Source organism: Primulina huaijiensis, chromosome 16 (genome assembly GCF_012295235.1).
Source record: "Primulina huaijiensis isolate GDHJ02 chromosome 16, ASM1229523v2, whole genome shotgun sequence".
NCBI lineage: Eukaryota > Viridiplantae > Streptophyta > Magnoliopsida > Lamiales > Gesneriaceae > Primulina > Primulina huaijiensis.
In genome coordinates, this window is record NC_133321.1 from 16,281,570 (window position 1) to 16,344,192 (window position 62,623).

General features: G+C 34.0%; 8 protein-coding genes, 1 long non-coding RNA gene and 1 other non-coding gene across 20 annotated transcripts; 4 read left to right on the forward strand and 6 right to left on the reverse strand.

Annotated features, from left to right (window-relative positions):
• Positions 1-1,235: 1,235 nt before the first annotated feature.
• Positions 1,236-13,519, forward strand: LOC140961160 (DEAD-box ATP-dependent RNA helicase 28). The gene is made up of 19 exons (XM_073419471.1): positions 1,236-1,636; positions 1,736-1,918; positions 2,027-2,095; positions 2,232-2,338; positions 3,403-3,484; positions 4,162-4,335; positions 4,821-4,969; positions 5,071-5,166; positions 8,971-9,073; positions 9,156-9,218; positions 9,389-9,450; positions 9,623-9,719; positions 11,189-11,307; positions 11,394-11,436; positions 11,519-11,620; positions 12,383-12,481; positions 12,562-12,636; positions 12,822-13,093; positions 13,186-13,519. Exons 1-19 carry the CDS (start codon positions 1,301-1,303, stop codon positions 13,199-13,201), a joined length of 2,247 nt encoding a protein of 748 aa, XP_073275572.1. The 5' UTR covers positions 1,236-1,300; the 3' UTR covers positions 13,202-13,519.
• Positions 9,792-11,182, reverse strand: LOC140961161 (uncharacterized). Its single transcript, XR_012172299.1, has 2 exons — positions 10,929-11,182; positions 9,792-10,310 (listed from the first exon to the last, which is right to left on the reverse strand). It is a non-coding gene; the product is annotated as an uncharacterized lncRNA (long non-coding RNA).
• Positions 13,520-14,222: 703 nt separating the features above from the next.
• On the reverse strand, positions 14,223-22,886 carry LOC140961159 (kinesin-like protein KIN-6). 2 transcript variants are annotated; one of them, XR_012172298.1, is made up of 20 exons: positions 22,326-22,886; positions 22,039-22,238; positions 21,778-21,901; positions 21,562-21,656; positions 20,744-20,879; positions 19,960-20,025; positions 19,751-19,813; positions 19,594-19,644; positions 19,438-19,520; positions 19,242-19,356; positions 18,116-18,161; positions 17,767-18,008; positions 17,377-17,619; positions 16,865-16,924; positions 16,236-16,791; positions 15,687-15,769; positions 15,416-15,497; positions 15,069-15,133; positions 14,864-14,942; positions 14,223-14,616 (listed from the first exon to the last, which is right to left on the reverse strand). XR_012172298.1 is itself a non-coding variant. In XM_073419470.1 (19 exons), exons 1-19 carry the CDS (start codon positions 22,839-22,841, stop codon positions 14,518-14,520), a joined length of 2,922 nt encoding a protein of 973 aa, XP_073275571.1. In that variant the 5' UTR covers positions 22,842-22,885; the 3' UTR covers positions 14,223-14,517. The 2 variants fall into 2 exon arrangements, 1 of the variants encoding a protein (XP_073275571.1); XM_073419470.1 differs by lacking the exon at positions 15,416-15,497 and having other exon boundaries at positions 22,326-22,885.
• A 700-nt stretch (positions 22,887-23,586) lies between these two features.
• On the reverse strand, positions 23,587-28,024 carry LOC140961876 (synaptotagmin-2-like). Of its 3 annotated transcripts, none has more exons than XM_073420633.1 (12): positions 27,746-28,024; positions 26,987-27,085; positions 26,827-26,877; positions 26,549-26,672; positions 25,967-26,085; positions 25,678-25,779; positions 25,366-25,440; positions 25,162-25,238; positions 24,826-25,072; positions 24,221-24,571; positions 23,992-24,123; positions 23,587-23,902 (listed from the first exon to the last, which is right to left on the reverse strand). In XM_073420633.1, exons 1-12 carry the CDS (start codon positions 27,824-27,826, stop codon positions 23,771-23,773), a joined length of 1,590 nt encoding a protein of 529 aa, XP_073276734.1. In that variant the 5' UTR covers positions 27,827-28,024; the 3' UTR covers positions 23,587-23,770. The 3 variants fall into 3 exon arrangements, with proteins under 3 accessions (XP_073276734.1, XP_073276733.1, XP_073276735.1); XM_073420632.1 differs by having other exon boundaries at positions 23,588-23,902; positions 27,403-28,022; XM_073420634.1 differs by lacking the exon at positions 27,746-28,024 and adding an exon at positions 27,403-27,462 and having other exon boundaries at positions 23,588-23,902; positions 26,549-26,680.
• Positions 28,025-31,058: 3,034 nt separating this feature from the next.
• Positions 31,059-34,049, reverse strand: LOC140961319 (uncharacterized). Of its 2 annotated transcripts, none has more exons than XR_012172326.1 (3): positions 33,776-34,049; positions 31,891-32,321; positions 31,059-31,783 (listed from the first exon to the last, which is right to left on the reverse strand). XR_012172326.1 is itself a non-coding variant. In XM_073419769.1 (3 exons), the coding sequence occupies exons 1-3, from the start codon at positions 33,854-33,856 to the stop codon at positions 31,230-31,232; spliced, it is 954 nt and encodes a 317-aa protein (XP_073275870.1). In that variant the 5' UTR covers positions 33,857-34,049; the 3' UTR covers positions 31,059-31,229. The 2 variants fall into 2 exon arrangements, 1 of the variants encoding a protein (XP_073275870.1); XM_073419769.1 differs by having other exon boundaries at positions 31,891-32,209.
• A 1,872-nt stretch (positions 34,050-35,921) lies between these two features.
• Positions 35,922-38,293, forward strand: LOC140960790 (uncharacterized). 3 transcript variants are annotated; one of them, XM_073419064.1, is made up of 3 exons: positions 35,922-36,181; positions 36,819-37,274; positions 37,396-38,293. In XM_073419064.1, exons 1-3 carry the CDS (start codon positions 36,071-36,073, stop codon positions 38,083-38,085), a joined length of 1,257 nt encoding a protein of 418 aa, XP_073275165.1. In that variant the 5' UTR covers positions 35,922-36,070; the 3' UTR covers positions 38,086-38,293. The 3 variants fall into 3 exon arrangements, with proteins under 3 accessions (XP_073275165.1, XP_073275167.1, XP_073275166.1); XM_073419066.1 differs by having other exon boundaries at positions 35,926-36,181; positions 36,767-37,274; XM_073419065.1 differs by having other exon boundaries at positions 35,927-36,181; positions 36,763-37,274.
• Positions 38,294-40,559: 2,266 nt separating this feature from the next.
• TRNAE-UUC (transfer RNA glutamic acid (anticodon UUC)) lies at positions 40,560-40,631 on the forward strand. The gene has a single exon. It is a non-coding gene; the product is annotated as a tRNA-Glu (tRNA).
• Positions 40,632-45,034: 4,403 nt separating this feature from the next.
• Positions 45,035-47,422, forward strand: LOC140962026 (probable cinnamyl alcohol dehydrogenase 6). Its single transcript, XM_073420868.1, has 6 exons — positions 45,035-45,269; positions 45,596-45,709; positions 45,810-46,037; positions 46,243-46,531; positions 46,860-47,013; positions 47,095-47,422. Exons 1-6 carry the CDS (start codon positions 45,175-45,177, stop codon positions 47,295-47,297), a joined length of 1,083 nt encoding a protein of 360 aa, XP_073276969.1. The 5' UTR covers positions 45,035-45,174; the 3' UTR covers positions 47,298-47,422.
• Positions 47,423-47,780: 358 nt separating this feature from the next.
• LOC140960839 (monooxygenase 2-like) lies at positions 47,781-50,299 on the reverse strand. Its single transcript, XM_073419138.1, has 6 exons — positions 49,886-50,299; positions 49,650-49,796; positions 49,493-49,561; positions 48,940-49,102; positions 48,604-48,835; positions 47,781-48,506 (listed from the first exon to the last, which is right to left on the reverse strand). The coding sequence occupies exons 1-6, from the start codon at positions 49,963-49,965 to the stop codon at positions 47,941-47,943; spliced, it is 1,257 nt and encodes a 418-aa protein (XP_073275239.1). The 5' UTR covers positions 49,966-50,299; the 3' UTR covers positions 47,781-47,940.
• Positions 50,300-52,037: 1,738 nt separating this feature from the next.
• Positions 52,038-55,399, reverse strand: LOC140962163 (uncharacterized). Of its 5 annotated transcripts, none has more exons than XM_073421047.1 (9): positions 55,300-55,399; positions 54,945-55,070; positions 54,118-54,198; positions 53,935-54,023; positions 53,736-53,810; positions 53,393-53,454; positions 53,247-53,312; positions 52,912-53,097; positions 52,038-52,380 (listed from the first exon to the last, which is right to left on the reverse strand). In XM_073421047.1, exons 2-9 carry the CDS (start codon positions 55,065-55,067, stop codon positions 52,289-52,291), a joined length of 774 nt encoding a protein of 257 aa, XP_073277148.1. In that variant the 5' UTR covers positions 55,068-55,070; positions 55,300-55,399; the 3' UTR covers positions 52,038-52,288. The 5 variants fall into 5 exon arrangements, with proteins under 5 accessions (XP_073277148.1, XP_073277149.1, XP_073277147.1 ...); XM_073421048.1 differs by having other exon boundaries at positions 52,912-53,091; positions 55,188-55,366; XM_073421046.1 differs by having other exon boundaries at positions 55,188-55,366.
• Positions 55,400-62,623: the final 7,224 nt, after the last annotated feature.

Here is a 62,623-nt window from a genome sequence, read left to right on the forward strand (position 1 = left end):
TCAAGTTGCGACGGCTTACGAAAAACCGTCGCAACTTGAGAAATAATGCCGTTCATTCTAATGAATTTCTTGGCTGCCATGTCACCCAAAATTAATAACTTCTACACCCACATTGGTGCATGAACATTAATGGGCGTTAATAATCACCCATTAACGCCCATTAATGCACCAATGTGGGTGCCCTAATACAGTGTTGTCTTAATCTCATTGAGGACATTCATCGACTAGCTCAGTCAAATTTGTCAGAATTAACAACTTGGTCAAACACCGATTCAGACAACTAGAGACATCTCTTAATCTGGAGACAATCATGTAGGGTTGTACGAAAAAAGATGAGATTGTCATCGACAAAGAAGAGATAAGAGATGGTTGGACTGTTATTGGCAAGTTTAACACCACAAAATAATCAGCGATCTAATGTATTGGTAAGACAGTAGATCTTTTATGAATCTTTATATGTGAGACGAGTCAACCCTATCGATATTCATAATAAAAAATAATATTTTTAGCATAAAAAATAATATTTTTTCATGGATGACCCAAATAATAGATCCGTCTCACAAAATACGACCTGTAAGATCGTTTCACGCAAGTTTTTGTCTAACCCAAAATGAAACAAATTATGATAGATGGAGCTGAGATTGGAATCAATTTTTTTTTATATGCATATGATTTATCAATCAATATTTAAAACATGTATTATATTATAAATTATTCAATAATAATATGAAAATTTTATTTATTTTAAAATAATATGTTAAACCAATATTGGTATTATATAAGATAAAAAAGCATTATAAATAATTATTTCTCTCATAATAAATTCAGCACAATAATATCTTCCTATTTAATTAACGAATTCCAGATCGAATTTGAGAAAGGTCTCGGGCCAGATTGGATCCAGTTTCCAAACCAAGTTGTAGAAATATCATATGATTCAATTAGAATTTCAAATTTAATTTGGCCCCAGATGGGCTAAATCATGAGGAAGTTGGTGAAAAATCCCCAATCAAAATATTTCTTTGGGTTCACTTCCTACCCACAAAATTGTGGTACTATGTCCTACAAAATGTGGTTCACTTCATGTGGAAATGTGGTACTAAAAAAGTACCCAGGGACTGAACACAAAAAAAATCGACGGCTGGGGACTGAAGACCAATTTCCCGTTAAATCATTTATGGAGTGAACCGGATTATGTTGGACCGAAACATTGTGTAGTTAAACGGCGTCGTGGCCGTCAAAATCTGACTCTAAAACCCTCAACCCTGAAAAACGCTGCAGCTGTAAGGTTTCACCTACAATGGCTAAAAGCAAAAGCTTCTTCTTCGAAGCCCCAAGTGATGAGGAAATCGATCACGAATCTGAAACTGAATCCGATGATGGGGAAAGTGGAGTAGCAGATCCGGAACTCGATCCTGACTCGGAAAATGAAGAAGAAAAAAGAGTTCCGAAAAGCAAAAAATCTCAGTCACCATGGGACTTCTCGTCGTATTCTGAATCAGTCTTCGACGAACACTCAAGGCGGAGCACCACTTCAATTGACGATAAAATTTCGAAAGCTCTCAAACAACATCCTATCCCGACAGCTGTTGACGATGATTCTGATGAACATTCTGATCTCGAACCCCATCACCAAGTATTTTATATATTTTCTTGGTTCTACATGTTAAATTTTGAAGTAGAAGTGGATTTTGTTGGTTTGTTTTACTGATTTTTTGGCTTTTTAATGGCACAGGAGGATTATAAGCCGGACGACATCGACGAAGAGGAAACCAAGAGTGGGAAGGATAGTAAGTCTTTTTTTGCACCAGCGGAAGGGGTGAGTTTCCAATCTAATTCGTTTTTGGAGCTCCATCTTTCGAGGCCGTTGCTTCGGGCTTGTGAGGCTTTGGGCTACAGTAAGCCGACTCCAATTCAGGTTTTTACTTTTTTTTTAACAATTTTTTTAATTCTGATTTATATTTGATTTTGATGAATGATTTATGTGGTTCACTTGGGTTATTTTATTTGTTTTGCTTTACCGTAGGCTGCTTGTATACCTTTGGCTTTAACCGGACGAGATATTTGTGGGAGTGCTATTACGGGTTCTGGAAAGGTATTTTATAGATTTCATGGAAAAATAATAATTCATCTTGTGTTAATGTCAAACATTTTGTGACTGTACAAATAAATTTTTTCCCCATCTTTAATGTTGCTAGGGGTAATCTAATTTTGTTGTCAATTTTTATTAGACCGCCGCGTTTTCTTTGCCAACCTTGGAGAGGCTGGTGTACCGACCAAAGAGTAGACCAGCAATAAGGGTTCTAATCCTCACTCCGACAAGGGAGTTGGCTGTTCAGTAAGTGATGCTTCCTGTGAAGTTGTTTTATGATGCTCCATGAATGTCCCACACAGGGGTTCAGACTTTTCTGTTCTCTTGTTATTTTTTACTATTACTTTTTGGTGGATGAGTGTTGTTATTCTCTATATATGGTTCTTTATATCCAAATAGCCACAAAAGAAAGATAATGCCTGCGTGCATTTAATATTTATTCTTAGGTGCTGTTCAGTGGTGTATATATATATATATATTTATGTGTGCAAGAGAACAATGAGACATCAAACTTACACTTTGAAGTCTCCACCAAATAACTTCAGATTCTTAACGAAAAATCACTTAATCTGAATAAATTGAGCACTGAATATATCGAATACACTAGGTGGCTGAGAAAGTATATTGAATTTCTGAACTCATTTGAAGAAAAGCGACGGGATAATTATGTAGTGAAAGAAATCCTTTTTAAGTGTGGATCATACTTAGAAGTATATAAAGATAATTTCCGTCATCTGTGCATCATGACATTAAAGTTTCAGTTCTCTGTGGTCTAAGTCGTGCATGGCAGCATGGTGATTGAAGGTTATACTGTTTATTGTTATCACTTTGGTACTCCAGCAACTAATAGCATATGCTTACTGTGATGGGATTGCTCGTGATAAATTTTATATGCGTTTTTAAAAAGATCAACACTAATGACTTTGGTACTCGAAAGTTCTAAACCAGTGACTAAAATGTTGCGTGTTGTGCATTTGTATGTTAGCTTTCTTTTAAGCATTCTGCATTAGAAATCAGGTTTTTTGGCAATCTATTTTGCTTTAAATGATGGCACTTCTGTTTAATTTTCTTACTGTACATTAAATATTGTGCAAAGTTTGAAAAAGGTTGCTCCTATTGTCTTAAATGTGTGAACAATTTACTGCTGTGCATCATGCTGTGATCTCTTGATGTCTCAATGCTATAGTAGTTGTATAATAACTTTCGTTAACACAGTAAGTTAATGTCCATTTGGTTGGTTTTCATTACTTATTTTTTCAACCAATTTGTGTGAATGTTCCTTTGATTGACTACTTGATTTTGTTTTTCAGGGTTCATAGCATGATAGAGAAACTTGCTCAGTTTATGACAGATATCAGATGTTGTCTGGTTGTTGGTGGTCTTTCAATAAAGGTCTGATTGTGTAATTAGTAAATCTCCTTTGGTGGTTTCAGATATAAATGAGCACGCATTAACAAAAAGGTTTAATATGTATTATGTACGTAGCAGGATAATTGTCAGCAAATGTTATTGGTAGAGTAACCCTAGAGGCAGAGTTCTGGGGTCTTAACCCTATCTTCAAAGTGAATGGTTTTTTTTATATGTGCTTCGTTAATAATTTCGACATCATCTAATCCGCTGTTTAAGACTGGTGGTCATATCTGGTTTCATCAGTAACAACTAATAATACCCAGTTATGCTTGTTAATATTAAACACAAAGAAACATCCATTAGATCTTTGCATGGATTTGATTGGTGGTAACTGAATATTGAGGGCATAATTATTTTACAATGCACTTACTTTTATTGAGAGTATATTGTTTATACCATGCACTTAATTTTAATCTGGCTAAGCGCCTCCTTCATTTCTTAGGGTTGTATATGAAGCTCAAAGAAAAATCTGAAAACTTCATTATTACAATTATATCGTGTAATAATCTATAAAATAACTAGTTCAGCGCATGAGTTATCCTATTTATATATGTGATTTGTCATCTGACCAAAAATTATGATGCCAAATACATGACGAGGTTTCTTTTATCTAACAATTTCTGAGGTATTTGGAAAATGCTGATGTGAGACCATATTAGGTGCAAGAGGCGGCCTTGCGGTCACTGCCGGATATAGTTGTTGCCACTCCAGGGCGCATGATAGATCACCTACGCAACTCTCTGTCAGTTCATCTGGATGAACTTGCAGTTTTAATACTTGATGAAGCTGATCGGCTCCTAGAGCTTGGATTTAGTGCTGAAATTCATGAACTGGTATATCATTAGACATTTTTCATTTTCGGCCGAAAATGCATGCTTAATGTTATTTTTTATCGTGAAATGTCAGAATCATGTTTTAGGAATCTAGTTGCGTCGCATAAAAGCTTCAGTTGCATTGATGATATTAATTGTGAAATCCTTGTGATTCAAACCATTATTCCATTTTACTTGAAAATAACTGGGGCCTGTGTTCAAGAGCGAAATTTGTTCCCTGTGGATATTATTTTGGTTAATGGAAGATGCCATTTGGCAATATTCCCTGTTATTTTATTTTCGTACTTTTTTACTGCTGTAGTTATGTAGTAAGCCAACTCTCTAGATACAAGTGCATCTGTTTAATAGCACCCATGTATTAACCGGGTCACAAAGATTAAAATTGGAATTAGTCATTTGAATATCTAATCTTTGGAATATGCTATTTTATTCGATCGATTCTGAACTTTATATTTTGAGGTAACTGATATTGTTCTATCATTCAGGTCAGATCATGTCCTAAAAGGAGGCAGACCATGCTATTTTCAGCAACCATGACTGAGGAAGTTGACGATCTAATCAAACTCTCTTTGAACAAACCCTTGCGCTTATCAGCTGATCCAACAACAAAGCGTCCGACAACTTTAACCGAAGAGTAAGTGGTTGCTTTCTTATGATCCATCATGAATTGTTCAAGATCATGTGGGTGAAACTGCTGCATTAAGTTGAAATGGAGCATATTTACATTGTGTGCAGGGTTGTTCGTATACGTCGATTGCGAGAAGCAAATCAGGAAGCAGTTGTTCTTGCATTATGTTCCAAAACCTTTACGGACAAAGTGATTATTTTCAGGTTTTTGCCCTTTCAAATTGAATTACTTACCATTTTCATTCTTTTTTTTTTATACGAAACTACTTTTCATTATAATAATAGTGCGGATTACAAAGGATAGTAATCCTAAGAAATAAATTACAAATATTGCAATAAAAACAGAGATCTTAAATCAAACACAAACATAATTCCAATCCCTAATCACATCAGCAATAAGTAAATGTTTGAACTCCGGTAACATTGTTGTCCATGTCGCGACCCTGAGTCTGATCTTTGCCCATACTTCGTCCAGAGACTCTGCCGAATCCGCAAACAATCTATTGTTCCTTTCCAACCACAGAGTCCAAAAGATGCAGTGCACCGTCAAGAGCCAGAATCTGTTATTCCTTCTTCTGTCTGCCATAGTCATGTCCATGATAAACAAGTCCCGAGCCTTTTTTGGAAATGTCCAATCGAAACGAAGTTCTTGCAGAACTCTTGTCCAAATTGCACGTGAAAAAGAACAGTGCACCAGAATATGGTCTTGGTTCTCTTCATGTCTTCGGCATAGATTACACCATTGCGGTCTTAATGCGCAATCAGGCCACTTTTTCTGCAATATGTCGCTAGTAGGTAGTTTCCCCAACGCCACTATCCACGAGAAGACTTGGACCTTGTACGGGATCGGTATTTTCCAGATATTTTCGTGGTATGGAAATGAAGGGAAAGCTGTAACCGGGAACAAAGAAGCATAGAAAGACCGAACAGAAAAAAACCCCGACGGATCCCCCAACCACACTCTAAGATCAGTCGTACCATTCTCCAACCTAACCGTGTCTAAAATCCCCAATAGTTCAGCAAATTCCTCTAATTCTACCTCATTTAAGGCTCTCCTGAAACGCAAATCCCACTGGAAAATATTATTGTTCACTCCCAAATCATTTACCTCTAAAAAACTTGTGATTGGTTTATTAACGGTTGAAGAGATTAGAAAAAGAGATGGAAAACGATCTTTGAACGACAAACCACCCCCCCAAGATATCTTCCCAAAAACGTATCAAGTTCCCCCCTTTTAAAATCGCCCTAATCAATAATTCAAAAGTCGAGTACGATTGAGAAAAAAACTTCCAGGGGCTTTTGAAGGTCGAGTTCCGCGCCGACCCCACATCCTAACCATTATCCTGAAGACCATAGATACTCTTGATAACTCTTTTCCACAATGAATGTTTTTCCACCAAACATCTCCACCACCACTTTCCAAGAAGTGCCTTGTTCGTCAAGCATATATTCCCCAACCCTAGTCCGCCCCTGTCCTTTGGCTTACAAACTTGTTTCCACCCAACGACATGGCAATGTGTCTCCCCATCCGCTCCGTCCCACAAAAAATCCCTCATCAATTTTTCCATTTTTTTCGCCACCACAATTGGCACTCTGAAAAGTGACATATAGTAAGTCGGCATCGCTCCTAAGACAGCCTTAATCAAAGTGAGACGACCACCTCTTAAGAGGAAAGACTTCTTCCAACTTGCTAGTTTCTTATACATTTTTGATAATACGGGCTCCCAAAATTCAGCAGACTTGGGGTCACCTCCCAAAGGTGCCCCAAGGTACTTTATCGGCCAATTCTCTTTTTTGCATCCAATTACTCGTGCCATATCCACGATTTTCTCTTCCAAGACATTTAATCCCAAGACAACGCTTTATTCCAAATTGATTTTCAGTCCTGATTTAACAGTGAAGTTATTGATAATCTCCCAAAGTGCTAAAAGATGCCTATTCGACTGTACAAAAAACAACGTGTCATCTGCGAATTGGATATGAGATATTTCGATTTTTTCTCTCCCCACCACCCATCCTCTTACCTCATTCACTGTCTTTGCCTTATCAACCAACCGACCCAAACAATCTATCACAAGGTTAAAGAGAAAAGGGGATAGTGGATCCCCTTGACGAATGCCTCTTTCCCCCTGGAATTTTCCCCGCGGTCTACCGTTGATGAATATCGAAAAAGAAACATTCGAGACACAACCTTTAATCCACGACCTCCATCTTGTCCCAAAACCTTTCATTTGCATCACATAATCAAGAAATCTCCAATCAACGTTGTCGTAGGCTTTTTCCAAATCAACCTTAAAAACCCAACCTTTTTTTTTTCCTAAGATGTTCTTCAACTATCTCATTCGCTATCGGACAACAATCCCAAATTTGCCTTCCCTTAATAAAAACGCACTGACTCTCTGAAATTGTCTTTCCCAAAACATTCTTCAATCTATTTGCCAAAACCTTTGCCAAAATCTTATACAGACTCGTTGTCAAGCTGATTGGGCGGAAATCTTTAACTTTGGTTGCATCTTGTTTCTTTGGGATAAGGCATATATAGGTTTCATTAGTAATGTCATTAACAATGCCACCATTAAAAAATTCAGCAAACACCTTAACTAAATCCGTCTTTACCGTATCCCAGTTCATCTGAAAGAAGGCCATTGTAAATCCATCCGGCCCTGGTGCTTTGTTCCCATCACAATCAAAAATAGCCCTCTTAATCTCATCTTCAGAAAATTCAATCTCCAACTCCTCTGCTTCATTCGTGTCTAATGGACACCATTCCAATCCATCGAAACCCCCACCACCCCTGTCAGATTTCCGGTATAGATTTTTGAAGAAGTTGACAATGCTTTCCTCTATCTGTTTCTCTTCCGTAATCACCTACCCATCTTCCAACTCTACCTTTTCTATTATTGATCTATTTCTACGATTGTTGATTAAAGCATGGAAGAATCTTGAATTTTGGTCACCTTCCCTTAGCCATTTCACATTTGCTTTTTGACTATCCATTTGAAATTTTCTAAACGACAACACTTCAAGTTCCGTCCTCCTTTCCTTTCTTTCCTCGTGAAGACTTTCGACCATTATCCCTCAGCCTCCAAACCATCCAACTGATTTATTCGATTAACCACCTCCGTGTATCTAACACCCACATCTCCGAAGACCTCCTTATTCCATTTAGAAACCTCAGCCTTCATCCCCTTGAGTTTCGACATGAACTTAAAACCTTCCCATCCCCGTGAAACCCCATTATTCCACCAAGACCTCACCAATTCTCTGAGCTTATGACGGGACAGCCAAGTGTTTTCAAATCTGAAAGGAGCAGAACTTAACTGTATCAAGTAAGATGGGGCAGTGATCCGATGTGATTCTTGGTAAGACCCTTTGTATGTAGTTTGGAAAAATCTCCATCCAACCCCTCGAAAAGAGGTATCTATCAAGTCGGCAGCAAATAGGTTGAGCTCTGAAATTCGACCATGTGAACTTTGCGTTTAACACAGGTGGATCGTGTAAACGCAATTCCCCTATCAACTTATCAAAACAGGATATTGATAGCAATTTGAATTAAGCAATCTGTTAGGGATTTCACTGAAATGTGCCATTTTTCATTTCTTGGCATTCGAAGCAAGACAAGCGTAGCATCCTGGATCACCATTGTGCTGGTTAGTTGATGGCTAAGATTTTAGATTCTCCATGTGGTGGATGGACATCTTCATTTTGCATCTTAAGTTAGTCATGAGGACATCAGGCATTATATCTGTAATTTCTTATACATGTTTGCCCAATGCATTTGCATGAATTAGAAATCATAACATGGAGCCTTGAGCTCAATTTTATCTTGCATTGAAATTGGGTTGCGATTCCATTTATCAGTGGTCACACCTCATCTCTATGAGGTCTAACATTCAGATATCGTTCCATATAATGATTGTCTTGCATTCATCGACCGTAATTTGTTGCCTGCTTGCAAAATTATTTGCTCTAAATTCTATGCCTGATTGATTTTACATTTTATTTTAGCGGAACCAAGAAGGCTGCTCATAGATTGAAAATTTTGTTTGGGTTAGCTGGTTTTAAAGCAGCTGAACTTCATGGAGACCTCACCCAGGCTCAGCGTCTAGATGTGAGCCCTTCTCAGCACCATCGTGGAGTAAGTCTGTAGATTCTTTCAATCTCGTGTCATGATATACGTTGTTTATGCACAGGCCCTCGAAATTTTCAGGAAGCAGCAAGTTGATTTTCTGATTGCGACAGATGTTGCTGCTCGTGTAAGAATAAAGTCTCTTTTCAATTTCACATAATTATGGCTATATTTTAAAGTTTTCAAGGAATTCAAATTGATGGATCTTTGTCAGGGTGATAGTTGCGTTGCTTGAATAGTTGATCTCTTGCTGAGAATATCGCTTTGATCCGTCGTTTGTTCTATCTCATCTTTTAGGGTCTTGATATTATTGGTGTTCAGACAGTTATCAATTTTGCATGTCCTCGGGACCTTACTAGGTAAGTAATGGGTTATGTATTTTTCAGTCCATGTTCTTGCTCTTTTTGGTTTTATATCTAAATTCCGAATCTAGCCTTCTCCACTTTGAATCTTTCTAGTTTTTGTTATCGCCAACCTTTTAGTTAAAATACTATTTGTACCGTGTAAAACAAGCAAGATACTCCTATGCAGTTACGTACATCGAGTGGGTCGGACAGCTAGAGCTGGCAGAGCAGGGTATGCGGTTACTTTTGTAACTGATAACGATAGGTCTCTTCTAAAAGCTATTGTAAGCATCTATTTTCCTCGCTTAAAGTTGTGATATTATTGTATTATACTTTCAGTCTTTTTTTTAAAAAAAAAAAATCTGAATGGAGAGTTTCTTGAACTTTGTTTATTTTTCAACTCCGGCTGTCGAGTGTTGGGTGTTTCCTAGAATTCATGAATCCAAGGTAGTCAAGTTAATATAATATTTGGATTGTTAAAAAAATATGGTATATGATTGATTTATTTTATGGTTCAACCTTAGGTTAGGTATAAATTCATAAAAAAAATCCTCGACGAGGTAACTTATTTGGTGGGGCTATAGAGAGTTGCAATTGAGCCTAAAAAAGTTTACAAAAAAGTATTTTTGCAAGTTAAATATCAAAATATTTAATTCATTATAAAATTAAAGGTAAAATGGAAATTTAATTTAAATATTTTAAAATAAGAATTAATTTCTAGAGGTTGAGTACTCGACGTATACTCAAGCTTAATGCATTAAAGCTCGGTCAGGGCTCAAAAATGTACTCGAGCCGGACTCAAACTCTATGCAAACAATACCCCAATCCAACTTTGATGTGAGGAAATTAATCCAAGTAAATCTCTTACTTGGGATCTATGTATCACGGATACCTTGAATTTTTTTTTTGAAGTATCGAATATAGATACGACACGGATATGGATATGACACACGGATACGCGTGTCAGATACAACAAAATCCGTGTCGTTGACTTTTTTTAGGGTTGACCAGTTGGATACGTTTTGGACACGGCGATGACACGCCACGGATACGACGTGGATACGTTTTTCGGATACGTTTGTGCAAAATTGCAAATATTTAAAAGTTTTAGGAGTTAATTGAAAAAAATAAAATTTCTAAAGACTAAAAGGAAAATAATTTAAAGTAAATTGGGTTGGGCTTTTAAATCCCTAAATACATTTGTATGTCACTTTCATTCTATTTCTGCTCAAGCGGCTCTTTCATACATTTGCGTTTTACATTTTGTACTCAAGACATTATGATTAATGAAATATTACATCTATCTCTATAATTTTTACTTTTCAATTCTAAATTTATATAAATATAAATATATATAATATTTATATATATTTTAATGATTGTCGTATCCTAGTCATATCGTGTCTTATATTTTCAAATTTTGACGTGTCGCCATATCCGTATCGTATTCGATACGATACCCGTACCCGTATCCATGCAACATAGCTTGGGACACTCATAGTTGTTAAAAGCAAGCTAGAGAAGTCCCTGTACATGCGAAGGAGTTGTCTTGTCTGATGTTTATATCCTCGTGAAATTCTATTACAGTTGATAGTTGATCACCTAATTTATAGTCCGTTATGGATGATTTGTGGTGAAAAGATTTAATCACTTGAAAGAGAGAAAATAAACATGGGAGGGAGGGGAACTATAAGCATAAAGCTTTTGCTTCGGAATTATCTTGGTTCTAAGACTTCTAGGAATAACATGACAGGTTAAAAGAGCTGGTTCAAGGCTGAAGAGCCGAATTGTTTCTGAGCAATCAATAAAGAAGTGGTCTGAAATAATTGAGCAAATGGAGGATCAAGTGACCTCAATTCTTCAAGAGGAAAGGTAAATATCATATATTGCCATCTGATTTCCTGTATCAAAACCTCATGGTTTGCATTAATTTTTTTTTTATCATTGGATTGCTACAGGGAAGAGATGGCCCTAAGAAAAGCTGAAATGGAGGCAACAAAGGTGGAGATGCTTTTTTCCAGGGATGGTTTCCTTTCGCCTTTGCAAATAATAAATTATTATTTTGTTATTTGATACTTTGTAGGCTGAAAACATGATCGCACACAAAGATGAAATCTATGCACGCCCGAAAAGAACATGGTTTGTCACAGAGAAGGAAAAAAAGCTTGTAGCGAAAACAGCAAAGGTAATTTCCCCTGTAATGAATGCTTTCTATGGAATTTACATATAATAGGCTAGGGAAGTCGTTTATTATTGCAGGCATTTCCCCTGTAAAGTTGTCAAAATGGACTGGCCCTCCCGCCTAGTAGGCTGGTTGGATTGGCAATTTTCCAACTTGCCCAAATGGTGGGTCACCCCGTCCCGCTGCCCGTTTTGACAGTTTTACCCTTATGTGGCATTGTGGCCAATTGGTTGTCAACTCATAATCAAAGGGGTTTAAATGAACTGAATATAAAGAAAATTTTAAGTCTTAAATTCGACTCAAATTAGATACATTAGAGCTTGAGTTCGATTTGAAGATTGAAAATTTTTAGTTCAAATTCTGTTTGAATAAAGGTTCGGCTCTAAATATTCGAACATGTTCGCGAGCTATTAAAAAATAAAAGCTCGAAAGTCGAAATATATTTCTTTAATATATAATTATATTATATTAATAAAATATTAAAACTCATGAGCATTCAGTTTATGTACATAATAATTTGGACTCGAGTTCGATTAAAAAATTATTTGAACATATTCGAGTGCGGCTTGAATTCGATAATTTCGATTATGAATCAAATATTTTTCAAGCCGGTTTGAAGAAACCAGATTCATGGTGGTTGTTTCACCCCTATAGTTGAGTTTGCTTTTGGTGCATTTACAGTCTAGACTCTTTCCTGTTGAAACATTTCTGTGTTAGTTGTTTTTGTTAACTCATTTAGATGGCACTTGCAAAACCATTTTCTAGGAAGTTTTGGATAAGCAGAAAGGTAATGGCAAAGATGTGATGAGTGCTGAACAAGCAGAAGAGTTGAAGATGAAGGAAAAGAGAAAGCGAGAGCGTGAGGTGCTTGATGTATAACATTTATATATTTTTGTATACATTATGATGTCAAAAATTTTTACATTGAGCTATTATATGTCTAGAAAAATTTGCCCAGGAAGAAACGACGAAGATTGGAGGCAGCTAGAGAGACATTAGAGTATGAAGATGAAATCAAGGCACATTTTCTTCTCTTCTGATTTGTATTCTATTACTTTTCTGAATTTCATTTGAAATATACACTACTTTGTTGTAAAATTATACACGAACAGTAGGTTCCGCTAATATTTAATATGGCATGCGGATTATTAATTTCTGCATATTGCTAAAATTTGGTTGATAATCTTTAATATCAAATTATCAGGGAGAAGAGCAACATAAGAAAGAAAATGATGGAATCTCTCTTGTTGATGTGGCTTATCGTCGAGCAAAAGCAGTGAAAGCTGCGAAGAGGGCTGTTGATGCTGGGAGAGTTATGAGAAAGACGGATAAGAAGTTGAAGCATCCTATCCAACAGAATAAATCTAGAACAGAAGAGATACAGGAACTTTTCAAAGATGACATGAGTGAGAAAAGGCAGAAAAGAGCAATTGGAGGAGGTGGGAGGAAGAAATCATCATTTAAGAGCAAATCACGGTATGATATTCAATGTTGTTCCTGTTTTATTGCTGATAACCTAAGCCTCAATTTATCTGTCTATTCAGACTAAGACAGTTTTATATGTGCAGTTATAAGCGCAGATAGATTAAAAAGATTCCCTAGTACGTTGTGTTCTGGTTCTGCTCTATGTTCACACTGCTGTATGGAATGGACATGCAAACATGGCCCATGGGATGAATTAACTGGTCAGTTCATCCTTCCGGCGAGGCATCCTGGGTTTTGATAAGTGAAATTTGCTGACACTAGAGGAATCCTGGGAGTTTTGATTTAGTTATCCTTGCTACTTGTGTATTTAGCATAATGTGTTTTGATACGTTTGATCTAAAAGTTAAACTTATAATTTGAACTTTCAAACCTGGAATAGAGGACACAAATTATTCAGTAAAAATTGCAATTTTTGAACTTTTTTCCAGATTGAGTGCGATAACCAAAAACGCAAGTAGGATTAGCTGGTGGATGTTCATGAGAGCACGCACTTATGCATGTATTTGCATGCAGTAAATGTAATGCTGAAAGTGAGCAAAATTATCCTGAACATCTTTGTTTTAAGTGAATGTTATACCTCCCTTATGTTAAAGAATGTCTTAAATTTTTAAGCAGAAGCTAAGCTAGTTTATAGTAGTTTACCGAATCAAACACCATTACAAATGATAAAGACAAAAATAATTACACATTAATTTAATCATTGTATTGGAGTTTTTTATGAGTTTATTGTACTTTTAAAATATCTTTATCAAGTTACTTTATCAATCTAACTTAAATTTTTTTTAAAAAAAATATTCATGCTACCCCACGGCCCCACCCAGAGAGTAAGCAGGACATCAACAAATAATATATATATATATATAGAGTTTTGATATGCTGCACATCTACCGTGCACAATTATGTGAGCACCGATGAAGTGTCACTCACCTACTGGATGTGATGAAATATAGAAAAATTACGCANTATATATAATGTAATTGAAATCTAGGCGGGGGTTTTGTTTTGGTGTTGCCCCGCCAGCATAAATTATTATTTTTTAAAAAATTGCGTTAGTTAAAGTTTTGAAAAACAATATAGTTTGATAAAAGAAGTACAATAAACAAATAAAAAACTCTAGTATTTCTTCAACATATTCTTATAGATACATACATATAATACGTGATGACAAGATCCTAAGCAACAGCAATTGATTAAGAACATATTACAAATGTGTATTCAAGGACAAGGATGTTGCATTTGGTTCATTCTATCCCAGAATTCTTTCTTCGGCAGTGAAAACAAGTGCTCTGAAATTGACAGAGATCAATGGGAATGCATTGGAATTGCATGTGCCCTGCTTAATTACGATTTAACAGATCCCACTACATACATGACTGCAAAATATTTTTGATGGCAAAACCAAAGAAGGAGTTTACTCATCTGTCAAGATTAGTTGTAAGTAAATGAAGGAGAGATATGCTTCCTTGTGTTCTACTCTTGTCGTCCATTAGTGCCCTCTTTGCTCCTCGAGCAACCTGCATCAATAATTTCCAATGTTAAAAAGATTTTGTGGATGAATAATCAAATAGATTAAAACGCTAAGATAAAGACTAGAATCTGGATTGAAAAAGTGTTATGCAAGAAACATTTTCTTTCAGCCAGTTTTGTATGCAGACAAAAATAGCCAGGGAATAAGTGTAATTAATTTAACAGATCGGTGCTTTTGTGGCATACTTGTAATTAATGGTGAAGAAAAATTGTTGGCTTGCTTGAATTTTTTACCTTTGGCTCGTCTTCCTCGTCGTTGACCTCCAAAATGCTGATGTCCTTCAATAAAACAGATGAAGATGGCAGGAGTCTCCTGAATAATTTGAAAGTTAGTTTGTTGAGTAATATAGAATGAAAGAAAGTCTTGAGATGGATGGAATCATGGTGCGATGTGGCAATATACTATGACACAAACAGATTATGAGTTGCAAGCGAAAACCTTTTTGGTTTCTCTGAAAGCCGTAAATTATCGCACTTAGGCAGAACAGTGATTGATGGATTGAGCTGCTTGGAAATTAGGCAATAAAGATAATTAAAAAAATTTCTCAAGGAAACATACGCAAAATTACTTCAATCACAACATACATTATTTAACTTAACCAGTTCATGAAACAACCGGCGAACTAGAATATGCAACCATCAAGTGAATAAATTTTAGCAATACAAAAGTCCAACCCATAGTTCACTAAAAAAATGGCCAACCCATAGTTAAAGCTTGTAGTTCAACCCGTCCCAGACCATGTGATCATCATAGAGGAAAAGGATATATCATTACAATCATTACACCTTTCTCCCGATTAATGGAGCAGAAGAAAAATCTTGAAACTATTCCCCATGCACACACTGGCAAGCAAAGGACAAGCATTGGCTGTTACACAGAAAAATACATATCCATATTATTAACTTCTTACTCTCACGTGTTTTAACAAAAAAATATGTTGCTGGGTTGAATGGATCAGAATTTTAGACATTACATCAAAGTTTATACTCAAGCAGATAAATGAAGGATGAGGAAATCAAATAAAAAAATTTCTAAGTTTTTTATCTATCAACTAACCTTGCTCTTCTCATTATTGAATTGTGCGTCCTCCGCTACAAAACAGTTTCCATCATTCTTAGGAGGTTCGGCATTTGAAAAGGCTGCAACAGAAGACATGTTTCTCTTAATCAAAGACAGAAGGCATTTTCATAGAAATATCATAAAACTGACTGCATAGGATCATAGAACTAATCAGTGAACTAGCAAATTGAATTAAAAGAAGGATAAATTCAAAGAAGTGGAATGTGTAGTGTATCTCAACATCATGATCAATTGGCAAGGTCTATAACAAAGAGACCTCATTGTGTGTCAGTATGGATTTTATCCTGGACGTTTATGTTTTCTTAGGCCAAGTTCACTCAGCATAGAACAATAAATGGTGGGAATTAACTCTTTCGGGGTTTGGAAGCAAGTAATGGATATAAACCATACAAAATCACCTAGATCTACTTCATTTTAGAGTATTGGTACAGATGAGTGTCTCAAAGGATGGTTTCGTACTTCCCTTAGTGAACAGCACAAGCATTTTTTTTTTTCAAGGTAAAGATAATGAGCTTAAATTCCAACCTGTTTCCCCGCTTTCAAGCTGAGTCTGGTCTCTGTTAGCATATCTTAAATTTTCATAATCTTGAGGAGTTTTTTTACTTTCAAATTTCAATGAAGCATCAAGACAAGATCCATTTAATACACAATCACTCTCAGGTTTCGAATTGTTTGCATCTCCCACAAAGTTTTCATCAGCTTGTTCACATTCATGACTCAAATGAAGGCACACACTTTCCAACAGACTAGTTGTTTCACTTGTGCAACAAATGTCTGATGTGCCAGTATTTATCATGCCATCTTCAACATCAACAACAGTTACTGAGAAGTCTTTAGGTCCGGAATACAAATCCGCCGTGCTCGTGTCTTTAAATCCTGCAGCATCTTGGGCATGACTTGTGTAGTGGGTTTCACTTGTTGAAAACATATCCAATGTGCCGATGGCTTTAAAGTCATCTTCAGCATTATCAGTACTTACTGGAGGGTTCTCGGTTATGGAATACACATCAACCATGCCGGTATCTTTAAGGTCCACTGCATCTTCAGCATCATTAATACTCTTCGAGGGAACTTCAAGTTGCTGACAGTATGCATAAAAGATGAGTTATTTTGAGGAAACAAAACAACGAAGAAAATGGATTGCTATTTTTAACCTGACTGGGATGCTCTTCCACTTCACCAGATGATGCAAAAGTCACACTTGAATCTCTCACCTGAACATAAAAGAAATAATCATGCAAAAAGTAACAGCAACATCATATAGGGGCGCACAATGTAGAGAATGCAGGTGATTCATAGAGTGATCGGCTTTCTTCTTATTTTAAGTTTCCTTCAACTCGTTCAAGCAACAAGATCCAATTTCAAGGTTCACCTGCACTGAAACTTACTGACCAACAAAACCATCTATTTTACAAAGACTAAGCTATTAGAGGAAATTAGAAACCCTGAAAAGTAGCTTTTGTTTCATTAATTAGATGGTGGGCTAGTATAAACACAAATCACCATAATTTTGTGTTCAGATTGTCCCAAAAATAATTTGATATTTCATTAGGTTTCCTGCCCTTAAATCTTGAAAAGTAAAAGCAGGTACTTTTTAAAAATAAAATATTAAAAAAATAAGGAGCCAGATGATAGATCTCAAAGGACACAATTAGTCTTTAGGTACCTCGTTAGATGAAGCTGTTTCACATTTTGAAGGACTAGAAAAAGCATAATTCAATGGAACTGGAAACTCGCGACCAGTACAAGTTTGTTTATGGCACATATAATGAGACTTCAGTTGCTTCAGTTCATTTTCTAGATGAGAGAGTCTCATCCTTTCATGTGTCAGTTCATTCTGGAGGCCCAAGTTTCTTGTCTGCTCCTTGGTTAAGCAATCTCTTAGGTGACAGTTTTCATTTTCGATCCCCTATTGGAAAGTAGAATAAGAAATTAAGATTTAAGAATACAGCGAATGTAATAAATTTTAGCTAAATGAACAGTATTTGGAAATATAAAAAGATATGAAAATTCTGTTTACTAACCATTATTTGGTTGTCCCAATAACAGTTCTCACCTCTAGTTTTTCCTTATAATGTTTCAAGACATTCCACAAAGCTTTTGAAAATCCTTGCAGGATTTGGTACTTCCTATCTTTGTCATTATTATGTATAACACAATCCCTCTCTGACGATGATTTCCCACTAACTTCCTTACTCACAAGTCCATCATCCAGGACCTCAATCTCCGTCAAGCATGCATCATCAATCTCCTCAATTTTTTTATTGAGGCCATCTTTGATCACTTTCATAGCTATCCCTGTCCATAGAGTATCACCAAGTGAAGAATGTTGAACAAGAAAAAATAAAGCTATATAAATTAAGGATAAAAAGTGTATAATAACTAAATAGATATATTTAAGCAACCTGAGGTAGTCAATGGTACATTTCTGTCACCAATTCTCCCGTCGACCTGAAAATGGAAAATAATCAAAGCGAGTAGGCAAAAAGAGCCTGAAAAAGGGCAATAGTGGTTTACGAAATCGGTAAACTAGATTACATCACTGAAACAAAAGCTTGCGCTTTGTCTGTTTGACAGCAGTAGCTTGAATTCGTAAAATATGAAGAAATATAAACGGAACAGTGATCTGTAATATTGTAAATCAGTTCATATTTTTATTAAATTTAGCAATACCGGTGAGAGGGAAATTTCGAAGAGCTCACACTTTGCCTGCTCAAGAGGCAAATGTGATGGTAACAGTAGGCAGAAAGAGCCTGAAAAGAAGCAATAGTGGTTTACAGAATTGGTAAACTAGATTACATCACTGAAACAAAAGCTTGCCCTTTGTCTGTTTGACAGCAGTAGCTTGAATTAGTAAAATATGAAAAAAAATATATACGGTACAGTGATCTGTAATATTGTAAATCAGTTCATATTTTTATTAAATTTGGCAGTACTGGAGAATGGGAAATTTTGAAGAGCTCACACTTTGCCTGCTCAAGAGGCAAATGTGATGGTAACAGTAGGCAGAAAGAGCCTGAAAAGAAGCAATAGTGGTTTACAGAATTGGTAAACTAGATTACATCACTGAAACAAAAGCTTGCCCTTTGTCTGTTTGACAGCAGTAGCTTGAAATCATAAAATATGAAGAAATATATACGGAACAGTTATCTGCAATATTGTAAATCAGTTCATATTTTTATAAAATTTGACAGTACCGGCGAGAGGGAAATTTTGAAGAGCTCACACTTTGCGTGGTCAAGAGACAAATGTGATGGTAACAGAAATCATAATTAAAATAACAGTTAATATACTGCAAACTATGACAATGAACACATTTTATATATTTTAAGAACATATTGTTCGATAAAACTGCATCTTGATTCATCAACTTCTGATGATTGAAAAGTTGAACCAGTTTTGAATCTAATTATGAGTTACAAGGTAGACTAGGCTAACATAGTGCGTTAGCTTCAGCAAAATAGCATGGTAGGACTTATGATTACACAATTGCTAATGATCGGTTGTGGAAAAAATTGGCAAATTATTTACCAAATAAGCTTCATCACTATTGATCTTCATTTTCTTAAGCTGCTCTGCTCGAGGAAATGCTTGGTTTGGTCTCTTGCTGCAAGTTATATTTACTGGCTCTACAAGACTTTTAAACCTACATAAAATATGAAATTATTTCATAAAGAATTTGTTTGGAGTCCAACAGGCCCAGAGGAAATCTTACAGAGCTCCCTACTTGATTTTTGTGAATGGCGATGCCTGCCTCAACAGAAAAGAAGTGCTGAGATAATCCTCTATACCAGGTTTTACTGTTAAAATCTGTAGAATTAAATAAACATATTTGAATTGTTGAGATGACTTAAAGAACATAACACTTGATCTGTAAACTCACCAACATCATCCTCTTCTTGCCTTCCAGATACTCTCTCAAATACCTTGTTAACTGATCACAGATAAACCAGATTCAGAATACCATGTAAAATCAAGATGGAAAATTTAGGAACCTAATTGTTTCAAAATATCCGATCAACTTTAAAAACTTAGATTACCAAGGAGTATTGGTAGTGCTTTTGCAGTGGCTTAGTTTGGTTTTTCTGGTGCTCCAACAATGACTGAAAACAAAAAATGTAACTAAAGGACAACATACAGCAGATTCCATTTCCAAAAATAAGGACATGGCTTCAACTACATGTTTGTTCATAAGTCTGACGCAAGAAATCAAGAGGGCAAAATAACCTGACAGTTATGGGTGTCTTACCCTCAAGCACTGACCAAACACCATTGAGGTATTGTTGATGAAATTGCTCTCTAGCAATCTGGTACCCTGTAAAACATCAACATTGTGCAAGAGGATGTGTTATTTGACCAGAACAACATTTAATCAAATATGTTTTGAAGATTAATAATTTCTTTGCAAATGACTACTACTTCTATCCATGTAATTTCAAGAAATATGTCTTCATTTTATAAAATCTGTGGAAGAAAGAAAAGCGGTTGTCAGAATGCTCTGTGGATATACTGGGGCGAATCTATGCAGTCACAGTGAGAAAGATCTGAGCATGTAAGAAAAAAGAACATAGATCAAAGAGGACTCAAACAAATTAAAATTGTCAAGAGTAAAACTTTATCTTACACCAATAGGCAATAATACTGATTAAGAAAAAGTAACAGCCACAAAATCTTTACAAATCTAAGCTATTATTTTTAAAACACGTTAGAGAAAAAAACAAATTAAAATAAAAAAAATACTATACAAATTTGAAATAAAAGCTTCTAGAGAAATGGTTTGCACTTAATAAAATTGCAACGGAATTTTGCAAACAGAAGCCTGCGTAATTCAATTAATACACACATCAACGGTTGGTTGCAGATGAAAATTGACACATCTAGGAATAGATGGCTGTCAGTTTAACTTTAAAATAACGAAGGAGGTTAATATTTTTGAAAATGTAGGTACAAGTATTACTGATGTCATCCAGCTACAGAATTTTTGGTTCCTGCAAATATCATTCACTTGCGTCAACATACTTTAACTTTTTTACCTGATTACCAGTCTTCTTTTCCTTCTCAGCTCCAGCAAGGTCCACAATTGATAACACAGCAGTACTTGATTTGCTATCAATGTCCTCATTAGTTTTATTGGAACCACATTGGATGTTAATTATGCATTGCGAACGACTGCATTAATTAGTCAAAAATGTAAATTGGAACGGTCAAAGGGGGATAAAAGCCGATCCGTATCAAACTGATGATACAAACATACAATATACTATGAGGAGCAAGCAAAATACAGTTGAAAGAAGTTGGCAAAAGCAAATTAGCACCAAGCTGGTGCACATTACATACATCGCTACTCCTAGAAGCAATACTGAAATTCATCTACGAAGACATTATTAAATAATAAAGACAATGATGAAATTGTAGAAAAGAAAATCTAGGAGTCATCAATTCCTATGGCCTAAATCAGTTCCCCAACAGCCATAGCATCTGATGTCCATCTCGCAAACAGTGTAGTGAGGAATAAACTGATTGATTGTTAACCAAAATGTAATTTTGCAAATTAGATTAGTTGATGAATCATAAATCAATGATAAACCTACACCTCCAAAAATCACCCAAATTGGATGAGCACTACCCAACTGAAATTGACATAAAAATTCACAATGAAAAGAAAAAATAACCAATTATTTAGATGAATTTGACCTGATAAGCACCTAAGAACATAGTGAATAAGCACGTAAGGCAATCAAATATACCTATCGCGGTGTAACGCAAAGCATAGTTCATCAGCGGCATTATTGTTTCATGTGACCAGAAAATATAGAAGTTTGAAAACAGTTAGAAATAATAGGTCAGGAACCTCGATTGAATATTTGAATTGGTCATTGCCGTTGAACGTTTTAGCATTCCTTGTGCAATTAGTAACTCAGCTTGCTGAGCATCAAAAACAACCACCTAAATGACCAAAAATGATTACTTATAGTTATGGCTCCTTGATCCAGTTAAAAAAAAGTGCAATCATGTATGAATAGTTATGAGCATTTAATGGTCAAAAATAGAGTCCAAATTGAGCTACCTCTTGGAGGCCCCTGACAATTGACTGTTGCATGCATATTTCACCGCCATCATGCAATAAATCAACCATTCTCTCAGCCTTTCCTTTTTCCGAGCAGATTTCAAACATTGAAAGATGGAAAATCCTACCACCCACATAACGTCATACATATTAATAACTTTGTCGACTATGATGTTTTAAAATTTAAAGTGAGTGAGTACACAAACAAAAGCAGGGAATTGAGGTCAGGCAAACGGTTTCTTTCGTTATTTAAAACATTACCTAGATGATTGAATCCCATCGCTTTCACTTTTGCAAAAAATTCTTCGAATAGCAAGAGGCACCATACCAGGCTCCCTCGCACACCCAAAAACCGTGTGAGTCTTCCCAGAGCCGGTAGGCCCCATGGCCACAAGCAATCCGCTTTTCCCATTAAGAAAGTCTTCAACTAACGGGTTCACCATTTTCTCATACACATCAGTCTACAAAGCAAGATAAAAAATAAAAAAATAAAAAAAAAGTCAGTACTAGCACAAATTTAACAAGCACCGTAATAAGTACTTAATAACCTGAGACGTTTCAGAAGAGAAGACGTGAGAAAATCCTTCATAGGCCTCTGATTTGATTCTCTTAGTTTCTTGCAACGCTTGAGGAGTTGAAACAGTGACGGAACGCAAATCATCGTTTATTTGTACACATATTTCAGTGTTCTTCTTTAATTTCGGTCTTGAACTAATAGTTACCTTCGGATTTTTTGGCCAGGCATTCTTCAACTCCGTCCTACTTTTGGGGTGGACACCATGCCTCTGGATATCCACGGCTCGGATTCTTAAGTAGACCTTAAGGTTTTCGGATAGAATTTTAGGCGAACGAAGGTTTTCATGATTATCAGTATTCTCAGGAATTCCAATTGACTCATCGGAGAGAATGTCTCCAAGAGGACATGAGGGGACGTCTGTTGGAGGAGCTGGTGAAGTGAAAAGTTCACGGAGGGGCACGGCGGAAGGAGTGGCGCGTGCTTTTCGAGGTGGATTGCGTCGGATAGTGACGGTGGGGGGACACGGCGGAGGTGATTTCATCTCCATTTTCCTACTGCTCGACAAGCGGCGATGGTACTTGCTTGATTTGAATTGAATATTCTTCAGATGGGGATTTAAACTGATAAAGAGCGGGATGAATAAACGGGTCGGGTCGGGTCGGGTCGGGCGTTTGCTTTTTGTTGATGCGCTTTCAAGTTTCCATAAAGTCGTGTCACGCTTCAGCTAACTTTTTTCAAAGATTTGTTTACGTTATATTCTTTATTTTTTTTTATTCAAATATAAAAAAAAAACATATAATTATAAAAAAAAATTACCTAAAACTCATTTTTATATAAAAGAAACCCGAAATTTTATCTAAAAAACAAAGTGCTAAATTCCATGAAAAGGCGATAAGCCTAAAATCTTCGTCCGAAACGGTCATAACATAATTAATGTAACAATAAGTATATTATTACATAATTTTTAATTAGAAAACTTTTATTCTTACATTAAACTTTATAGAAATTATTATTATTCAGTTTATCATTATTTAATATAATATTTTTTTCGTTTTAAAAGATAAGATTTATAAGATGATTATACAATATATGTGTGTGTGCAAGGATTTGTTCATTAATAATTTTAAAAAAAAATGATATTTGACAATATATGTATAAAAATTATATTTTTATCTTAAATATGTATAAATTGCATCATTTTCTTGTTGTTTATAGTTAAGTAATACTTTTAAAATTAATTATATATATGATTGTCTGAAAATACTTTGCCTAATAATAAATAATATGAAATTTATTCAGAATTCCAAAGGGCTGATCGCTCTCAAGTGTATCATATAATACGAGCAGTACACAATTGTGGAAAAATCAATCCCTAAAAGCTAGCTAGCTAATAGCCAACTCGTAATTGGACAATGTCAATATTCACAAAAACATTTATTGAAAAAAACCAATGTCTTAACTGTAGAAATACCCAGTTCAAGATGCAGTTCTCCATTGCATTTCAATCTGGATCCTGCCATTTTTCGAGTTGATGAGGTGGTACCTCTCGTTGATTCGTTTGTTGTTGACAACATCAGACAAGTATATATCCACATAGCCCAACGTTTCCTACGAGGAAACAAGTTTCTATGTTGATCAGAGGAAGATGAATCTTGTATAAACAATGTCTAAAGTTTTGTCACTGCACGCTCAATTACCTTAGGTTGTAGCAGAGCCATTCTTTTCGACGTACTGACAACTTCAACATGAATCCTGTCATTTGTGGGAGGCTCATCCAGCATGAACTGAAACTCCTCTTCCCATCTTGGATCTCTGTTCTTCTTCACAACCTGCCAAATTTGTACCATTTAAAAGAAATTTAATCATTCATGACAAGTTTTTGCATCAAATTCTTGAATTATACACAGATTCGTCACACTGTTTTACCTTAGTTTTTCTCTCCTCCCCTCTAAATAGTAGACGTACTGATGGATTTGTATGGTTTTTCCCTTCCAAATCTTGAGCTTCATGGACTATAATAATGAGCAGACCGCCACCTTCAGGGGTTCCTTCAGGAGCCTTTTGTACTGAATCTGAATCCGCGAGATTGGTTGGCAACTCTAAATCCTTCAAGGGTTTGTAATTGACTTCAATAACAAGTTGTCCTCTCGACTTCTCATTCTGTACATCGTCCGGATTCAGGTTTTTGAGAAGATCGAGAGTCATAGTCTTTGGCTCCTCGGGTGTGAGCTCTTTCAATGGTATTAAATTCAATCCCATCTTCTCATGCGAACCAACCTAAACAAAGAAATTAACAGGGACAAAATAAGGGGAAGGAAATTGTAGCACAGAGTGCCTCCCACTATACCTATTAAAGTTGTTAGTAATGGTCCAATTCATATCTTTTAACCGAAACACCACATTTTGATTGTTGTCTAACATAGGCAGGCAACCATACAGTACATTAGAGATGACTTTGAATCCCAATGCAACAAGGAGGCCAACACATCATGGTCCGGTTCATGATTGCATAGCAAAAGACATAGACGTACCTGTTCCCAGTCATAGACAGTAAGCTCTAAAACTTGAGATTCAGGATCCTTAACAACAAAAGTGAATTGCTCATTCCATTCAGGGTTCAGGTTCTTATGTTTTACTGTTGTTTTCTTGGACGGAAGTTTCTCTTCAGTAAGATTTATCTTCACATAAGGGTCAGATGCCCCTAAGAGATCCTTCTTCTTAAGCTTTAGGGCTCTGACAACTTTCACATCAAGAATCCCAACTGGTTTCTTCATTGCTCTGTCAATGGCCAAAAAACAATACATATCAGTAATTGAAGAACTTATTATAGTTGGAGAATGTTTAACAATACAAAGATTTAAACATACTTTGAGGGATCCATTATCTGAACTTCGAGTCTTTTAGGCCATAAATACATATTTGCAACCTGATCTTTGATAAGATCCTGAAATAAAAACATGAAATTTTGCAAGGGGGTGTACCATATCAACTTCAAATACCAACAACATTTCATGGTAAAAAGTACGAATGAATTTTTTGGTGGTTATGAAAGGACATTCATTCTGTATTACTTGTACAAATCTGTATGCCCCAGGGATGGACATAGCATCAGCACCTAGCAGCTTTACTCCAAAATCAACATGAGGCTACAAAGAAAATTTAAAGGAAGAAGATCATCAGGTCTGCAATTCAATGGTTACCTAAATCCTGAACATATTTAACTTCTTCCATGTATGATTGTTGATTTCCCACTGAAATATCACAATTTGCATAAAATTTGCAATGCAAAAAGTACATGTATTGCTTTGTACAGGCCTCTCAGCAAATGCCATTTGAGTTTCATGTGAAATATTACAAATAGATTTTAATCCATTAACACACACCTTCTCCATTAGAGAAACATGTATATTTGCGAAACAAGGAAAGCTTGGAACCAGTGGCTTTAACGTGATTCGTGGAGAAGCAAATACTTGCAGGTCAAGCACCTGACATTTTCCAAAAAAAAAATCAGTCAGGGCGTCATCACAAGTACATGATAATTATTAGATATAAAAAAGGGAGTCGGCTAATTCCGCGGCTTTGAAACCATGTAGTATCCTAAGTTTTTGAATGCTGTCAGTATTTTGTATCTGTATCGCCTCGTATCCGTGTGATATTTAATAGATAGAATACCTGGATAGTAGCTCTCAATCCAAATGCCTTAATAGCAACCAGGATGTTAGGGTTCGCAGCCCATTTCAAGCTTAGTTCCATCATCAATTCCTTTTCCTCGGTGTTATATACTTTCATTCCTGGCACGATATCATAGACCACATGTAGAAATCAAGAAGACATATACCAAAACGTAGCAACAAGTGGTTTTCTTTCTTGATGAACCCATAATTTCAACATGCAGAATTTACATCGATATGAATCAACTGTTCGAATCAGCTAGCAACCTTCACTATGGACATCGTTTGTTGCAATTAACACTGTAATCTCAAACAGAAAGAAGGTTATTTGAGATCAAGCAGCAAGTTGTATTACAAGATGCAATGAATAATAGAGATTCATTTGTTTGAATTGATCGGGAAACGATCTCCTTTTACGACAAATTGGTTCTGTTCAAGATTGTCAGCAAAAAGTGAAGGTTTTTCTAGGAGACACAAACAAGTGACAACCATGACATGATATATACTAGTGATATTTATAGTCCACTGTGCATTTTGTCTGCAAATTATATCTGGATGTAGAAGAATGTATCAGTGATGAGACCTTGAAAAGTAGGCGGAAGGCATCCCAAAGTTAGTGCTTCAAAATCCACCGAATCAATTTTGTATTTTGGAATTTGCTCAGCTATCATGGGCTCAACTATTTTCTTCGCCATCTTGCAGATTGCCTGAGGACCTTAGAATGTTAAAGTTTCGTCACAATGACCAATGTCTCCAAACAACAGAAAAACCGAAAATTCATGTAATCACAAAATTAATGTAAAATAAGACTACTTTCTTTTATCACACTCCAAAATTTCCATAACAAATTCATAACCATACCTTATCCAAACAAGGCCACATATATCCTATGAATTTGTTCAGCCAATCGACCTGCACAAGATACGTTTCAGACTATGAACTAAGACAAAAATTGAGGATGCATGTGAAGTAACACTATTCTTGCAGATTCTTTCATAGAGCACAGTAAACTGGAACTTACTCTATCGTAATCAGGATTTTTTATCCAAAGAGGTATTTCTGGGAGCAGCTTTTGAAGACTTTTAGAATCTTTTTCTACCAATGGACGAATTTGGGGATCCTGTTGAGTGTAAATTCCAAATAAGTTACAACGTCGTCAAAACTAGTCACATAGGCAATCCTCCGAAGTTAAAAGATTTAATTTTTACTCGAAATTTTTTCTTATATTGTAAAAGTTTCACCACCAACGATGCAAAATACAGCAATGTGTACGAAAAAAGGCATCCAGACTACGGAAGAAAGGTAACAAAGATTAATCCAAACAAGAACAAAAAACAAGCAGCAAACGTAAGTAAAAATAAAATTCAAGATAAAACATTTTACTCCAGACTTCAAATGGGAGTATTGATTTCAGAATAAGCGTAAAAAAAAACTAACCTTGACATCACTCGGTTGATAGTATATGAACAAAAAGTATCCCACCACAAGCCCAACTGTGATCCCAAAACCAAATCCGAAAACACCCATTATCGTGCTAATAACACCCATATCAAATCTTGTTCCCAAAAAGACCCGAAAAAATGGAGAAAAACAGAAGAAAATCCAATAAATATACGAGAAAGGCCCTCGAGTTCTCTCTCAAGAAACGACAATTCAAATCTTGATGAAGAAACAGGTCTAAATTCAAGAAAACTTGACAAAACTATCAAGCATGAAACACATTATTAGACCCAAAAGATTAGACAAACAAAAGGACAATACAGAAAGTGAAAGAATCTACAATTTTCTTTTCTGTTTTCGGGTGATGCGAGGAGTCAAGAGAGCAATAAAAGAAACATAATTTCTTGACCAATCTTTGCATTTAACGCCCCATTTGGATCCACATGTAACGGCCTCTTCTTACTATTCATGCCCGTAGGCGTAGAGTGGGGGCCTCCTAAGCATGTCGGTAACTCTGGTGCATGGTTAGTGTAGTAATTTAAAGATTTTTCCTGGGAAACCAGAAAATCAGTCCCATTGATCTTGTTCTTAAGGTTTGCAGAATCGACGTATGCACTTCCGGATCCAACATTTCCTAATTCAGATAACCGCTACACCAAATACATTTTAAATTATATTATTAAAATATAGAAAAATAAACTGGCAACAAATAGTAATTTATCGCATACTATGATGTATAAGTTTCCCCGAACACTCATTTTTTAGTCTAAAAACTATGAATTAGTAGTTGGAAACTATAAGATCATGACCGAGGATTTACCGATTAGTGAAAATTGAAGGTCGAATCATATATATATATATATATATTTTTGAAGAACAATAAATTATCTTGAAGTTTGTTGCAATATATTTTCAAGGAAAAAAATTGCTGATAATTGTTGCGCTACAAAAAATATTAAGATGTCAATATTTTAATTAAACTAATTTTCATCATATTTACAGAAAATTATTCAAGGTAAAATCTTCTCTATATATTTAATAAAGGAAACATAATAAAAAGACATTATAATGTTTATATTGAGATTTTAAAAAGTCATTTGATGGCATGTAGGTATTTTATAAATGAAAATATGGAGTGTATTTAAAAAAAATGTAAATAATATACTCTTATATTATATACTATTTATATTATTTAATTATAATTGAACAGGTCTACTATCTCACGAATTTTTATCTGTGAGACGGGTCAATCCTACCGATATTCACAATAAAAAGTCATACTATTAGCATAAAAAGTAATACTTTTTTATGGATGACCCAAAAAAAAAATTCGTCTCACAAAATACGACCTGTGAGACCGTCTCACACAATTTTTTGTCATTATAATTAATATCATATATCAGCCTATCAAGGTGTGATGTAGAGTTTTCAGACGAGTCGTCCTATCGTTGTCCTCTATTAAACTATGTGGGGTCAGGACGGCCCGTCAATGTTGGGGAAACCTCAATCCGCCAAATTTTTTAAAAATTCATAAAATATTAAAAAAGCAGCAACAGTAATATTTGAGATTTGAAATAAAAATATTAACAATGTTACATAATAATAAATAATAAATATCAATATCAAATAAATCATATAAAATTTTAATGTCAACAATTATATTGTATATAAAAAATCATATATCCAAATAATATGATTTATAATGTAGCACTGTTGTGTGATTTATCATATTTTGTAATGTATGTATGATTTAAATATGTGTCTCGATCATTTTAGTTCAAGAAATATGAGATATTTATTTTGGTGCTACTAGTAAGCCATGTGATTTTATAATAAATGTCGAAATTCAACAGATATATAGTTCATTTGTTTTTAAAATTTTTATTAAAAAAATAGCAATATTCATGAATTAGAATATATAATAATATCATAGGTTATTCTCTCCATCTAAACAATGGGGATGTTATACTTATTGTTAAACTTTTTCAAGAGATGAAATATAATCAAGTCATACTTTTTTTTTTATCAGACGTTGAATTGCTCATCATAAGAAAGTTTAGGCCGAAAATTGGGATACATTATTGGAAACTCGAACTTCCATCTAATATTTTTGTTTTTTTTATTAATTCCTTCATTTGATTGTAGAGACAATTTTTTATGCAATGGGGAGCTATTCGGGCATGGATTAGGGTTCGGGGATTTTTTCAAATCCCAGAAACGTATCGGACGAGTACGAGGATGTTATTTACATCCCGAACCCGTCTTGATAAGAATAATAATATAGTATTTATTATATTAATAATAATATAACACACCAAATATTAGTTGAGTTTTTAAAATATATATATAAATATTAATAAAATATTAGTGAGTTAGTGAGTATATATATTTTTATTTTTATAAATTTCATAGAAAATTTGTCTGCCGTGGATTTGGAGAATTTCTAACAAAAATAAACATAAGAAAATATGAACAAATAAATAAAAATCTCTTCCATCTCAATAGTTAATATCGTAAAAAAAAAAACTAGCATAATTTGTACTTGAAAGTTGAAACTCTCTATGGATTAATCGACTGAGACTTTATTGACCTACTCAATGGCTATTTGAAGCAAAGATGGAGTTATAATTCGTCGTGGATTCGGGAATGAGGAATCTCCAATTAGGTAGAATCGAGTAACGCAAATTCCAAGTTTTTCTATGAAGAGCGTGGGAACCGAGATATAATTTGGAGACAAAAATTGTGATGACAAACACTCTTTTTGTTCTGTCTCATCGACATCTGTACTCAAAATCCACAATACTAAAAACATGCTCTCATTTTTCATAATAGAAATTCCAGCACCATGAGAACCTATAAACACGAGAAAATAGAGTCGTCAAAATGGACTAACGAGTCGAACCAACTCAAAACATGTCACAACCTACTATTTGACGAGACATGCCTAATTATTTTAGTTATATTAGGCAAGTCCTAGCGGGTTGACTCATAACCCACCATTTGGTGAGAGATTGACTTGATGAGTTTAACCCATTTGGACAGCTTTACAAAAAAGTTGGTTTTTCGTTACAAAGAAATAAAAATTTTACCATATTTTAAATATGAAATTAAATGACAAGCTCATAGAGTTATTATTATTATTGACAAATGTGTGTTTATAAAATATTTTTATAAGTAATTTGATTTATATTTAAATGGTGATCATATTATAATCGTAAACAATAATGATCGACTAAACGGATATTTTTATATAATGAATTAAAAAAATAACGAAAAAAACAAGTTAGGCATTCAACCTGCAACATCATACTTGGGAAATAAATATACGACAGGAAATAGATACTCTATTCACTCAATCATATGTATTTTAAATGAAACTTTTGATGTTTTATTAACATATCTAATTATAAAAACATACCACTATATTAAGTTTTTTGGCTCTATTATAAAAAAATTAAATAATAAAAACTTAGACCACTATATTAAATTTCGACGCAGACAAGCGACTTGAAATTTCTTTTAAAATCAATCAGGTAGTTGAAATACACACATCTTTTTAAAGTTGCAGCTTAATTTTTGGTTTGATCAATATTTTTATGCTTTATAGATGTTCATAAATTAGAGCCCACAAATAACTCGATATCAACTAATATTAACAACCCGACCACTCAAACGGATATACATAAAGAATAAGCAACGTGCCCTCGGGTCACAAACTAATTCAATTTCACCGACACCATTCTTCCAACATGTTATCTGCTCCTAGCTCATGCACTAGGTAAACAATCTAACTCCAATGATTTACGAGAGGAGACAAAATCTACTCAGGCAAATGGAACCGTAAAAGGCAAAGCATGAACATCAACTTCAGGTAAATAGCGTGCATGAGGTTGCCACAATGTTGAGCTGCTTGAGCAGGGCACGCTATTGCATACCACTTTCAGCCTTTTCTCGGCCTGGATGCCTTGATTGTTGCCAATGAAGAGCCAATCTATATCATGCGTGTCAAGACATGTATCCTCGAGCTGTGGCGGTAGCCATGTCTCAATTAACTTGTTATACTTTAATCCCCGTTTTTGGATAGAGGACCTAACCACATCAGGCACAGGTGAGGTTCCAGTTATGCCAGGAGCACCAGTATCATTCTTAGAAATTAAACAGATAGGCTCCTTTTCAGTTCCAGCAGTAAGACCCTGATCAAATTTTCTGGTCCCCTCGGTCGGGATGTAAATGGCTTCTTGCTTGCTTTTATGACCAATTTCATCTTTATTTTGGGTAGGTACGTCGGTCCTCCCAGACGTAGAGCAGAGATGTTCATCAATTGACGAACTGGACAAATTCTGTTTCTTTGAGGCCACCCGTATTCTGATAATATTGCCTGTTCCACGTCAATGAGGCAAAACTAAGAACTAAACAAAAGGTAATGAATTATAACCAATGACCGAAAGGTATGGAAATTAGTTAAGTGGAGAAAAAAGAACTTACCACGGCCACACTTGCCATCAATGGGGGAGAAGTCTCTCTTCCTTTTGGTGCTATTTTCGATGCTTTCCGAGGAAGTGCTAGGAATGTGCAAACAAATAGGCTGCTCATGCTCCTCAGTGAGGCCACTTTTTTCCAAATGATCGATATTTGCCCAAAAATTCTTGCCATGTTGTTCCTTTAAGATATCATACTTATCTGAGTTCTGATTTGTCTTCTCCTTCCTCTCTTTCCTTCTCTCAGCCTTCTCTTTTCTTCTCTCTTTTTTCTCTTTTCTCCTCTCCTTCCTTTGTTCCTTGGCTTGCTTATTTTCTTTTTGGAGCTTTAGAGCACCAAAATAGCAGTTTTAGAGTTGATGATATTGGCCAAGGAAATGAACAGTCACCTCAGAGCATGAATAGTGCACTCCAAACATAGATCATTCATAATTAAGCCTAGCACCCAGATAAGCATCTTAGTGGCATGGTCAATAGCTCTAAGCTGGGATTGCACTATGCTTATCCAAAACAAACAAACCTCTCAATGACTTGTATCGTTTCATAAAAACCGTATTTGCTATATAAAATAATAAAAAAAAGATCGCAAATGTAATTTATGAACCTACTTATTTACACAGTAAACGACAAAAAACAAATGTATCAATTAGGTGTGAAAAGATAAATTACTACTGATTATTGAACCCTTCAAATCTTATACTAAATTACTCTTCAAAATACAAACTTTAAATATATGTGAACAACTGGGAGAAACACTATCAATTATAGCACAACTCACGGAATCTCACACCAAAGAACACATGATGAACAAAGCACAAGCTTTGCAGCACTAACGAAAACTTTCCAGGTTCTCTGAAAGATAATATCCTTCCGAACATTGTGAACATTCTTGGTGCTACTGTAATGTCCAAGAATCCTTGTGCATCATATGGATTTTCTTGACAAAAGCCATACATAAAAATACAGATATAGCTCCACTCAAAAAAACAACATGGAAATACACGGACACACATAAACTCATGGCACAAGACATAGCTCTTGTAGTGCCTAGGGGTTTGCCAAGGTGCAGGCAGCCCTTCAATGAGGGGCACACCTTGACAATTATGCGCATATCTTGGCAGTTTGTCTATCCTCCAATGTCGTAATTTTCCGCATATCCAAAAACAATAGATCAAGTCACATTTAAGCACGTGCCTGACAAAATGAATATGAATTTTAAGTGAAATCAAAAGTTAATATCCGTTTATTTGAAAGCAAATGAACATTTGTTTTGCGTAGCTCAATGATTTTGCTTAGGCCCCAGGACACGTGTGCCTTAGTGCTCTCCTAGAACCTAAGTCAATCTTCCCATTTCAATCACGAGCTTCCACCGCAATGAAAACCACTAAAATAGACCTCTCCGAGAAATCTCATCGTCTCAATTACTCAAAATCCCAATCAGAAGTGATGCTATGATAAGCCCAAATCCGCCTCCAAAAGCTCAGAAAATAGCTTAATAAAGTTCTTATTAACAACAAGAATCTCAAAGAAATCCATCGCCAAAACCAATTCTTCAACGAAAAATCCTGATTCGAAACCTCTCTCATGACTTCCGTTAACGTAAGATAAATAAAATTCTCAAAAAATCACATCACGGAATCATAGTCATGTATAGGATCAATTAATGGCTTTAAGTCCGAATTTATAAACGAATCTCAGATTCTAGATTTTAAATAAAATTTGTAGTTAACAAAACCCAGATATCAGTCAGTGCACGTTCGACACCGGTATCTTTTTCTTTGAAATACACACATTGACCTCATAACCCCATACATAAAGAACACAGAGACCCGTGAACATTAAAATCGATCATGCTCATGCATAAATCAATCAGGGCTCTCCATTCAACAAACCTTAATCGATTCGATCAAGGAATCTTCGCTGGATCTGCTCAGTGTATACCCTGGTGGCGGGTAGGGAAAGCACCGAGACATACCTACGATACGAGATCGAATCTTAGATTTGAAGAAAATACAAAACCCCTACTATTTTAGGGCTGAATAACGGATCGGTCTTAGATCAGGAAAGAAATTCCTGGATTAATTGTTCGAAAGAGAATCAGAAAATACGAAATCTGCCGACAAACGAAATTGGAGGCTGGACGAAAATTTCACTCGGATGGCGGCGAAAAGGAGGGTTAGGGTCATATTAATATGCGTAGATAGAACGCGATTTTCGCTTTTATATTTGGGCCCGTTGGGTTTGTGGGTTAGTTACCGACGGGTTAGGCCCATAAATACTGTTAGAAAAAACTTATTGATGAAAATAATTTTTAAGTCGGATCGATAAATTTAATATATGAATTTGAAATTAATTGATTTTAAATTTATTGAGATCAATAATATTGAAGTGAATTCAAATCTGTGAAATATTGAGATTTTGATTTAATTCAATCTTAAAAATTAACTCAAGAGAATAATTGTTCAAATCCATATATACAACTCTCAATAACTTAATCTATCCAATGTGAGACATATAACACACCTCATCGTATCCATGAATGGACAACTAGAACATGAATTTAAATTATCAGGTGGCTCATAGGATAGTCCAACACATGACGGTAGGTCTTGGTTCTGATATCTTGTTAAGATTAAGACTTGAACATAATTCAACCTCAAAAGCTAGCTCAAAAGGGATTGTCCAAGTCTATATATACAACTTCAAAGACTTGATACAACTAATGTAAGACATTTAACAATATCCACTTGATATAAAATCATACAATTTCAATAATAATTATAATGAATTTCAAATACTTTCAAATAAATGTAATTTAAAATATATATTCACATCGAATTCAAATAAAAAATCAAATATATCATTTCAAACACAAACTTTGTGTTTTCGTCGTAATCAATACTAGTGGACATTTTTATTTTCTTTCCATGTGACGCAATTAAGACCAAGGTTTGTTGGTTGTGCTTCATTAATATTATTAGTATATCTCACTCGATTGAAGTTAGCCTTTTTTCATATCTAGCAAATGATGGTCAAACAAATGTAATTATTAGATCACAACAAAATATTGATGCATCTTTTGCTTCTTGATATAAAAGAATTGAAGCAAAGGAAATTTCATTCTATGGTTAGAAGTTCTTACTTGGAAATTGGTCTTAGATGTCGATTATCGTTATATTAGAGATGATGATGGTTGTCGTTACTGTCTTATTTATTCGACTAATTCGNAAATTTATTATCTAAGTAAAAGTCTTTGTGGTAAAAATTTTAGACTCGAATTCAATTATATTGCTTATTGTTGTAGATAATATTTATAAACGTTTTAAAAATAAACTTTTTAAGTTTTGCAAATTTATAATGAGAAAGTTTATTATAATTTTTTGCGCATTTTCAAATACAACCATAATGTATTTATAATAACTATTTTTTAAGTATTTACAATCACTACCATAATATGCCAACTAATCGCATCAAACTCGTTGATAAAATATGAATGCTAACGCTTAATTCAAAGGTGAAAAATTACTTCAAGAAAATTTGGGGAACCGGTTCTCATAATTCGAGAAACACGTTGATTTATGTCATATTTCTTATTAGGACATCCGCATTCTTTATCGTTAACACCCACCACCTCATCACAAATCATAGGATCCACATGACACATACACATTATATTAACATATCTATTCAACCATATTCATTTTAACATTAACACTCATTATTTATAAATCTCGTTATCGACTCATTCATCTTATTAAAATAAATTAAATAATATACATATGTATATATAAAATATTAATATATGTAATTAATGGGATGTGCCATGCTATCACTCTCCTTTAAAAAAAGAAGAATAAGAAGTAACGGTGAACGCCCACATTACGTGCCACCCACATTAATATTAACATCATATTAGTGTTCAAATCAATGGGTTTGAACTCCTTAAAACTAAAATCCCATAAATTTTTTTCATATTAATTATATAAAACAATTTTTTAGTGAAGAATAGTGGTTGTATGAAATAATAAAAAAAGGAAAAATCTTTATCTCTTTAAATAAAAATGGGAAAAACGTGATTTAGGTTTCAATGCAACCATTTGGGAAGTTCAGAGCTCGTTGTGGAAAAGCTCGTATATACTGCAATTGTGATTCAGATGTAAAGTTGGCGAAGGATTTGGAAATCGAAAATGGACCCAGATGCCACAGTGGTTGGTAAGCTGAAAGAATTTACGAAATCTACTCAATATTTTGCTCACAATCTCCTTAGTAGGCGAAAGGATTCTGACCACCGAAGTCCGGTAATACTTTTTTCCCCTGCATATTTTGATTTATTGTTCAGATGATGGTTTATGTGATCTAATTTATGAAATTTCACTTGTTTGTAGAGTGTGTGTGTGTGTGTGTGAAACGGTGTGCTTGATGAGTTTTCGGGTGTTCATTTATTGTGTCTTGATTAGAAACTAGTTTTTCGTTGCTCATGGACCTGCATAATTGATTCCTCTCTAAAATACGCAGACGTGTTCTTATGTATTCTCAATGATAATTACATGGATTTCCCTGTGAGAAATTTGAACTGAGTATGGAAGGATCAAATCAGTTTTTTGCTGGGTCTGTTTTTTTACTTTAGTGATAATTTAACAACTGTAATAATGGAGCTTAAATGCATCTGTCATATCATTTAATCCTAGAAAAGAGTTTGATGTAAAAAGTATAGCTCAAGTGTACTAGCAAACTTATTCATCGTTTGATATTTCCACCGCTGAAACCATTCAGGTTTTGATTCATTAGTGAATATGGCAGTCATTCTAGATGATGCAATTTTGCACTCCTTGTTTCAACACATGGAGCTTATGGGTTGACGAGTATATTGTTTCCGTAGGTAGAAACAAGCTATATGATGGGGCCTTACAGCCGTTCAAATGATATGATTTACAGATTGAAATCTTGAAGCGGTTGCAACGAGAAGCTTTTTCAGATATCATGAAGCTCAGGGACAGGCAAGACAAGGTGGAACGGATCATCACTTTCGATAAATCTTCCAAGGGAAATCCATTTCAGGAAGCGAGTACTCATGTGAGAGGAAAGGTGGATGTGCTGGGCGGATTCTTCATCATGGATGGAGTTGACGTACATAAATGTAATGTATTACAAAGATCAGGAATTAGGACGGGTGTTGATGCAAGATTCACGTTTGAAACTGCTGTTAGGGAGAAAGATATATTTCTGGCAGAGTTTACGGCCAGTGAAAAAGGGCAAGGTGATTCTTTTGGTGGGCCACTTTCACTTACAAAAGTTTTCTATGGAGCACATTTTAGAAATTGGTTCTCTGCAGTTGCAATTCCAACGGGTGCACGATGCAGAGATGTTGAAGTTGCAACAGATTCTCATCAGGTAAAGTTTTTTAATTTGGCATCCTACAACAATTGCCACATATCACTCATTTTCATGTTATCAGAATCTAATAAATTGGTGATCACCGAGTGACATTTTTGAAGTTATTTTTCTTATGTAGGAAAGGGCCCTTACCGATTATTCTGAATTTGGTCCTCCTCTTCTGAATAAACATAGCGACAGTGCCATTGGTATAACGGTGAGAAAGTCAAATGTTGTTGCCTCGTTGGCTCAGTTTGTTTCTGGTCTACGAACACAAGTTCATCCTGCTGGAATTACACTTTCTTTGAGCACTTTTGGTCGAGTTGTTTGGCAACTCTCTAGAAGCACAAAGCTCTCCCTTCTGGGCATGCACCAATTGTCTAGATCATCGAGTCAAAGGATTAGTCTTGGTGCATTGGCTCTCCCGATCAGCGCATTCAGACGGAATAGAATTTCAGAGATATCCGCAGTGGAAGATAGTCCTACAAGCCAGGAAGGACGCCTCTCGGATGGATCTATTGCTTTGATGGTCAACTCAGAACTGGACGAGAACACAAGAATTGGAGGCTGGATCGAGACCAAAAACTCAGACCCCAGATATTTCCAATGGGCGGTGACAATGTGTGATACCCCTGAAGATGAATTCGGGTGGGGCTTGACTTTAGGAGGGTCGCTACAAGGCCGGAAAAGTTGGGATCATTTCCAGGTTGAGACATATTTGAACTTAAACTTTGGCAAAAGATTTAAATTACAGCCAGCTCTGATGTATGTGATGGATGAATCTACTCAATTTTCAGCTTTAATGCTCCGATCAAGTTGGTCCCTGTGACCGATTTTCAGTTTATTCTTGATTCTTGACATATCCATGCTTATCATTTTGCTGCGATTGGTGATGTATTTCATTGGCTATACAAATTGGATGTTTAGGGCATATGGCAGACACCTATATTGGGGACATTGCTAGTGTCTGTTCTTATTATTTGAATATGCTTTTTAAAAAATTAATATTTATTTTAAGAATAAAATCATCATTATTATATTATTATCTTATCTTATTTTGTAAAAATATGTTTTCACATCTCTCAACATGATCATAACTACTTTTAGCATCTCAAAAGATCTTTTTGATTCATATATCATGTATCAGTGAATAGCTCTTTAAAGAATATTTCGATAAAAGGGGCATAAATTTCAAAAGAGTTGAATTCTAGCCGGCTAAATTATGTGAACAAACAAAAGAAAGTCAGCTTTTTTGCCTGATATATGTGTGTACTAGTGGACGAAGTAGGTAAACATTTGATAATGGTTATAAATTATACCCCACCCAATACTTCTTTAGCATCGATGAGTTTATTCCACTTAGTTTATATTTACTGTGTACCAAAATATTACGAACGCCGATTACATCATGTTGGAAAAAAAAAAAAAAAAGAGAAAAAACCTGTAGTCTGCCCTTTTTGGTAAATTCCTTTTCTGTTCTTATAACCCACGTAGCCTTTGCGACATCAAATTCTCTTAACAGACACTCTCATGCTCAAGGTATTCGGAGGACTTGTTTCGTGTATTTCCATATATCTCTAGCATAAGGATTCATTTTTCGATTTGGGTTTTCGTATTTCGGGTTAATGTAAAAGTAATGGCGACGGATCACTCGCGTAGTTCACTCAATACCGCCGCCGACAATGCTGGAGTTAACAGCCCTGACTCCCGGCGGCCAGCTGCGTGGGCTTCCGTTGTTAGGGGAAATTCGGAACAGGTGTCTTCAGTCTTCTGCGACTGCTACCGCCGTATCCGCAGCTCCTGGGTTTTCTTCAGCCCCGCCGGGCAGTCTTTGGGTTCTGGTAATTCTTTAGTGTAGAGCTTGGGTAATGAAGCCCAGCCCGACTGTTTGGGTTGGGTTGAATATTAATATTATTAAAAAATTATTCAACTCGAATCTTAGTCGATCCGAAAATTCTGAACTCAAACCCTAATCAACTTGAATTTGAATTTTTTTTAATTTAAAAAAATAATAATTTAAATAAATGATAACAAAATCTCCCTCGTATAATTTAAATTTGAAAATCTAATTGTAAAAAAATAAATTATATTTATTAAATCAAATAAACAATTATTAAAAATAAAAAATGTTCAAAATAAATATTAAATTATGAAAATTTATGATATAAATATACAATAAATATTTTTTCAAACATATAATATATAAAAATATAGACCATATTTATTAATTATATTTTTAAAAAAAAATTTAAAATTTTCAGATCAACCGAACCCAATCTAACCCTCAATCATTTTTTTTTTCGGGTCGGCTATCGAGTCCAACCCGATCTGACCTGAACTCGAAAATCTTAAACCCAAATCTGAATTTTTTTAGTTAAACCATATCAAATTGATGAGTTTGTGTCTTATTTTGACGCTCATTATTGCAACCAATATATTTTCATCACTTCGAGCATTAAGTATTGTTGCTGATAATTTAAAAACAGGCATCTCGGGTATGCTGTCACCACCGCCACCACCATTTCCCATTTTTGGATTGCCCTATGAGCTGATTCCTCCTAATACTCAATACTCTTATATGAAATTGAATGATGATCTATATTTAGAGTGAAAAGTAATATTTTTGACATAAAATATAATATTTTTTATGAGTCGGATCAGATAAGATATTCATCTTACAAAATTGACACGTTAAATGATCTCATAGGCTTTAATATAATTTATACAATTAAATAAATACATACATGCACATATAATAATAATTTTAAGGAACATGATTGCATTTACTGTATTCAAAATGGCAATGTGAATTATATACACAAAATTCTTCATGCAACACAAATCCCGAATTCTGAGGTTTTTTTTCTGTGGAAAACTAAATTTGAGTGAGATGAAATAAAATAATTGTGAATGATACATGTGGGCATTCGAGTACTCTTTTTTTTTAAAAAAAAATATTGTAATTTAATCAAATATTTGAGTCGGTGTGAATATAATGATACTACTTACTAGACCCGCCTCCATCCCCAAATCCAAAAAATCCCCACACATTTTTATTTAATTGTATCCAAAAAATCTTTCCGTACCCTCTTTCATTCAAGTCGAATATCATATCCTTCAACGTGTTATTTGAAACCTATTTAGTGAAAGGTGACAACAAAATCTATTGGATCGACATGTATCCGAAAATGTATTTTTTTGAGTTTTGCTGTTTGATTTTTGAGTCCAATTTCTTATTCTCGATTAAATATGAGGCACATCTAATATAATATATATTTTACTGAACTTCAAAACGTACATAAATCCATTGTCGTCCAGCGGTTAGGATATCTGGCTTTCACCCAGGAGACCCGGGTTCGATTCCCGGCAATGGAATTTTTTTGTATATTAAACTCTTCGTCTCACGGATCTTAATCTGTGAGACCGGTCAACCCTACCCAATTCACAATTAAAAGTAATACTATTAGCATAAAAAGTAATACTTTTTCATGGATGACCCAAATAAAAAATCCGTCACACAAATACTACCGTGAGACCGTCTCACACAAGTTTTTGTCATATGCTAGTTATGTTATTTTTTGGGAACTCATAAAAAAACTATATTTTTAGGATTGTGGACTTGTGAGTTGTGGTTATGTTTATGTGGATTAAAATATGCAATAAATAAATTATTAATATAATTGAAAAGCTTACAAAATTCATACAAAATAAAAATCAAATAAAATATTTTTATATCCAAGAAAAATCATACTAAATTAACAAAACTTATTACATAATTTTTCGTATTAATGTGATGGGTTTGGTTCTGTTTATTTTTATCTAAAACTTGAACAAAACTATATATTTTTTTTGTTTTAGTTGATTTTAAAATCAATTCAAACCGTGATTGATCGAAAATTTGACCCAAATAAAACTGTTTGGTTTGGTTTGGTTTTTGAACATAGTGCCTATACTTAATATTATTTCTTCATTATTTTACCATTATACCATATTTTAATTAAATATTTTAGCTATTTCCATCAATTTTTGTATATCATATCAAAAAATTCATTAAGGACAAAAGGAAATATTTTGTTATTAAATTTTTTTCAGTAAATTTCTTAATTAATGTCAAAATTGGACCGACGGATTAATTTTCTTAATTAATGAGAAGACACGAATGAGTATATATATATTGAACCGAAAGAGTGATTTTCTTAATTAATGTTTTTCTTTCTATTTTACCCATATTCATTTATTCAAAAAATTGTTGCACATTCTCCAAAAGTTAGCTAATAAGGATATATTAATTAAAAAACAAGAAAAAATGTTACTACATATATAAATTTAGCTATATATTTTTGTTATAACGAAAAAAATGAAGTCCATATAATTGTGACGAGTTAATTTGAAAAAGATTGTGTTTTTACCCAAAAAGTTAAGACTTAATCGGCTAATTCTAGATAACTAGTGCACCGACGCACGCGTTTGATGTTTGTATAATATTTTTTATAATTCATCTGAATTATATTTAAATGAAGATCAAAATATAATTATAAAAATAGGGAGAGATTACATTTTAATTTTTATATATGAATAAAAAAAAAGGAAAAAAAATATTCAAATAGAAATTGAACCTACAACTTGATGTATAGAAACCAAAAATTCTATCCGCTGAGCTACATGTTACTTACATTAAAATTTAAACATTTTATTAATATATATAATTACTAAAACAGATCATGATAATAAAAATTAGTTACTCTATTTTTAAATTTAATAATATAATACAGATATAAATATTACTAATAATATGGTGCATTTTATATGAGTCACAAGGGACACGAGATTCCATTTCGGATCCGATATATCTGCATATAATAATTGGGAGAGTTAAGAGTTTGATCTCATTAAATGAAGCATTCACGTGCAAGCGAAGTTAGGTTGATAGTTGGAAAACAATTTATTAGTTTGATTTAATTATTATACAACTCATAATATCGAACTTAATATTGTTCATGTGAAAAAAAAGTATGATTTTGTGATACTATCTCAAGATTTCTCTCCATATTTATAATAAAAACAATATTTTTTTATGAGTGATCAAAATAAAATATTTGTATCAAAAAGATGACTCAGGAGACCGTATAAATTTTTGTGAAAAAGATTATGTTTGGGTTAAATTAACCTTAATTTTCTACTCAGGAAGTGAATAAATAAACAACATATAAATCACGTGTAGTTTAATACCCTCTAAGCAAAAATTTGTGTGAGACGATTTCACAGGTCGTATTTTGTGAGGCAGATCTCTTATTTGGGTCATCCATGAAAAAGTATTACTTTTTATGCTAAGAATATTATTTTTTATTGTGAATATCGGTATGGTTGACTCATCTCACAGATAAAGATTCGTAAGACCGTCTCACAAGAGATGTGGCGCCCCAAACCTCGCCACGTAATCATACAACATGTGACGTCATATGCATAAAAATTTTCTTTTCAACGACGTAATAATATAATGCATATACGACAAAATAGTGCAATCACCACACTATCTACGTCAATGCAGCAGAAACAGTATAATACATACACACATACAACTCAAGTAAGACAAAAAACTATACTGTTTCTATCTACTATCAACTACAAGACTGTTTGACTAGACACACCTAATCCTTCACCACTATCATGTGTCACAGCATAGTCCTGTAACCTGTCCAACAGAAACAGCCCCCAAAGGGTGAGCATACACAACAATCATCATCGTAATACATAACAGTTATATTATCAACAATATAAAATATAACTGGAATGATAACAGAAATAATCACTTTGCTGTCTCTGGACAATCCAACCACCAACGATATCAACGTCATCACTCCCATACTACTGCAACAACAACATCGACGATACGTCGCACCCCAACACCGGCGACAGCAATATCGTCGAACGAATAACATCAACGATACGTCGCACCCCAACACCGGCGACAGTAATATCGTCGAATGAACAACATCAACGTGACGTCTCCCAATAAAAGACATCCAACAATATCAACGATAATAAACAACAACATATATAATATCAAATCACCCAATACCAGTGATTTATCATCGTTCAACACAATAGTATTCATCAATACTAAACAATAACAACATATGTTCGTACGTTAACACGTACCTGATAATCGAGTATATATATAATCTGGCTATTTCTTTGATCCTGATGCTTGTCTTGTATCTAAATAATTCAACAACAATTATCAGATCATTATCACCGTATCAATACAAGCATAACAGCCTCACTATTATATAACATCAAATAGCCCAACAACAATTAATTCAACAAAATATAAAACTCGATTATAAATTCTTATCGTTCATCAATTTAATATTCTAGTGTATTTAATTCACATTACTACCATCAAATACACCCTAATTAATTTAACTTCAAATAATAGGCTATTCTACAACATCCGTCAAATTATGAAAACTTTATATCAACGTGTAGTCTATACTTCGTAGACTCCGAATATATAATCAGAATTAATAACAACTGACAAACAACTCCTCAATCTCAATTCAACGATTAAAAATCTCTAATTTGAAACAAATTAGGAATAATTCAAAACAACATCACTATAATCTTCTCTACTTCGTTAAGATCATACACTATTCAACAATCTTCAATTTCAGTATGATTTAACAATTTATCGGATCTATTCCAAAAATCGACGAATTTCAAACATCACCAAAACTATAAAATTTATACATCAAATCGAAGACCTTGTGTCAACGATCTCAGAATTGAAGTCGGTTCGTCGATTGGATAAATCGATAAATCGCACGATCAAAAAGAAAATCAAAAATCGTATCAACTCTTTTCTCTCACTTCTCGTCTGTTTCTATGCCTTCTACTGAGTTCGGTGGAATTGAAATATGAATTTCACCGACTCAATCTTTTATTTATTTTTTTAATTAATTTTTTTATTATATTATATTATATTATATTAATAAAATAAAATAATATAATATAATATTTAATATTTAATATTTTAACATCGGTATATCTCTTTGGATCAGTCAAACGATCACATTTTCCAAAACTCAAAACATAAAACTTCTATATCTTTGAGTTTTCTATGTTATATCCAAATCTCAAATCATTTGGACTTCATATGAGCAAGATATGCCACTAATTACCATTTTGTCCTTAAAATTAATTCATTATTTTTCAACTTATTTACGAAAATGCCATCAAAATAAATTGAATAATTTTCAACTTATTTACAAAAATGCCATCAATACTATTTTATAGTTATAATATTTACTTCAGGCATCACAAGAGATCTATTCGTTCCTCTTTTAACAAAATATTAAATTTTTGCCACCAATCTATAAAAAAATAAAAAATAATAAGTACCCTTTTAGTTTTTAGTAAGTTAAAAAAGAAGAATATTTTACGTCATACAAAATGTCTGCCACACCACTAAACTAAGCATTGACTAAAAGCACTGTCAATCACACCACCACATTTGAATACAATTTGTTTTTTCTTTGCCAATACAGTGGAAGAGATGGGGCCAGACACTAACCAATGGACTTGTACATTGAATAATGCTCGTCCGTTTCATTAATATATATATATATATATATAATTTTATAATTTTGAAAATTATTTATAATTTTTAAATAATAAATAATTTTTAAATAATAAAATAAAATAAAATATAATTTTTTTTTAATTTATGTGATAAAAGCAAACAAGTTAGTATTTTTGGTATTGGTTTCACACATTATTAAAACAAACGTATGCTTCCCCATACAGCATTCTTTTATAAAAAGGGTGTTAGCTTCCCCGTTTATTCTCCACTATTTATCCAAAACTCAGAGCTTTGAACTCCATAATCGAAATCCTCTGATTTCTTGTGCATTTTTTTATGGCCCAAACAACTCCAAATCACACGCAGACTGTCTCCGGCTGGGCTGCTCATGATTCCTCCGGCAACGTAGTTCCTTACACCTTCAAACGCAGGTATCTTCACTTGATTAATATGTGATTATTGTCGCTGTCTCGCTGATGAAGCCAATATTCATGATTCTTCGCTTCTTGATAAACTAACAGCTTCTTTTTGTGAGATCTTGTATCGAAAAATATGAAGTCGGAGTTAAGCTTGATATACAGACCATTTCATGAGAATTGGACAAGCTAGCATTTTTGTGTAATTAGTCGTAATCTGGGAAATGATCTTTACCGTATCGATTGGAAACAACAGCGTAATTAGTTAATGCATTTAAATGACCACCTGAAACTGTCTCCATGTTAATTTTACTGTGTTTCTTTTTATATAATTTGCTTAGAGAAAATGGGATCAATGACGTCACCATCAAGATTCTTTATTGTGGGGTGTGTCACACAGATATCCACCATATCAAGAACGACTGGGGAATTACCATGTACCCTGTTGTTCCCGGGTAATTCTTTTTTTTTTTTTTTTGGAACTCTTCGACTCGTGAAAATAACGTTTTTAATCTAATGTATGCTAATATAACGGCATATGGTTGGTTAAATCAGGCATGAAATTACTGGGATTATAACGAAAGTGGGGAGCAATGTGACCAAGTTCAATGTGGGAGATCGGGCGGGAGTGGGGTGCTTGGCTGCTACGTGTCTGGATTGTGAGTGTTGCAAGGAAGAACAAGAGAACTACTGCGACCAAGTTCAGTTCACATACAATGGCATCTTCTGGGATGGCTCCATCACTTATGGAGGCTACTCCGATTTTCTTGTCGCAGATCATAGGTAATTTCTGATTGAGTTTACTCTGAAATTTCTTGTTGCAGATCATTGACGCTAATCAGTCCCAACTTAACTCGGTTAAGAAGACACTAGAATAACGATTTGATTTTAATTTAGCTATGTGAGATCTACGGTTTTTTGGAGTTTAAAACTTTTGACACATACTTTCGGAGAAAACTATATGTTCACATTGTGATTTGTGACGAAGATACGTGGTACGAATGCCGGAGAGCTTGCCGATGGATGCCGCGGCACCTCTTTTGTGTGCTGGAATCACTGTGTTCTGTCCTTTGAAAGACAATAACTTGGTGGATTCGAGTGGGAAAAGAGTAGGCATAGTTGGACTTGGAGGCCTAGGCCATGTTGCTGTCAAATTTGCAAAGGCTTTTGGCCATCATGTAACTGTCATTAGCACATCTCCCTCCAAAGAGACAGAAGCCAAAGAGAGACTAGGTGCCGATGATTTCATTCTCAGTACCAATCCTAAACAAATGCTGGTTCGTTCCCCGTACTCTATTTTTACGTGCATAAATTAAACGAATCGTGTAGAAAAAGCATAGAACACAATATATGATTAGTTCGATAAATTCCATGTAAATTAGTATGCAAATCTTCGATTTTTAGCAGTTTTTATTCGGTTCGATGGTTAAGAGATCAATTTCGCGGTAAAAATAATCTGGCATAGTTGGTTTAAAGCCTTTACGGGAGTAAGCTTTGGAAGTATTCTTTGATGCATGCATTTCTTTACTTTGAAAATTTTAAAAATGATGGATTCCTACTTTCTAACAACTAATATAATTCAATGCTACTTATTATGTGGGGCAGTCCAAGAAAAGGACCCTAGATTTTATTTTGGACACAGTATCAGCCAAACACTCCCTTGGACCAACCTTGGAGTTATTGAAAGTGAACGGGACTCTGGTGATTGTTGGTGCACCGGATAAGCCCATCGATCTTCCATCTTTCCCATTGATTTTTGGTAAGTAAGCATCCCAAACAAATTAGTATTCCTCAACCTTCACTTGTATAAATATATTTTATATTCTCTTTTCCTTGTTAGGGAAAAGAGTGGTGAAAGGGAGTATGATAGGTAGCATTAAAGAAACACAAGAGATGATGGATTTATGTGGGAAGCACAACATAACATGTGACATTGAGGTTGTCACCACCCAAAAAATCAATGAAGCGTTGGATCGCCTCGCCCATAATGATGTCAAGTATCGTTTCGTGATCGATATCGCTGGCGAATCTTCGAACCTTTAGAGAAGAATTCCATGGCTTATCATGTGAACTAGTTATTGTAACTTTCTGTATTCTCAAATCATTCACACTTGTTTTATCTACTGGTAATTGCAACTTCTTTTATATGTATCTTGAGTCATAGAGGAGCTCGCATCCTCAAGGTTTGAACTCAATCATTTAGTTCCGATAATATATCATTTTCAAATCATTTTCAAACTTTTCTCTCACATGGACCATGGTTTACTATCTCCAATACAAAAAAGTCAAGAAATTTTTAAAGAACATATATGAACCATTAATCTAATAGATAGATCCGATAACTGAAATATAAATCTAAGTCAAGCATTTCGATTTTGATTCAAATTGGATTTTTGACTTAAAACTATGATGTGAATATTCATTCATTCATCTATCTTCATCTCCAAAACACTATTTTTTTATTGGCATACATGGCATGAAGGACTACACCAAGTACATTGTTACAAGTTAATTTCAATCCATTCGAAAGAAAACAAAAATTTCATTATATCGACAATCACTTGCCCATCAAAATAAATAAAATTATAAAGACTGATTTCAGACATCAACTTATTCTTCCTCGAGTATCAATCAACATGGTCATAGACTAGACTCACACTCAGCATATTTTAAAAATTTAAAATCACTAATCTGACTGACTTGAAGGAATCGGAACACTCAACTCCCCACAGTCAAAATCAGCCATCTTCACCATAGTCACCGCAAAATAATTACTCAAAAACTTCTTCCTCAAGTAGCTAATCATCTTCCCTTCATTTTGTTGAATCAGACCAAACAAGTAAGCAATACTAATGAGACTAAAACATCTCCACCTCCTTTCTTTGACATACTTCTCCAACCCCTTTTCAATTCTCACAAATTCATCATCTTTTGCTTGCTCTTGTCCTTCTGTTTTTGTTAACAAAGCCTCACCAAGACACCTAGCAAGAATTACGCCCCCTTCCACAGCGGAGCATCCGCCTTGCCCTAAATCCGGTGTCATAGGATGGAACGCGTCCCCGGCTACACAAACGTTGTTTTTCAGAATGTTTCCTAGTAAAATGTTCCAAGGTAGTCTGAATTTCAGAGGAGCATAGTTGATAAAGTCTAGCTCGGTCCTCCCTACTACGTTGGATACTTGCATTGGTGCACTTCGAACATTGGCCACCACGAATTGCTTCATTTCCGAGGGGGTTGGTTCGTCCCCTTCATCTGTTATCGAAAAACACAAAATCCTAGTTATGTAAAAATCTAATCTTTGAGAGTAGAAATGCCAGGAAAGTACGTATAAGAAAACATGTTTACTCACGTTTGAAGATGGTTGGATCGAAAGTGCATGCCCAATACACACTCTTGTCACTACAAGGAATAAGGCCATATCGCACGCCTCCCTCCAAATGCACGTGGATTTTCGGCTCGTACCCGTGTGGATTCGGGTAGTTTACGAAGCCTCTTATTGATGATCTCCCACAGCTGACTGCATTTTGAAGCCCCAACCACTTTGCTACAATAGAATGCACTCCATCACACCCAATCAACACCTGAGTTTAGGATGAAAACAGCAAGAATTCTTGATTTTTGCTTGCCAAAAAAATTGTGTGCGCTCATACGAATGACATGATTTGTGAGGACATCTCGAAGATACCTTAGTTTTTATAACCGATCCGTCGGCAAGATGCACTAGTTTGAATTTCCCAGATTCTTCTATCAAAGCAACTTTTGAAGAGAATCGGATGGTTCCCTCTGGCAATTCACCCGCCAAGGTTTCTAATAAATCTTTCCTTCTCACACATCGGTTTTCAAAATTGCTGTAAAATAAATGGTTATTTGAAAATAAATATCTGGATTCTATTCGTATATTTACGATCAAGATTTCGCTTTGTCGACCAACTATGTAAATGGACTAATTATGGTTAAAAATTGTAAAAAATATATTTGGATTCTACGTTTATTTTACGTTATCATAGCGACTAAACTATGTATATACAAGTTTGGTCTTAATCTCGTCAAATTCCATTTCCTGTAATATCCAACAAAACAACGGCGGTGTAGCCACATAAACTTCCTTATGAAGGTAATAATAATAAGCAAGCGTGCATTCGAGGCCAAATCCCCGACGAAACAAAGACAAACATCGAAATCAACTACTAAAATGATCCTGTTATTCTTGAAACAACTTAATAGCTGTGAAAACTCACAATTTGACATTTGCCTCAGAGGATCTCTCAGAAGTAGTCTGGTTGATATTCGCAGAAGCAAGTTGATAACTGCATTGAAATCAAAAGAACAATTTATTTGTTTTATATTCCATCAGAAAGGAAAAAAAATTACTAGAGACAGTATTTGGCGACAGACCCTTGAATTTGCACAGATCTAATTCTCAGCAAATCTCCAATCCCAAGTGCATCCAGCGCCCTCCACGCATTTGTCCACATCGTCAGCGCAAACCCCGTAATCCTTAAATTCTCAGATGATTCTAACACCAGGCTCCGTATACCCAATCTTTGAAAACCATTTCATTAGTACCAAAAAAAAAAAAAAAACAGTGGCAACCAAATTTTAGCCATTCGAATTTGAATATATGCAGATACCTGTGAAGTCCCAAGGCCGTGGCCAGACCAGCAATTCCAGCCCCAACTACAACAATATCTTCACATATCGCCGGGTCCATTAGATTGATCTTGTCCGAAATGTTTCCTGGGAGATATCTTTCAGACAGTGGGCTGGCAGAATTGGAAGATGAAGTAATTGGTTCGAATATATTAAGTAGCTAAATTTATAGAGTTCGTAGAAGTTAAGCTCCTGTTCTTGAGAATTTGTAGCGCATCAAATATGAACCACCTTATTTTCCACTCCGTTTGATTTATGGAAATATATGGGAGGAATATTTTAACTAATTTTATGAATTTTTTGTGACAGTTTAGGAAAACAATTTGGTGTAAGCATTCATGCTTTGACTCAGAAAACATGGCCGCCGGTTGAATACCAAAATGTTATGCTGAGCCGCCAGGAGAGAATTCTCGATAAATTACTGTGAAACTCCTCAAATTAATATATAATAGCTTATTACCGTTTTATTAAGACTCAGCACTTTTTTTGTTAAATCATTGGTCATGCATGTTAGTTGTTCCATATCGATTGGATAAAATATCTAAAAATCTCGTATATGTACTTGTACAATCCTATTTCATTGAGTTAACTTTAGAGATTGACTTATGTCAAAGTCTCAATCTTAATATTATATCATAACTCAGTTCTACCGTTGTATGTTGAAATATATANTATATATAAAATGAAACATTTATCATGATCAAGTTACAGAAAGATTTAAAATCATCTTGAAAATCGGTAAACGTAATAGTTATTGGAGCTGGTCAAGTTTGACCATGAATCATGTTTGTCTTATTTATTTAAATTTTTTTTTTAGAAATGTTTGTCCAACTCCGTTGTGATATTAAACTATTAAAGTGATAGTCCTTTTTTCTTTGACTAAAATAATAATAATTATTGTTATTATATTATTGTAATCGATAAAAAAATATTTAATGAAATAACATTTTCATTTTCATCATCTTACTGAATCATTATGTACTTTTTTTAAAAAACCCATCATGTTACGATGTAAGTATTACACGAAATAATTTATATTATTCTAATTATTATTTCAATTTCTTGTTTTAATAAATATATTGATGAATTGAGTTTGATAAGAATTTTTTTTTAAAAAAAGTTTAGATTAATGTGTAAGTTTATCAATTTGATCTCTCCATAATTTGTCAAATTTCACTTTAGTTCATCGATAATGATAAAAAAAAACTATACACACACGTATCGCGTATGCAGAATAACTAGTATCACAGAGAGTAAGGGGTGTATGTAGAATAACTAACACTTTTTAATGATGTATCGGATTTTCAAATATCCAAATAATCGAACTAAAAAAAATTAATTTCAACTCATTATAAATAATATTAAGAAAGTTTACCACCAAAAATTTCTAATTTTAACAAAAGTTTTCAATGATTTGTATATCACTGAGCGCTTACCGCTTTACCTAAAGTTATAGCTGGTGGTAATAGTGCAACTCAAATCTTTTAAATCACACAACAGCTCAAGCACCACGGTTCGATCGCTCTACCAAGAACGGACAATTATTGCACCCAACAATCTCACTCCCAATAATTGCACTCCTTGCAATCAATGAGAATCGAACTCGTGACCTTGGCTCTGATACCAATTGTAAGACTGAGCGCTTGCTGCTTTACCAAAAGCTATAGTTGGTGGTAATGGTGCAACTCAAATATTTTAAACCGCACAGCAGCTCAAACACCACGGTTCGATCGCTCTACCAAGCAAGGACAATTATTGCACCCAACAACTTATTAACTTCCAACGTTAAAATTGATTAAAAATAACTTTAAAAAAAAAAAGCACGAAACCCCGGGAGGCGAGGGATCTATTTTCACACCACTTCCATATTTCCTCACAATCAATGGAATTTGTGGGCCGATTAAAAAACAAGGAAAACATGGTACAAATTATTATCTATCGGATATTATCACCCTTACCAAACAATGCCTGTATATGTACTGACACGGGAAAGGCCGACAGATGAGACCGATATACATAGCTAGTGTCAAAACATAAGAGGCCAAGAAGGAAAAAGAGGTGATCACAGAATAAGAAAACAAACAGCAGACGATGTTGGTCTCATTTTCTGCTTATCATTTTGTATTCCATTACTATAGGTCAATAACAAATTTATTAAATTTTCTCAAGTGTACTGTAACACATGTAATAAAACAAATATTTGAAACAAAAATGCTGCAATCACGTATATGGCTCAAGTTAGTTATTACACAACATCGTAAGATAACTGCTACCTGAAAAAACATAATGACAAAGAAAGCGAACAAGAAAACATGGAATTGGGGCAGATTGCATGAGGGCATTGACTATCAGACTGTCCACAGATAGCCACCATGGTTGGAAAACTAATCCATTCCAGCAACAGCATGGACTGGTCCATTAGATCTGAATCCTCGACCCCTGCCACGAGAGCCCCTCCCTCTCCCCCTTCCCCGACCTGCAGAAAAGGAAACTCCATCGGACACAGTGAATCACTATACTTAATGTTGCTAGTAAAGGAAATTGGAATCAAGATGATGAAAAAAGATGGTCAATAGAAATTCAAGGGGTATGGATCATTTTGTCTCCAATCCTTTGTGCGTCTGTTCCTAACCAAAACATCTATTATACAGATCAATAGAGGCAGAACATTTGTCCCTCTTTTACATATCAAATGCTTTTGTAACGTTAAAGATGATTCCCTTGTCCAAATTGAAATGTTGAGTACGTTCACCAATATGCAGAGATCAACACAATTTTCGTCTCCATAAAGAGATCCACACAATTCGAATTTTTCCAATCAAAATTTATCTAACAGTTTTTAGTTGGGCATTGATAAAGAAATTTGCATCACAGAATTAAATGAGTAACATGGTCAACATTGTGGGTAACAAGTGCCGGGGCCGATATCTAGAGTATTTAGTTCAAACATTTCTCTACAGGACAGCAAAATAATAAATTTAGTTCAAAAATTCTTAAAGAGCCAGACCTCGTGGTGCTTCTTGATCATAGCCTTCAGTATCATTCTGAGGCTCCATTGAAGGATTATTGTAACCTCCCCTAAAACGGTCACGGAAATTGCGACCTCTTCCTCGTCCCGCACCCCTGGTATAACTGCGATTCCGTTCATAGCCTTCATCTTCATATTCAGCAGATGCAAAGTCATTTCCTGCAACTGGCATAAAACATATAAGTTGTAAACCCAAAAAAACCACCGCTCAACTTCCACTAATAGATTATACTACTGCAGTGACAGTCAGAATCCCAACACTTCAGATAAGCCTAACTTATTTTAACAAAAGATCATATTAATATCAGATGGACCTCTGGGCCTCCCCCTTCCTCTACCAAATCTTCCTCTTCCTCGTCCTCGTCCTGAAGGTGAACCCTCTGTACAGTGAAACATATCAAAATATATGCTTCTCCTTAGCATAAGAAGATCGAGCACATGAAAAAAAACACAATACCACCTCCATCATAGTTGAACTCTGTATACACCTTCACCTGGTCAGCTGGTATTGGAGGTTGGTACCTAATTCACAAACCGGCCAGAATTTAGCAAGAGACAGAGATATCTATGGTTCAGAAACTGAACATACTCCGCAAAGTGACATACTTCAAATATTTTGAGAAGATGATCATAATGTATTTTCCCCAAGTAATTGAGACACCAACTCATGTTGAATACAAATTTTCTTCAACAAGGGAAAGAGCAATAAAAGAGTAAATGATATGATTGTCATTAGCTTTACATGGAATTGCAAACATAAAAGAACAAGCAAGCATTACAGAGGAATGTTGGAAACAACTCACCCAAGATTTGTCTGATCCAACTCCTTCTTTGAGAGAGTAATTGTGATCATAGACACTTTCCTTGTGGTTTCAAGGCTGCAGCAATGACCAAACGTTGTGAAGACCAGTTACGTAGTTACATTCAAGAAAATTTCCAGCAGAAAAATTATTAAATTCAAAATGTCAACATCGATTCCCTCACAATTTGGAAAACCCTTACGTTTGGAGGCCTTCCTCGAGGGGTTCCCAGGTGTCAGTAATGTCGATGGACTGAATTGCTGTAATTTGGTGAAGATCGACAATTCTCCTCTGAATTATGCAATAACAAAGATATTAAGATAGCACTCGGAAATTTGGAAAAAAAATTGATACTCACAGAAAGTAACTATAAGAAAAGCAGAACCTTGACTAGTTCCACCATCGTTACAGTTTTATTGATAGCTCTACCCATTGCTTTGAACACTATTTCATCTCGATCCTTTTCCTACATTGTGTTGTGAATGTGAGTTGGAGATATGAAAGGATATTCAGAGGAATTTCTCAAAAATCGTTCATAGAAGAGATGACATTTCAATTTAATTAAAATAGAAGAAGTTACATAAAGCAGAATGCATGAAAATATCGTTATCGAGTGAACAATATATATATGTATAAAGCTTCACCTTACAAAAATTTTATACTAACAGCTCAACAGTAAGTTTATCATGTAGTCACAGAATGATTGTCCATGATGTGAGAAATTTCAACAGACTGGACGCATCAATCAAAAAACAGCAAATATTTTACACAACATAAGCACACCCCCTTACTAACACTATACATCAAGGAGTATCCAACCAACGTAGAAAAACATTTGCACTGCACAATTCCTTACCGATGCGAAGTTCAACGTGAACATCATAATCAGAAGTTCAAAATTTTTTCTTTAAGAAAATTTCCCCGAATAAAGTCCCTGTAATGGTAGAAGTGCGAAAAAAGTGTCTGCAACAGAATCTCCAAACCAAACAATTGACATTCAGCCCATTAAATGATTAAATAATCATATAATTAAAAACAGCAGCGGGATAACAATAAAAACGATATCAAAATCAACAGTAAGCAAAAACAATCATCCCAAAAAGTAAGTGAAAATCCCGTAAGCATCCAACAAGAACAAAAGTTCGTCTTTCAAACTTTACAAACAAACAACTGCTATACTTTAGCTAGTAAAATTTGCAGACGCATGTGTACCTGAAGCAAAGTCATGGCATAAGTGATGTAGCTTCGCATCCTGCCTTGGCTTGTAATCCTAATCTCGTTTTCATCAATTGGTGTCTCCGCTTTCGGCTTCTCCACCTTCTGGTACCGATCCATGCTCTACAAAAAAAAAAAAACAAAGAATCACAGGATAATCAGAATAAAATCAGAAATAAATAGGAAGCAGGAAATAAATTCCACCAAACAGGAAAAAAAGAAGAAAAACTAAAAGCATACCTCGTTAATTAGTTAATAAATGACAAAAAAGGAGAAGTAGATCTGGATACAGATAAATTCATGCAATTTTACGGATTGAATGAAGTCAAATTCAATAGCAAAGAAGATTTACGTTGGGGTTTGTGCGCGAAAGGATAATGATACTACTCTCCAAGAAGGGTAAGCCCTATGCTCCGGGAGTTTCTTCGTTACGGCCCGACTGTTTTCTGTTATCTTTCCCTAATTTAAAGCCCGGTTCACGTATATGCTCTGGATGGGTTTAATCGGTCGGACCGGGTGACCGTTATTTTGGAACTGGACAAACTGATCCCATTTTCTTGAAAAGGTAGTTAGATTTTTAAGGATGTGTTTGGCAAATAGTAGGATCATGTCAACCTTAAGAATTGGCAGCTACGAAATAACAAAGTTATCGAAGCGATCCAGGTTATTTTGATCGATAATTCGATGTTATATTATATTTTATGGATGGATGGATCAATTTCAAGGAATATACATAAAAGCATATTATTATAATACAAATATTATCACTTTTTTTAGAATACTACTACTATTAGTACATGATTTTATATAATAAATTAAGGGCGAGTTTTGGATACAAAAGTTGTAACTTAATAAACATTTAAATAATTTCAATTTTTTTAAAAATATTTTTATTAAGAAAAATCGATTGTGATGTTTGAAAAAATCATTTATTTTTATTTTTAATTAAATAAGAATAGAAACAATATTCAGAAAACAAAAAACTTCAACTTCTGGGAAAAAAATTTGTTAAGAGCAGATTCTGTGAAATTGGTTCTCAACCAGCAGTTCAAACTCGAAGTTTGGGCCATTCGAAGTATTTTCTTGGCCTAGAAATTGCCACATGCTCTTTACAGCATAGTCCTACACACTCGAGATGTTAGAGGGCACTGATTATCTGTGTTCCAAATCCGTGAATGTCCCGATGGATCCCAAGATTGATCTTAACTCTCTTGATGGTGATGCTCTAGAGGATAACTCACAATATCGAAGACTAGCGGGCGCCTATTATACCTTACAATCACTAGTCCAGACATATCTTCTGTTGTTCAAAAACTCAGTCAGTTGCTCATCCTCGTTCTCCTCATCTTAAGGCAATCCATCATCTACGTCGCTATCTCAAGCGGACTCCGGGTGAAGGGATGTTCTTTCCTACTGCTTCCCCACCTTCTTTGATGCTGGCTGGGGCTCGTGTACTCATTCCCGAAAGTCCATCACTGGCTTTTGATATTTCTTCGTAATTGTGAGGCCCGGGGCCGAAGAGGGCGGGGTGATCGCCGGTGTCATGAAATTGCATGGACAATGAGTGGCTCTTGACATGCTTCTAGGTGAAGGGAATATGCACCGGAAAGAGAGCGATTCGAAAATTGTTTAAGTATGGGACTGTGCAGTTGACGATGACTTAAAAGATTTAATATGTACTACTCATATAAAGAAGATGCATCTTCTTTTCGGTAACTCATTACATAAGAACTTCAAAGTTAATCGTGCTTGATTTTTGGAAATTCTGGGATGGGTGACCCCATGGGAATTTTCCTAGGGTGCGTATGAGTGAGGACATAAGCACGCTGAAAAGACTCGTCTTGTTACAGTAAGGAGGTTCATCGAATCTAGGGCGTTGCAGTGATGTTATCGTGGAAGGCTAAGAAACAGAATATGGTATCCCGTTCTTCTCCAGAAGCTGAATATCGTGCTAAGAAAATGACTACTTGTGAACTGGTCTGGATTCATCGACTATTACTGGGTTTCTCCTTATGACTAACTGCCCCTACTTTGTTATTCTTTGACAACCAAGCTGCGTTGCACGTCACCTCTAACTCGATGTTTCACGAACACATTAAACACATAGATATTGATGGCCACTTCGTCCGAGAAAAGGCCTTTGATTTCTCAAACTCATGTTTGTTCAGTCGCAACATTAACTCACGGATTTATTTACTAAACCACTGCCCATTGCTCCATTCTCGTCTTTGCTGTCTAAGATGAACGTTATGGATATCCACCCTCCACCTTGAGGGAAAGTTTTATAATTACTTCATCAAGTTTGTAAAGTCAGTTAGTTATACGGTAGTTTAAAGCGGTAATTGACATAAATTTCTGATTGTTGTTTCTAGTATATAAGCACTTTGTATAGCTTCATGCTCATAATTTTCTGAATATTCTGATAGTTTTTCTCTCCACTTTTCTCTCATTCCATGTTTATTTTATCGCCGGGGCGAAATTCCCCCCAAGTTAGCCTCAACTTACCATAAGATCAATAAAGAATCCACCATTAATGGCAACAGTGATTCCTTTGAAAAAGTCTTCGTATGAAGTGTGACTAGGACGAATCATCCTTCGAATCAGATTTCTACACCATGCCATGGCTTGCACTGCCATTTTTGGATCCAACGATAAAAAACCTCATCAGTTATTTCCACTTTCAAAGCATTCCAAGCTTGGTAATACTGAGTCCGGGTGGGAAAACCGTGACAAAACAAGGTCAGAACCTCATCAACCTGTATCAAGAAATGCATATCCTTTCACCCAAGTCAGAATAAGATCACTCGAGATAAAAAAAACTACGAAGAGGCCGAAAATTTTCAAGAAACTGAGGTACCATTTGAGGCACGGCCGTGAGTTAAATTTGGTGTCGGCTGGAAAATGAGGTGGCTCATTTATATGTTGTGACTGCGACGAGCAATTGCAAGGGTTCGGATGGGGTACCATTGTAGAGACCGTGGGTACGAAGTTTCATCCAAATTGCGTTCGAGATGTGGAGCATGACTCGGTAATTGAAAGTTGATCCAATTCAAGTGTTTGCCTATCAAGTTTACCGATTTCTTTAGCTAATATGCGGAGGAGAATCTCTTGTATTATGTGTATATTATGCACCAAACCGAATCATGTGTGGATATGGAACTGGTAATCTAATTTGAAATCTATATTGTTTGCTGATTTCTTTGAATTTCGTATTCCAAATAGTCAAATTCGAGTCATCAAAGACGTCAATTAATTCAAAAAAAATAAAAAGATTTGTTTGATAACTCGGTAGGCCTGCATGTATGGGAATTTTTTTTTCTTAATTGGTATTTTAAAAATATTTTAAATCAAACGGATCGACGAACCGGAACCACAACTAGAGCTTTTAATTGATAAAACACCATGATTACACTCAAGTTGGATACTTTATTTTAGGAGATGCATCATATCGGTGCTTATTTCCTTCCACGTTTACCCAAGTTGACATATTTTGGTTTTTAATCTCGAAAATTAAGCTTGATATTATGTATTTTTTTCTAATATTTTTTTGTCGACTCAAATTCGACTCGAAATAGTTATATTCGAGTTTGAATTCGATTCGAAGTTCGAAAATTTTAAAAATTTTGACTCGAATTCGGTTCAAATTAAAGCTTGTGTTCAAATTCGTCTCGAAATATTTGAACATGTTTGCGAATGATTTGAACTATTGCTCGATAATAAGTACTCGAGAAGTTTGAAATTTATTTTTTTAATATATAATTGTATTATATTAATAAAATATTAAAGTTTTTGAGGGGCTCGCGAATTATCAAACAAAAAAATTTGAACTCGAGTTCAGCTCGAAAAAAAGTTCGAACATGTTCGATTTCGACTTGAATTCGATAAACTCGAATATGAGTCAAATATTTTTCGAGTTAACTCAAAAAACTCGTGAATCGGCTCGATTTATTTACACTCATGATTGTCATGTTTCGGTACTCCAAAGATTTTGCAAAAACGAAGATATTGACATTACTCATAAACAAACGAGGCGTAACAAAATAGAAATTAAATTATTCATGCCACATGATAATTAAAAAATAATTTGTTCTACCTTGAGTTTACCGTCTCTACTTGATGATTGATGTAAACAAGAAACTCGTGATTAACCTTTGGATAATGAATTGACTTATTTTTCCAACACTACAAATTAAAGCTCTTGGAGATGAATATATATGTATATGTATATATGTATGTATATGGGACTAGACCTACCTCGGACTCGCATTGGATCCAATATTGGCTCGGATCCGTCCCGAAACATCGTTTAACATGGTTTTAACAAGGTCCGGTCATTGTCCTCGTTAATTTGAATTTACTTTTTTCATAGATGTGATTAAGATATTGATTTTTCAAAATTTAAATTTTAAATTTAACTTGATTCATAAAAAATATACGATAAAGTAATATTTTTCTAGAAGTAATAAATTAAAGTGCTATTGAGCTAATAATTAAATAACAATTGAACAAAAATATAATGTTTAAAAATATTGTAGTAACTCCACACAAATTAATTTGACATATTATACATATATATTTATGTCCGATTCTCCTCTGTCCACTTATATCATTCTCCTTAAAATTAATATTGGCCTCGTATTCAATGGGATTTTACCTTTTTTTTTTTTTTTGTGATTTGAGTACGAGAAAAAACCGATATTATTTTTCTAACAACGTTGATGTGTTTTTATATACGATCGTATGAATAATCATATGAATATCACGTATAAATATCAACTTACTTTCACTATCTTTTATTTTTCAACAATAAATTCAATCTATGATACCTAGATAAAGTTCAAATTTTATTTTTTTCTGAGTTCTTGGATACTAATATAATTGAATTGTTTTAAGTTATATATATATAAGTATGTATTGTTGTAATATTCTGTCTTAACATAAAAATATTTATTAATATGATTCAAAATCAGAAATATATTTTGAATATCAATGTGACACCTATTTTAATATCACAACCTTAAATTTGTAAAAAAAAAATAATAATTAGACTATGAGTATTCAAAGTAAAAACAAAAAAAACAAAAACAAATTTATCAAAAAAAAATTTTACATCAACCATAATTTCTAAATTTCTCATAATATATTTTGAAATTAAAAAATTATATGCATAAATCACGTCCTTGAAAAAGTAGTTACAAGTTCTACAAGTATTTATTGGTGGAAACTTGACAGGACATAAAACCTGAATATAATTGTAATATTTTAAAAAAACTTTTATTTTTCGAGCAAAAAAATATTCAAAAAAAAACATAAGAAAATTTTAAAAATTTTATAAATCATTTTAAGTAACCATAAATGTAAGAACAGTTTGTTTCACCTAAAATAATTTGAATTCATTCTTATTCCTCATTTTTCTATCACTTTTATGTATATAATAGTAATTATTATACCTAAAATCAGTTTAAACTCATTTTGCTTTTTTTGAAGTGTTCTCTTATAGTATAAAACAATTACTTATGTTTGTCACACACAGGGTTTTGCTGTTTGGCCTATTGACTCTCGCGTCAGTGCAATCCTCATTATGTTCATCATTAGTTTAGTGTAGAGCTTTGCACGGTAGATCACAATTGTAAGAAATAAAAGTCTTGTTTTAGTTAACAAATATAACTTTTAACATAAAGATCAAGAAATATTTAAACTAAAAAATTAATATTTTACTATCATTCAATTTTGTTGGGTTAAGCATGCATTATGGGTGAACTCCAGGGAAGTTCTCGTGCGTCAAGCTGCTGACTCGTGAAACAGTCTCATAAGAGTTTTTGGGCTAATTTTTATTTTTAAATTGAGTAAATTAACATATATTAATAACGTAAATAATACATGACTAATAAATTTGAAAACTCTAATATAATTGTGTGAATTTACATATATGTCCTTATTTTCGTTAAATAATATTAATAAACGTATGTCTTTTTTCTATTCGTTTTCATATATTAATTGGGAAAAACTAACAATAAAACATGTGTTTATTATTATTATTATTATTTTAAATTTCATTATAGATATAGTTTTTTTTAAAAAAATGCAGTGTAAATTTCATTTCGAAAAACAAAGGCTAAATTTAAATTTCATTCCAAAAAATTTTGGTTAAATTTTATTTTTCTTCAATTTATTTTACAAGTCATTAATAGGAGTATGTCTCTTGTGAGATGGTTTTACAAATCTTTATCTGTGAGACGGGTCAACCCTACCGATATTCACAATAAAAATTAATAATCTTAGCATAAAAGTAATATTTTGTCATGGTTCACTCAAATAATAGATTTGTCTCACAAAATACGACCTATGAGACTGTCTCACACAAGTTTTTGCCCATTAATAGACGGAAAAAAAACATTTATTTATTATTAATATTATTACTATTTTAAATTTTTTAAAAATAGAATGTAAATTTCATTTCAAAAAATATACTATATTTCATTTTTTTTAAATTTATTTTAGAATATTAATTAATACATGGAAAAACAAACAAACAAAGAGATATTTATTAATTATTTTTATTATTTACATTATTCATGAATATTAATTTACTCAAATTAAAAATAAAATTGGCACATAAACTCTTATTAATTAATACATGAAAAAAAAACAAACAAAGAGATATTTATTAATTATTTTTATTATTTACATTATTAATGAATTTAATGATATGTTATTTTTCTTTAATTTTAGATTCCATTAATGAATTAATATAGGAAAAACAAAACAAAGGGACCTATAATAATGAATATTATTTAATGATCATAAGGGCATATATGTAAATTCACAATTCAATTTAAACTCATATATTTTTTAAAATTGAAATTGAAATTTTATTATTTTTCTATTTAAATGTAAATTTCATCCACAAAGTGAAGGTTAAATTTTAAAAATGATGGTTAGATAATAGATATACTATTGTTTCATTTTTTTTCAATTTATTTTAGAATCTATTTATTTTAAAATACATTAACATTAATTAATGAAAAAAATCAACCCGTGTTAGAGATATATTTCCATGATACCGTCTCACAGAAGACCTACTCAAAAATTGGATAATCATAAAATCTTAAACAAGAGTTTAAACATCATTTTTATTCATGAAGGTTAAATTTTCTTTTTCTTTAATTTTAGATTTCATTAATGAATTAATAAATGAAGAAAAAAAACAAAGAGATATATAATAATGAATATTATTTAAAGATCATAAGGGCATACATGTAAATTCACAATTCAATTCAAACTCATATATTTTTTAAAAATGAAATGTAAATTTTACTATTTTTCTATTTGAATGTAAATTTCACTCCAAAAAATGAATGTTAAATTTTAAAAATGATGGATAAATTTTATTTTTCTTTATATTCCATTAATGAATTAATATATGAAAAACAAGAAAACAAAAGGACATAAATTAATGAAGTTAATGATATGTTATTTTTTTTAAATTTTAGATTTCATTAATGAATTAATATATGAGAAACAAAAAAACAAAAGGACATATAATAATGAACCTTATTTAATGATCATAAGGGCATACATGTAAATTCACAATTCAATTCAAACTCATATATTTTTTAAAAATGAAATGTAAATTTTATTAATTTTCTATTTGAATGTAAATTTCACTCCAAAAA

What these genes read in the sequence shown, in the direction of transcription:
- LOC140962026 (XM_073420868.1), top strand. Translation starts at nt 45,175, where the DNA reads ATGGCCCAAACAACTCCAAATCACACGCAGACTGTCTCCGGCTGGGCT. An exon ending in ATGTACCCTGTTGTTCCCGG is followed by an intron (nt 45,710 to 45,809) that starts GTAATTCTTTTT and finishes TGGTTAAATCAG; the next exon opens with GCATGAAATTACTGGGATTA. An exon ending in TTTCTTGTCGCAGATCATAG is followed by an intron (nt 46,038 to 46,242) that starts GTAATTTCTGAT and finishes TTTGTGACGAAG; the next exon opens with ATACGTGGTACGAATGCCGG.
- LOC140961876 (XM_073420632.1), bottom strand. Translation starts at nt 27,513, where the DNA reads ATGGGTGTTATTAGCACGATAATGGGTGTTTTCGGATTTGGTTTTGGG. An exon ending in CAGATAATGGATCCCTCAAA is followed by an intron (nt 25,073 to 25,161) that starts GTATGTTTAAAT and finishes GGCCATTGACAG; the next exon opens with AGCAATGAAGAAACCAGTTG. An exon ending in CTGTCTATGACTGGGAACAG is followed by an intron (nt 24,572 to 24,825) that starts GTACGTCTATGT and finishes TTCTTTGTTTAG; the next exon opens with GTTGGTTCGCATGAGAAGAT.
- LOC140961159 (XM_073419470.1), bottom strand. Translation starts at nt 22,841, where the DNA reads ATGGAGATGAAATCACCTCCGCCGTGTCCCCCCACCGTCACTATCCGA. An exon ending in TCTCTTCTGAAACGTCTCAG is followed by an intron (nt 22,239 to 22,325) that starts GTTATTAAGTAC and finishes CTTGCTTTGTAG; the next exon opens with ACTGATGTGTATGAGAAAAT. An exon ending in AGCACTACCAATACTCCTTG is followed by an intron (nt 19,645 to 19,750) that starts GTAATCTAAGTT and finishes ATCTGTGATCAG; the next exon opens with TTAACAAGGTATTTGAGAGA.
- LOC140962163 (XM_073421047.1), bottom strand. Translation starts at nt 55,067, where the DNA reads ATGGATCGGTACCAGAAGGTGGAGAAGCCGAAAGCGGAGACACCAATT. An exon ending in CGATGGTGGAACTAGTCAAG is followed by an intron (nt 54,024 to 54,117) that starts GTTCTGCTTTTC and finishes TGCATAATTCAG; the next exon opens with AGGAGAATTGTCGATCTTCA. An exon ending in TGATCAAGAAGCACCACGAG is followed by an intron (nt 52,381 to 52,911) that starts GTCTGGCTCTTT and finishes CCTTTTCTGCAG; the next exon opens with GTCGGGGAAGGGGGAGAGGG.
- LOC140960839 (XM_073419138.1), bottom strand. Translation starts at nt 49,965, where the DNA reads ATGGACCCGGCGATATGTGAAGATATTGTTGTAGTTGGGGCTGGAATT. An exon ending in ACGGCCTTGGGACTTCACAG is followed by an intron (nt 49,797 to 49,885) that starts GTATCTGCATAT and finishes TGGTTTTCAAAG; the next exon opens with ATTGGGTATACGGAGCCTGG. An exon ending in AGATCTGTGCAAATTCAAGG is followed by an intron (nt 49,562 to 49,649) that starts GTCTGTCGCCAA and finishes ATTTCAATGCAG; the next exon opens with TTATCAACTTGCTTCTGCGA.
- LOC140960790 (XM_073419064.1), top strand. Translation starts at nt 36,071, where the DNA reads ATGGACCCAGATGCCACAGTGGTTGGTAAGCTGAAAGAATTTACGAAA. An exon ending in ATTCTGACCACCGAAGTCCG is followed by an intron (nt 36,182 to 36,818) that starts GTAATACTTTTT and finishes TATGATTTACAG; the next exon opens with ATTGAAATCTTGAAGCGGTT. An exon ending in TTGCAACAGATTCTCATCAG is followed by an intron (nt 37,275 to 37,395) that starts GTAAAGTTTTTT and finishes TTTCTTATGTAG; the next exon opens with GAAAGGGCCCTTACCGATTA.
- LOC140961160 (XM_073419471.1), top strand. Translation starts at nt 1,301, where the DNA reads ATGGCTAAAAGCAAAAGCTTCTTCTTCGAAGCCCCAAGTGATGAGGAA. An exon ending in GTAAGCCGACTCCAATTCAG is followed by an intron (nt 1,919 to 2,026) that starts GTTTTTACTTTT and finishes GCTTTACCGTAG; the next exon opens with GCTGCTTGTATACCTTTGGC. An exon ending in CTATTACGGGTTCTGGAAAG is followed by an intron (nt 2,096 to 2,231) that starts GTATTTTATAGA and finishes AATTTTTATTAG; the next exon opens with ACCGCCGCGTTTTCTTTGCC.
- LOC140961319 (XM_073419769.1), bottom strand. Translation starts at nt 33,856, where the DNA reads ATGTCTCGGTGCTTTCCCTACCCGCCACCAGGGTATACACTGAGCAGA. An exon ending in CCTTGATCGAATCGATTAAG is followed by an intron (nt 32,210 to 33,775) that starts GTTTGTTGAATG and finishes GGTGCTCTAAAG; the next exon opens with CTCCAAAAAGAAAATAAGCA. An exon ending in TGATGGCAAGTGTGGCCGTG is followed by an intron (nt 31,784 to 31,890) that starts GTAAGTTCTTTT and finishes GACGTGGAACAG; the next exon opens with GCAATATTATCAGAATACGG.